Genomic DNA, 71339 nt, shown 5'->3' on the forward strand with positions numbered 1-71339 from the left:
TGTCTATTTGTGTCTTTTTTTGTATCTTTTTATTATTCATCCACTCGTTCTAGTTAAAAGTATTTATCCACTTTTGGTGGTTAAAAGTATTCATTTATTTTTAATAATTTAAAAGTATCCATCCATTTCTAGTGTGTTAAAAGTATTCTTATTATTAGAATTATCACTAGTGTAACTATCATAATTGCAATAATTATGATGACCTCTTTCACGTTTATGACCATAATTATTAAATGATGTCGCATTTACTTTAGGAATTGGACGAAAAGAATGGACAAGGTTCATGATGTTTCATTAGTAGGTCGTTATTTTGCTCAACCACAAAAAACAAAAATCCAAAACAAAATGTATTTTCAAATTACCAAAAGTATAGTATTTTCCACTTGTTACAAAATAAATATCACATAAAGTCAATTTCATATGTTTAATTCAAAAAGTTTTATACAAAATCTCATAATATCAAAGATAGATTTACATATATAGAGTATAATCATATTTGAAAGTATGATTTACAAAATGATTATAGAGTATAATCATATTTGAGAGTATAATCATATATAGATCTACAAAATCTCATACTTTTATTTTGTCTATTTTTGTATTTTTTTTTATCTTTTACTATTCATCCACTCCATATAGTTAAAAGTATTCATCCACTTTTTGTGGTTAAAAGTATTCATTTATTTTTAATAATTTAAAAATATTCATCCACTTCTAGTGTGTTAAAAGTATTTGTATTATTAAAATTATCACTAGTGTAGTCATCATAATTGCAATAATTATGATGACAATTTTCACGTTCATGACTATAATTATTAAATAATATTGCATTCACTTTAAAAAATGGACAAAAAGAATGGACGAGGTTCATGATTTTTTATTAGTAGGTCGTTATTTTGCTCAACCACAAAAAACACGAAATCCAAAACAAAATGTATTTTCAAATTACCCAAAGTATAGTATTTTTCACTTGTTACAAAATAGATATCATACAAAGTCAATTTCATATGTTTAATTTAAAATGTCCTATACAAAATCTCATAATATTAAAAATAGATTTACATATATAAAGTATAATCATATTTGAAATTCAAAATAAAAAAATTATGTATATACTGTTGGAAGAGATGTCGTGATTTGATTAAGATGTTGACTAGAGTACCCTTGGTTGATAATATTCAAAACAAAGAAATCAGGTATAAACTGTTAACAAATCGGTGCTCTTCTTCCTACCAGATTTTATTTTGTAAAAAAAAATTTATATAATAGGAATTTCTAAAATTAATAAAAGTTAAAATTATCTTTTCATATAATAGTAAGTTTTAACCTTTGGCTAAAGACGTAATTCATTGTACATGATTTCTTTGTTTTGACTAAAATATTCTTGGGGAGTACATGTCGTGAGATAGTCAGTTGGTGAATGTTACCATATCGATTGATCACGTTGTTTGAGGAAAAAAATATATATTTTAGTTTTTTTATATTTTTTGTTAATGATGTTTGTATTTTTGAGTTTCATTATCTATTTGAAAAATTAATAAATTTACATGAAATTTTAATTAAAATTTAAAAAAATTTAAATATTTTATTTAATAAATAAACATCCATAATTAGGTTTGAATATTAGATATCCAATAGTGATACTCATTCCTACCCAAAGTTGAAATGTGTATTAAACTTTGCTATCCCGAACCCATCCCAAATCCAAATACAAATACTCATAGCCTATACTCGAAAATATTCACTTAAAAAATATCCATTATCACCCCTATTAGATTTCTACTATCATGTTTTCTTGAAGCACTAGATATTTTTCGTAGTCGCACGTTAACCCAAAAACGGCAAAAGGCACGCGCCGGGGTACGAGTACGACTCATTTGAATGGGACCCATCCCATGGGGTCCACGACCCACTGGGTTGCTAAACAAGCCACGCGTACCTCAGACGTGGACCATTCTCCGCACCCTCATCTGTCATCTATAAATCTTTCTCTCCCTCTCCACTCTCGCTCCTCTAACGAAGTGTCAAAGAAAAAGGGACCAAATCCTAATTCAAACCCAAAGCCTCGATTTGTCCCTCTTTTACCATAGCTCAGCTCAGGTTCGTTAACTTGTTTTCTTTGTTTCATTTATCTTCTTATGATTTTTCTGCTTATTGTTTTTCTTTATGCTATGATCTCTATTTACCCACTTTTTTCTACTATATTCTTTCTCTTGGCTCTGCTAGTAAACACTCATGCTTTATTTGGGTAAATCTTAAGGGATTGAATTTCTTGCACTGAGGGCCTTTTTTTTTTTTTTCCGTTTAGCTTGAATTGGAGATTTGATTTTATCAGTAAAGAAAACAAGGAGGATATGGATAAAATGAAACTGGCTCAATGGGGTGAGAGATTGAAAACGGGTGGAGCTCAAATGGGTAGAATGGTTAGTGGTAAAATGAAGGAAATTCTACAAGGCCCCACACCCGAATCAAAAATGGTCGATGAGGCTACATTAGAGACCTTAGAAGAACCCAACTGGGGAATGAACATGAGGATATGTGCTATGATCAATAGTGAAGAGTTTAATGGGACCGAAATTGTTAGGGCCATAAAAAAGAAGATATCTGGAAAAAATGTTGTCAGCCAAAGGTTGAGTCTTGATTTGTTGGAAGCTTGTACAATGAATTGTGAGAAGGTAGCTTCCGAGGTGGCTTCGGAGAAACTGTTGGAAGAGATGGTTAAGATGATTGAGAATCCACATACGGATAATGGGAATAGAGAAAGGGCTTTGCAGTTGATTCGCGCCTGGGGACAGTCTGAGGATCTTGCTTATCTGCCTGTGTTTCACCAAACTTATATGGTAAATATTTCCACCTTGATTCATGTTCTTTCATGTGCTGATGTCGTGGTTAAGCTCTACATAGTTTTATTAGTACTTTGATGACGATCACCGGGCAATGGCATTTATAGTTTCATTGTTGCATCATATAAATAAAATCTGTCAATCTGCTGCACTTTAATTATGGCTGAAGAAATTCTCTGGATGAAATGTTTAGCATGACGAAATTTAGTATAGCTCTTGTTATTTCAAATCATATATACACCTTTCCCTTATTGTGCTCTGGGGTTAAAATGCAGACAAGTTTTTAGGCAGCAAGACTTTGGCTGGCACCAATACCAATTTGCTATGATAAATTATATGCACATAACACACCTTTTGTTCTTCCCTTCCTTTTCCTGTCACTAATACCCCTCCCATTTCAATTTTCATGTTATAGAATTAAAATAATTAGGAGAATGAGTACCTGCAGCTACAAGGTTTTTCTCTTTTGTTCTAAGTTCAGCCAGGGGTTCACTCAGTGTTCTCAAAATATGCTGGAATTAGATGTTGAAAATGCCAACTTGCAGGTTGGATTTGCTCAAGCCAACTATTGAAGCTTCGAAGTCACCTTTGACCGTGTTATCATTTCATTATCTTCCCCTTACTCTTATATCCAATGTTTTGATCCTTCACAATCCATTTTAACAATAAAAATATGTATTTATTGGAGAATTTGTAACAATAATGTGACCCTACTAAATGTGGTTTTGTTTTGTTTTTTTTTCTGATATTTAATTTTTGATAAATTACCATATAGTCTATCAATTGCCAATTTGTTCCCTTCTGGATGCTGTCATACTTTTCTTACCTACACCAATTGCATGCAGTCTATCATGCATTCAGCTTTTTGCTTACATTTTCTCCTATTTTAATATAAAGCAGAGCTTGAAGGGAAGAAGTTCACACCTGCCAGTGGATGACGAGAACTCACCCTTGCACTATACCTTGGAGTCTTACATGGAAGAGCCATTGCCTCCCCCTGAAAATTATCCTGTCAATAACACAGGATTGCATGGTAGTGATCTTAGTACTTTTGCCTATAATAATGGGAGTCTATCAGTGGAACAAAAGAAGGAACTTTTTGAAGTAACTCGGAACAGTCTTGAGGTTCTCTCTAGCATGTTGAATACGGACACAGAACCAAAGCCAACAAAGGTAATTCTTCTGCTTCTAGCAGGAAAGCAGGATTTAACTGTGTGCTATGTAGTTTGTAGACCTTGCTGCATATCCAGTTATTTCTACTCAACATTATTCCTGATATTATATGGGATGATAGCATAATATTGTAACTCCCGCTGGAGATTTTTTTTTTTTCCATATCTTACCTGCTCTTTGATCTCTTTGGCATGCCGGGAAACTGAAATGCTACTGCACATTAGTTGTTATTATATTTTTCAAATAATATTTGTTAACGGCATCATGTAGCTTTTTGTTCTTCCAATGTGATATTGGCATGATATCATCCAAGTTAGTAGGACTGGATTAAATGCATTCTCCCAGAATGTGCCAACCCCCTTTAAAATTGGAATGATAAATCGAAGGAAAGAGCAGACATGGAAAACTGAAGAACTCAGAAAAGTTCTTGTGTGATTGCAGGACGAGCTGACAGAGAGCATGTTGGAGAAGTGCAAGCAGTCACAGCCAGTCATTCAGATGATCATAGAGAGCACTACTGATGATGAAGGAACTCTGTTTGAGGCACTGAATCTGAATGATGAGCTTCAACAGGTCATCTCCAAATTCGAGGAAATGGAAGCTGGTTTGAAGCCTGGAAACACTGGCACCACTGAGGCTAATGTCTCTGCTCCAGTTGAGACCCGTAACAAACCTGTGATAGGTGGTTCCTCCTGGACCCATGACGAAACCAAGATGGGTGCATTCCCCAAAGGAGATAGTATTAGTACTGAATGCAGCAGTGATAAGAAAACATTGAGTGAGAAGTGAGGGGGTTTGCTAGGTGTAATTTTGTCCCTTGGTCATCTTGTGTTGGTAGAACTTTATGGTTGGGTTATTGTAATTAAGAGTGAATAAGATTCTTAAGCCGATTGGCTGAATATTAGTTGATAACGTTATGTAATTACAGGAATAGGAGTGTATGACGTGAATTTAATCTCTCTATCAAAATTCAAAACCTCCTGTCTCTCTTAATGCAAACGGAGTCTTAATTTGACTCTAAAATCATTTGATTGATTATACAGAAAATCCTCAAGTCTAAAAGGCCTGGCCTGGGAAGGCCGCAACCCGCAAGGCTAACGTTAAAAACTCATTAAGGGTAAAAATGGGATGCACTCCCCGAAGTGAGAAGCAAGCCCACCCACCAGAAGAAACGTCTCTTGCAACTCTACCACTCTCCGCTTCGAAAATGGAAACTCAAACTCCACTTCCATAATATAATCTCCCAAATTCTCCCCTCCCGCCAATTCTCGCCCCCTCCGCCCAATCCGTAATCCTTCCATTTCCCTGGAAAATCCTCTTCTCACCTCCACCTCCCGTACAAACCCTTGTTTTGCTTTCCACCCAGACCCCCCAAACCCTAACGCTTCATCTCCAAAAATCCAAAGACCATGCCGTCCCTCACTTCTCCAGGCAAAATCCTCCGCTTAGAGCTTGAGAACTTCAAGTCCTACAAGGGCCTCCAATCTATCGGTCCCTTCTCCGACTTCACCGCCATTATTGGACCGAATGGGGCCGGCAAGTCTAATCTCATGGATGCAATCAGCTTCGTTCTTGGAGTCCGAACGGGACAGCTCCGTGGGGCCCAACTCAAAGACCTAATTTACGCTTACGACGACCGCGAAAAAGAACAGCGTGGCCGACGCGCATTTGTGCGATTAGTTTACCAACTTGCTGGTGGCTCCGAGCTCTGTTTCACCCGTACCATCACCCCAGCCGGCATTAGCGAGTACCGTATCGACGGCAGCGTTGTCAACTGGGATGACTACAATGGGAAGTTAAGATCCCTTGGTATTCTTGTTAAGGCCCGGAATTTTCTTGTATTTCAGGTAATTTTGTTTTTTTTTTTAAATTTCATTTTTATAACTTCAAATAGGATTTTTGTTGGAAGTTGACGCTAACTTATAAGATATAATAATGTAATTTTGTGAATAATTTGTGGTCTTAGGGTGACGTGGAGTCCATTGCTTCAAAAAACCCCAAAGAACTTACTGGGCTGCTCGAGCAGATTTCGGGTTCTGAAGAACTCAAGAGAGATTATGAGGATCTGGAAGAGCAAAAAGCTAGAGCCGAGGAAAAATCAGCGCTTATTTATCAGAGAAAGAGGACAATAGTGATGGAGAGAAAGCAAAAGAAAGAACAGAAGGAAGAAGCTGAGAAACACTTTCGCTTGCAAGATGAGCTGGTATGATTAACATTTTTTCTTTGTATAATTTACTTGTTTTTTTCTTTTTTGGACATTAAGATGGCTTGCCAACATTTCCGTGCAGAAATCTTTGAAGAAAGAACACTACTTGTGGCAATTGCTTAACATAGAGAAGGATATTGACAAGATTACTGAGGAACTCAACTCTGAAAAGAGGAACCGTGAAGATGTGATGCGTGAGCTAGAACATTTTGAAACTGAAGCAGCTAAAAAGAAGAAGGAGCAGGCCAAGTACCTTAAAGAGATTGCTCATTGTGAAAAGAAGATCTCTGAGAGAAGCATTAGGCTCGATAAAAGTGTGAGTTCTTCCAAGTCTTTTTCTTTTGAGTCAGTGCAGAATGTTACTGTTGGACTTAAATTTTTGATCTAGGTTGGAATGCAAGTTTGTCAATTAGTTTTGGTTAAGTCTTTGGCGACTATTTCTTTTGATGGCTAAGTTGGGGAAGGGGGGATTTGAACTAGAGACCTCCTTTTCGGGGTAAGATGTCACTACCACTACGCTATTTCCTAGTCCACAAATTCTGTGGTGATTAGGTTGCTTCTTTTTATGTGTAGGTAGGACTTCTTTCAGTTAATGATATATTGATCTCAGTTTTTGGGAGAATGTTTGTAGACTAAGCTTACAAGCTTGGGTTTTGCTAACGAGTGTCTTAAGGGTACTCTTTAAGGTTACTAAATTAGGTAATATCTTCTCCTAATGCATTGTAGTTTATCACATTAACTATTAACTACTGTATTTACTTCAAAATATTACTATAAAAAGTATTTTAACTAACCTTAAAGAGTGTCTTTAGGGCATTGGTTAGCAAAACCCAACAAGTTATTATGCACTGTGATTTTAGCACGAGCTGTTCATGAGGTGAAATGTAGCCCTTTCCGTTAGCCATCTCTCATATTGATTTGCCTCGCTGCCTGGGTGGACAGTAAATGTAGGTTGTGCTAAAAAACTTAGCTGTAATCATAATGCTTAAAAGGGCACCCCCTGCTACGCCCTATTCTAAGACAAGATGTATCAACTTGGAAGATAATGGATCAACAGTTGTCATTTGGTAATCTTACTAAAATGACATGGCATTGGAACTATTGGTGTTTCTGGTGTAAGCTTATATTGAGAATTTGAGAATCAAGGTTGATTATGGTGCTCAAAGCTGTGTTAAGCTTCTTTTTTTATTGGCAGTATCATTAATTATGGGACATAAATTGGTCTATTGTAAATATAGTTTTAGATTGGTTTGGCTATTTATGCTAGGGGCAAAATAATTTGTGACTTATCTTTGGAATCTGATTCCCTGATGATTATCCCTTCAGATGAAGTGACTTAATTTTGGGGCAAGTATTTGAGGTGTGCTACACATACCAAAAGATGATGGTTTTTTTGGTTATTGGTTGTGTCAATCTCCAGATGTTGGCTTCAAATTGCAATCTTAACGGGACTCTTCATGTTGGAAATTGTTTTTTCATTTTTATCTGTTGTGTCTTTAATTTTTGGTTAATGGTTTATTATCTTATGTGATCATGGTATACTAGAAATTGTGTGCGTTATGCCTTCTGGATCCTTCAATATTCTAATTATGTACTGGGTTCTAACTTCTCAAATGACCTTTCCTTGCATGCTTTTTATACTTAGTCCCTCGTATGAAATATTTAATCTATTAGTGAGTTTTTTAGCATGGTTATTCACATATAAGAGTGGATATTTGACATTAGGATGGAAATTTCTGATGGATTCGACATGAACATGTGCCACAAATTGCTCATATGGCATGATCTTTGTTGAAAATGCACTATATTTATTGTGTATACTTCTTTGTGCTTCTACATGTGTAATCTTTACTTATTGTGTTGCTAGTTTCTAACCGTTAATTATCTGTCCATATTATCTGTAAATTTAATGAGCTGAAGAGAGGCTTGTGGCTTGTTTTTTTTTTTTATATTATCCCTGAGTGCAGCAACCTGAGCTTCTGAAATTAAATGAAGAAATGTCACGCATTAATTCAAAAATCAAGAGTAGCCGAAAGGAGCTTGAAAGAAAAAAGGAAGAAAGGAGGAAACATACCAATGATATAAAAGAATTACAGAAAGGCATACAAGATCTGACTGCAAAACTGGAAGACTTGAACGAAAAAAGTCGAGATGGTACTGGGAAACTCCCTTTGCTTGACAGTCAACTTACTGAATATTTCCAAATGTAAGTTCTTTTTTGTTCCTTATGTGATGAAATTCTTCAGTTTCTTTCCTTGCATGGATTGTGTTGCTGCTGAAATATCAGTTTTCTCTCCAATTCAACTTGACTCCTGGTCATATTCTATGATAGTGTTCCAGTTTCATTTGCCATCCACTTCTGCTGGAAAATCCTTAAAAGTGTTCTCTTTTCCTTCTTTTCCCTCATCTCATTAAAGAAAATTTGTTGGTGTAAGTTTTCTTTTTCGAAGATTAGAATCAGTAGCCTGAGTTAAGTGGAATTGAACAGTTTCTGAAACAATTTTAGCACGTACAAGAAACATGGTGTTAATTTTTTATTTCTTTTCTTTTTCCTTTTCTTTTGTGTGTCTGTGTGTGTAGAATGCTGACTTTTATGATAAATCCCCTTTCCCCGTCTGAAATATTACAAAAAAAGGGAGAGAAGACCAGCTCGTCAAATATGTTAGAAAAGCCATGTAATCAGGCTTTAAATATTACATAAATGATCTTTGTTTAATGTAGAGAAAGCAGTTTATCTTTTTGATATAATCAATCCCAAGTGTCAAAACTGAATTGACCTCATTTGCCATTTCCTATAGGTTTTTCATCTGGTAGCTACTCTGTTCATTATAATGACATATTGGCTTTATGGTTCCTAGCTCGGCTTTATTATCAACTAATAAAATTCTCTACTGGTGGGCATTGTTTGTGACACATTTTGGGAAAGACATTTTGTTCCTTATAGTCTTGAGAAAATAAGTTCAGATGGTTCTCAGATATGCAGTCTTTTGGATTGCCTGAGGTGAATTTGTAGTTGAAAATTGGATCAATGATATTAGCTGATCTGTGTTTTTTTTTTTTGTCTGTTGTTGATTGTGTTGTGCATTATTCTTGTCAGTTTGATAGATACAATCTGTGAGTAGGGATTGCTTATTACATTTGTATAGCTAATCAAAACACAATTTCTTCTCTGTTTCAGAGTGTCGCTTAAAGTTGCTGTTATTAGTCATGGTAATAATTTGTCTGGTTTTCTGCAGGTTGGAGTTGAATCTTTTCCTTTCTTCCATGATTTCAAATTTCCTCCAAACTCATTTAATTAGGATTCATTGTTCATTGGTTAACCTTTGTTTGAATTATTCAAATTTGTTTGTAAAAGGTGCAATAGTAGTCATCCTCTGCGATTTGTTTTCATTTGACCTAATTAAATGGTTGGTGATGTATATATCTCTGGGCATGTATCTTACTTGTATTTGTCGGTGCATGTAACTAAACTTCATAAGTTAAAAATTGAATCTTTTCAAAGCTGAGAACTTTCTGTTTAATAACATCATCTTGGGGATTTTGGCATTTCAGTAAGGAGGATGCTGGGATGAAAACTGCAAAATTAAGAGATGAGAAGGAGGTTTTGGATAGGCAGCAACATGCTGATATTGAAGCTCAAAAAAATTTGGAAGAAAATCTTCAACAATTGAGTAATAGGGAGCATGAACTGGAAGCACAGGAGGACCAAATGCGAGCTAGACTGAAGAAGATTCTTGATACCTCTGCTAAACAGAAGGATGAGCTTGCAGATCTGAAAAAGGAGCTGCGAGAAATGCAAGATAGACACCAGAATGCCAGGTTAATCAAGTTGATGATTTAGTTTTTTGCTGCATTGCTCTCATTCCTATGTGTTTTGTGTAGTTCTAAGTTCTTGTTTATTTTCTGTACTTGCAATCTTGAAGATGTCCTGTGCTTATCTAAAATGTTTTTTCCTCCCACTTTGAATTTTGGCATGTAGATCCAAGCATGAGAATCTCAAGTCTAAAATTGGTGAAATAGAGAATCAGTTACGTGAACTGAAGGCCGATCGCTATGAAAATGAAAGGGATGCTAGGTTGTCTCAAGCTGTTGAGACTCTGAAACGCCTGTTTCAAGGCGTTCATGGTCGCATGACTGATCTTTGTAGGCCAACTCAGAAGAAGTACAACCTTGCTATCACTGTTGCAATGGGCAGATTTATGGATGCAGTTGTAGTCGAGGATGAAAATACTGGAAAGGAATGTATTAAGGTCTGCTACTTTGCTGTGTTCTCCAAGTAATCTTGTCATTTGTTAGATTTTGCTATTAACAACTTTTAATACTTGCATTTAAGTATTTACATCTTTATTAAAAACTGTTCAAAGATGGCTGAGTAGTAATAAATGTAAGTGCTTATATGTGCTGATAGTCAATCACCTGACTGACTTCTATTTCTTTGTTTTGGTAAAACGGGATGATGCCTTCATTTTTCCATCAATCTTTTGACAATGAAAAATCTATGTTACAATAGTAGGAAATAGGAAAATCTCCCCCTAGGCATCTGATTAAAAATTGAAAGAAGCACCATCTTTGTAGAGGAATGACTTCCGCATACAAGAATGTTTATTTCATCATTACTGTTGTTATTCATCATCTTGAGTCCTTGTTTACTGTCGGATATATTGGCTTTAATGCTGTATCCATGTTATTGGTCGTTTTGTGTGTCTGAGTGTGGTCTTGATTTATTTTGCCACTTCCTCCTTGTACCCTATTTTTAAGGAGTAGAAATGATAAGAAAAATGAAAAAAAAAATACAGGATAATCGAAATTTTCAATTGCTTCTGCACATTGATGATTCATGCATATGTAGAATTGGCTCCTTTATTGTTATCCTTTTGTATATTATATCTTTTGTATGATAATAAGAAGGCAGAGAAAATAGAAACAGTAGAATTGCTGGTTTTTATTATAGTCATATAACAGTGTGTTTGCAATTGCAAGATTTTTTTCTTTCAATATTTAATATTGTTCTTGTATAGATCTGTTCTATATTTTTTTCCCTTCAAATTCTAATTTGATTGTTGTTGGTTAACAATTATGTCTATGCAAAGTGGTGGTATGGGTATTAATCCTGATTGGTTATTACAGTATTTGAAAGAGCAAAGGCTTCCTCCTCAGACTTTCATACCTCTTCAGTCAGTGCGTGTTAAGCCAGTTATTGAAAGGTTGCGCACGTTGGGTGGCACAGCGAAGCTTATCTTTGATGTGATCCAATATCCTTTACCAAAGCTTATAGTACTTTTTCTTTAGTTATAGGAGAAACATTTCATACATGCCATCCTACTTCACAATTTACAGAAGAGCTTCATATACATTTATCTTTATTGGAGTTACACACTCCATATTACTAGGGCTTTATCCACCTGCAGCCTGTACAAATCCACCAGGTTGTATGCTGTTATCTTATAAGTCCTTGTTTATGAATCATGTGTTGGTCCCACATTTTAATGATTGTAAATGCCTTTTCTTTTTTTTCAAAAATAAAATGGAATATATGATTGAATGTACTGCTTATGCCTTTCGTCAAACAATAATTCTTATCCCTTACACACTGGTTCTCTGGGCACTTCATGTATGGTTATGTAACATTTTGTTGTATCTGGCAAGCCACTGGTAGGGGCACACTTCAATCAGTCACTAACAGATTTGGTACCAGGTCCTGCTTCCATGTTTCCTTAGAATTTGATTTGATATTGATATCATCTGTCTTTTCAGTGCTGTTTCCTAAGTTTTCTGTGTTAGTATGTAAAAAAGGCATGTTCTTTTTGTTAGTGTCAATGTACTGGACGATAATGGATTTGGTTATGGTGTTGGAATATTAGGCCCCGATTCCCCATTTCCTTAGAATTTGATTTGATGTTGATATCGTCTGTCTTTTCAGTTTGTTTCCTATTTTTGCTCCATGTTAGTGTGTAAAAAAGGCATGTTCTTGGTTTTAGTGTCAATGTACTGGACATTAAGATGTCTTCTGTTGCATGGAACTGTGTGGGAGCCTGGGAGGTGTTAGGGTAAAATCTTGGAGTGTGTGAATCTGGGCTTCTGCTATGGTTGCCTATGAGTCTTAAGTTGGATTAAAAAAGTAAGAAATGTTTATCATCTAGTTTATGTGCATGATGGCAGGAAGGTGGTCTCATATTTAGGATGGTTGATGATACTCTGTGAGCTTTTTGGAACTATGATGGTGGCTGGAATTCCATTTCATTTGAGTGCATTTTTCTAGCTGCTTTAAGTTATTAGTATATTCTTTTAGTTGAATTAATATGAGGAAAGGTGTTCATATCCCATTGTGAGCTTGATATGCTCAAGAAAGAACATAGTGGTAAGCACATATTCTGAGAAACTGTTTGATTTTCTGTCTGTGTATTCTTGTGTAGAGACATGTAATGAGAGGATTCTGGTATTTGTTTGTTCCTCTTTCTCAATTGGATGCTGCCTTAGTCTTATTTTCTCATATATAAGAAAAACTATATCCATTAAAGAATGTGAAAGAAAAAAAAAAAAAAAGGAAAGGAAGCAGCCATATGCTCATACACTTTGTGAACTTAACTTTCGTAAATTTGATCCTGCTTTGGAGAAGGCAGTTCTTTTTGCTGTTGGGAATGCTTTAGTTTGTGATGATCTTGAAGAAGCCAAGGTTCTTAGCTGGACCGGAGAGAGGTTTAAAGGTGAATATTATCCTTTTTATTTATTAGTTCTTGATACCTATGTGTAGAATTCGATGTTAATCTATAGATTCATGTTCTTGCATTAGTTGTAACTGTTGATGGAATATTACTCACAAAGTCTGGCACGATGACTGGTGGTACAAGTGGTGGAATGGAAGCAAGGTCAAACAAGTGGGATGATAAAAAAATTGAAGGTTGGTTTTATACATAATATTTTCAAGCCTTTTTATTATAATATTAACTGTTAGTGTTCTACAGGTCTGAAAAGAAAAAAGGAACAATTTGAATCCGAGTTGGAAGAGCTCGGATCAATTAGAGAAATGCAGCTAAAAGAGTCTGAAACTTCTGGGAGAATTAGTGGACTTGAAAAGAAAATTCAGTATGCTAACATTGAGAAGGTAGCTCGACCAACTTTTATATACAGCAACTCTCCTACCTTTTAATAGAATGCTTTTTTTTTTAAAAAGGGAAAAAAATCCTTTTGTAAAGGCCGTAGTTGAAGTTTTTTTCTTTTTTAATTTTCCATTCTTCTCTATTTAATGTTTAAAGGAAGAGATGAACTTTTCCTTGTCCATAATGGATAGGGCTGGCAGTTTATGTTGGCGAGTTGTAATTGTGTCATGTAATGGTAAGGATATAACAGGTAAAGGGGTTGATATGAACATGACATGATTAATTAATCATATCAAAAGTCCTTGATACGAACATGACATGTTTATTGCATGGATTACACAACATGTCACAGTTTACATGTTTACATGTGATGAATTTGTCTAGACATGACATCGTTAACTTATTTAGATACGATTAACCTATTTAAACACGAATATTAAGTTACTTTATGTTTAAATATTAATAATTCAATAAATGAGTTTAAAAGGGTTAGATATGTTGATTAATGTGAGTTGTTAATACAATAATTTGATGTGTATAAATATGTCATATAAGGGTTAGGGGTGTCAACCGGCATACGACAAATATTTTTCTGTCATAAATGGGTTGACAAGATTATGACACGAACACGATTATATAAAATCAAAACCTGTTTTAACTCCGTTGCATGTTCTTGTCGTGTTATCTGGTCGTATCTAAAATTGCGAAGTCTAATATTGGATGTTGTCATATACGGGTTAGATGTGTCAACTCACAAAATACACGAATATTTAAATGTCATAAACAGTATGACACGAACATGACTATACAAAACCAAAACTCTCTTAACTCTGTGTCACTGCTCATGTCCTGTTAGTTGGTTCTGTCCAGAATTGACAGGTCTAATAATGGATGTCATCATGGTTTGTTGATTCTGTTGAGTACATGGGTAAATCTTTATTCTTGTTCTATTTTGAGAAAGTAATATATATAGTTTAAAGTAGATTGCTGAAAGCATTTGAATCTAATCCATAATAGATACTATAATGATTTTCTTGATTGTGTCGATACTTAGGTGAGTGTTTATTCATCTTTTATTTACCACTGATCTCCATGAGATACATAACATACAAATGTTTTGTTGCAGAAAAGCATTGAAGACAAGCTTAAAAACTTGAAGCAGGAGAAGCAGAATATTAAGAAAGAGATTGGGCTTATAACTCCTGAGTTTCGGAAGGTGATTTATGATGGCAATTACACTTTTACTCTATTTTGTTATGTTGCTTCTCTTATGGGTTTAATTGCTTGCAGTTAAAGGATTTGATTGATAAGAGGAGCACAGACATCAGGAAGCTGGAGAAGAGGATTAATGAAATAGTTGACCGACTCTTCAAAAATTTTAGCCAGTCTGTAGGTGTGGCAAACATCCGCGAGTACGAAGAAAATCAACTCAAGGCTGCCCAAAATATGGCAGAAGAGAGGCTTAGCTTGAGTAACCAACTTGCAAAGTTGAAGTACCAGTATGTTTTCTCTCTCTATATAATTTTCTCCATTATAATTCTCCCCTGCTGTAATATATATGTTTATTTGCTGATTGAAACCTCCCTGGTGACCCACAATATATATTTATTTTTGGCGCCTTCTTTGTTGGGTATTCTAATTCTTAAGAGTTCTGGACCTTTGATACATTCTTCATTACGTAAAGGGTAGTGGAAGAGTTAGCATACCTATTTGATGTAAAGAGTTATATAGCAGGCTGAAGCTGCGCTCAGCCCTGATAGATTTTCGGCCAAAAGAATAGGGTAATAGTTGCATTACACCATTGCCACAGAAATCCTGTTGCCAATGGTCCAATGTTCAAAACCACCTTGTTATGCAACCTTCAAATGAGCGTATCATCACCTGAAAATGCTCCCTGTAATGCCTTATAGAGTGAAAGCCGCCCTAAAATTATAAGTGGAAATAAGCTCTATTTAACTGCACCACCAATTATGCTGAATTAACTAGGAGTGAAAACCTAAAGAAAGGTAAATCTTTTTGGGGAAAGAAATCACAAGGTTGGCATTTAGTAAATAGTAGAATTTTTGCTAGGCCATTCTTTAAATTGGATGATGACATCTGCTTTTGGTGGGCATACTGCTGAATAATGCAGATGTCTGGTTTGCCTATGATTATTATGATAGCATCTTGATATGGCTTTGAGATGTTGATGAGGAAGGGATTAAGAATAAGAGTGGAGATTTGGCTCTTTTTCTGATGTACAAGTTTTCAACCTTTTCTTGTTTATAGCAAAACAAAGATTACAAAAGGAAAATGTTTACATCTCCAAACTGTAGATTGTCATTAAACCTTAAGTAATTTCATTTCAAAATCATACTGCATTGGCATAGCAACAGCTGCTTGACATGTATTCTTCTTTCTGGCATCCAGGTTGGAATATGAGCATAAGCGAGATGTAGAATCGCGAATTAAAAAGCTGGAATCTTCTCTCAGTTCCTTGGAAAATGATTTAAAACTGGTTCAGAAAAAAGAGGCTGAAGTAAAGGCGGCAACAGAAAAAGCTTCTGATGAAATTAATCGGTGGAAGGAAGAAGTGAAGGGTATGGTTTTGTCCCATACATTCTATGTGAAGTTCAATTTTTTGTTGAGTAAATTAATCCTTTCAATGTTTCTTTTGAGCAAATCAACTTGTATAGTTGCAATATCTTACACTTTATCCTTACATGTTAGTAAATTTATAGTTGGATCTAATATTTTACTTGTGTAGATCTTGCTGTGTCATGTTTTCAAGTTCTTTAGTTTCTCTAGCTATATTACACAGTAGCATTGCAACTGTAAATACATACAGTAAATATTAGTTTCAGCCATGTAATGGCTGTAGATTGACATGCAGGATGTACGTGAATAGATTATTCTACCCAACAATGGAGTTTTTACGGAAGCCAAAATAACAATAATTAAGAGTGGTGTTTGACTTCTTGAGACTTCCGAACTTGATGCTTTATAACAGTGTTTCTTACCACAAATTTCTAATATAATTTCAGAGAGTTTATTGAATTGGAGGGTGAAATTGGTAACAGTCAACATGGTTTATGGTTGCTGACTCATAGCAATGAAAATAATTCTTATGATGGTTCTTTTCTCACTTGAAAATTCGAAAATATTTGAGGTTTCACAGCTACTTTTTGTTCAGTTATGCTGCTTCTCTCTCCATATCTGCAAACAACACTGCTCCCACTCAATGTGTACAATTTGATGTTTATTTTTCCCTATTTATATTTTGGTAGAGTGGAAATTAAAGTCAGAAGAGTGTGAGAAGGAAATTCAGGAATGGAAGAAGCAGGCTTCTGCAGCTACAACAAGCATATCCAAACTTAATCGCCAATTAAATTCTAAGGTCTGAAGATCTTTTTTCTTCTTACTGTCAGATTTTCGAATATTTGAAGATGTCTAATGTTGAATTAAATTGCCATATACATCTCTTTCCCTGATTTTACAGGAGACTCAGATTACTCAACTGGATGAACGAAAGCAGGAAATTACAGAAAAGTGTGACTTAGAGCGTATTGAGCTTCCTCTCATTTCAGACCCAATGGAAACTGAATCTTCAACAGGGAAAGAGTTTGATTTTAGTCAGTTAAATAGATCTCTTCTGCAGGATAGAAGACCTTCTGATCGAGAGAAACTTGAGGCAGAATTCAAACAAAAAATTGATGCGCTAGTGTCGGAAATTGAAAGAACTGCTCCCAATTTAAAAGCACTTGATCAATACAAGACTCTTCAAGAGAAGGAAAGAGATGTAACTGAAGAGTTTGAAGCAGCCAGAAAAGAGGAGAAGCGAGTAGCAGATGAATACAATTCGGTTAAGCAAAGGAGGTACTAAACTATTATTATGTTGCAGCAACTGCGAGCTAACATGGTAACCAAGAGAGATTAAAAAAATAAAGACAAAAGGTGTTTGAAATGATTAAACCTAGCAGACAGAATTTCTAGGTAGAAATAATGTATATGATGCTGGTTTCTTGATTGCAACTGGTTGATTAGTTTATGGGAGCTGTATCAATTATGGGTAACAGTTGGATCTATTAATTGTTTTGAAAAGCTGTTCGGTATGCATAATCATTTAAATGCATCGGCAAATGAAAGGTTCCTTTTTTTTTTTTTTTGGGGGGGTGGGGTGGGGGTGGGTGGACTGGTTGTGGTTTTGGGTGCGGGAAATTACCAATTGTTGTCTGCTCATACTTTTTGAAACTTTGTTGCTTGACTCTTTTTTTAATGATTATGCAGATATGAGTTGTTCATGGAAGCTTTCAACCATATTTCTAGTAATATCGATAGGATTTACAAGCAGCTAACTAAAAGTGGTACACATCCATTGGGTGGGACAGCATATTTGAACTTAGAAAATGAGGATGATCCTTTTCTGCATGGCATCAAGTACACAGCTATGCCGCCAACAAAGCGCTTCCGTGATATGGAACAACTCTCTGGTGGAGAAAAAACTGTTGCAGCACTTGCACTACTCTTCTCAATCCACAGGTAGAGCTCTTTCCCCTATATTGTATGTAGATTGGATCTGTTGCAGGTGATGCAGTGTGTTTAGTTTAATATTTTTGTACCATTTTGTATGTTTGTGATGCGTCTTTTCATTCAGTTTGACCTGTTATTTTCCTATCACTAGGGTCCTAAACTTTGCCCCCATTCTCTCTCTCTATTTTTTAAATTTGATTTGTTTGAGTTTTTCCCTTTTCAAGTTGTTTCTCCTATTTGCTTCTGTGAGGACTGAGGACATTCTTTAAACATTGTTATAAAGATAAAGATGATCTGATGGATTAAGTTACACAGGAAAATGGGCTAGTTATACGTGGATCATAGAGGTTGCCCTTGTGATCTTGTTTAATTTGGACTAATGTTGTTATCTTACGAACATGGGTGGTTCAGCTACAAGCCTTCGCCCTTCTTCATATTGGATGAAGTGGATGCTGCATTGGATAATCTAAATGTTGCCAAGGTAGCTGGATTCATCCGTTCAAAATCATGTGATGGAGCAAGGGCTAGTCAGGACAGTGATGGGGGCAGCGGTTTCCAAAGTATTGTGATATCACTTAAAGATAGCTTTTATGATAAGGCTGAGGCTCTGGTTGGGGTTTATCGAGATTCAGAGAGGAGGTAAGTTGTTGATAGACACCTTGTGATTGACCTGAAGCCAGTGAAATGGCAACAAGTCCAGTTTAAGTATGCCAACATAAAATATCCTTTCTCATTTTACAGCTGCTCGAGAACTTTGACGTTTGACTTGACCAAATACCGGGAGTCATGAAGGCAAAGGCAGGTTGTAGCTTGTTAATTATTCTTTCTGTAAATAAGTTTAGTTACAACAATCTTGAAATTATGTGTATATGCTATAATTTTCGTAGCAATTAGTGTTTATTTTGTAGGACGTAGGAATGTGCAAATGAATGCCAAATGCTAAATGAATGCCAAATGCTAAGTAATCTGAAGGCTTTTGTATCCGAACAAAAAATGTTGTGGCAGTCCTGACTTCTTAGTTGGGTTCTCTCTCTCACACGCTCACACACACATACACATAGGGAGGCAAGTGGAGGCAGCTGCCCGCCTGCCCCGACTTAAATCCCTAAAAATCCTTTTGGGTAATATTCTTGCCTTCCCAATGAACCAAGACATATGAATCCAGGTCGGTGGCCTTTTATCAATCGGGTGAATTCTACTTAAACAGTTTCTAACCTTTGGTTTTTTGTTTTTTTATTTCGGTTAATTTTTAATTTTTATGAATTGTTATCCCGTCTATATTGGGCAGGCAAGACAAACAAACTATTTGTTTGTAACTATATCTAAATTTGAAGGCAGGCAACCAACGGTTGGAATTGGAAAGCTCATCTTGGATTTGAGTCATTACTCAAAACCAGCTGTTTTCTAAGAAAAATTTCTATTACGTGCGTTTACCTCTCTTTATTTGGCTCTCCTCGATCGCTCTCCCTCTCTTTGGGTCTCTCCATTGAATCCCCTATAGCTCAGGGGTTCAGTTCCTGGCTGGCCCCTCTCCCTATGGTGAAGAGAAGAGCAAAGATGAAGAAAGGCAAAGAAAGTGGTAAGATTCAGGATCATAACATGGCTAATGAAATCGATAACGAGGCTCAATTAGATGCTAATGAGGAAGTCAATGGACAATTAGCCACCAATGAGGAAAAGTTAGAACCTCCTTCGGGCGAAGAAGATGAAAAGAAACTAGCTGCGGTAATGGAAATGAAGCGCAGAAAGAAGAAGGCCTTGATAGAATTTAGGTGCAGAATCGAAGACGCCATTCTTGGGAATTCTCTCCTGGAGAAACCTAAACACAATACTCTTAGCCCAAGAGAAAGGGCAGAGGCAATAGAACAACTGAAAGAGATTACACTGTGGGGTGTACCTATGATGCCAAGCAAACGCCATGGAGGGACCGATGTTGTGTTCCTGAAGTTCTTGAAAGCAAAAGATTACAAGGTTCATGAGGCCTTTGAGATGCTTCGAAAGACGTTGAAATGGCGCCAGGAATTCAAGGCTGACGAAATCCTCCAAGAAAACTTTGGTCCTGATTTAGAAAAGGCGGCCTACCTGAATAGCAGAGACAGGGAAGGTCACCCTCTGTATTACAACATATACGGTGCTTTGAGGAACACGCAAATGCACGACAAAGTACTTGGATCAGAAGAGGATTGCGAAAAGTTTTTAAGATGGAGGGTTCAATACATGGAGAAGGGTATCAAGGAACTCAGGTTTGAACCCGGTGGAGCTGACTCTATAGTTCAGATCATAGACTTGAAGAACTCACCAGGGCCTGCCACCAAGGAACTGCGTTCGCTTACCCGAAAAGCTTGGATGTTGCTTCAAGACCATTATCCCGAGCTCATCCATCGAAGTGTAAGACCAAAATATAGCCAGCCAGCCAGTCAGTCAGTCAGCTGGATCATGCTATTTGGATTAACTGATTGCTTATTGCTACTATATATATATATATATATATTAATTTCAATTGAAAATTGCAGATAATCATAAATGTCCCCCTGTGGTACTATGTATCCCATGTTCTTTCTTCTCGGCTGAAAACTCAAAGAAGGAATAGCAAGATTGTTTTTGCCAGACCAGGGAGAGTCTCGGAGACTCTTCTCAAGTAAGAAATGCTTTTTTTTTTACTGAAGTTAATGGTTTTTTACTTATATCATCACAATTGCTTATTTCTAATTTTATCCAAGTACTTCCTTTGGAAACAAGATTTGTATCTCCAGAAAACCTTCCAGTTGAATACGGAGGTCTCAAAAGAGAGAACGACAATGAGTTTTCCCCAGAGGACAAGGTTTTAGAGCGCAACGTCAGAGCTAGTATATCTGAGCGCATCCAAATTCCAGCCCCTGAGGTGTATACAAACATATATATACTGTATAACCCTACAATGTACAAAAACTAATCCGGTGGTCTGCTTTGGATTAATCTTTGGTGTCATGTATGTAATCAGGCTGGGGTGACAATACTTTGGGATTTAACGGTGGTAGGATGGGATGTATCTTACAAGGAGGAGTTCGTCCCAGACGATGAAGGCTCGTACAAGGTGTTGCTCCAAATACACAAGGAAAAAAAAGGGGGAGAGAGTGTTAGAAATTCATTTTATATCAGAGAACCAGGGAAGATTGTTATAACTATCGACAATTTCATGCTCAAGAGGAAGAAGGTTCTCTATAGATACAAAACCAAGCCCACGGTTCCCATGTACGTCTTCTTAAAGAACTAGGAGAGTTGGCAGATTTTTTTCATCATTTCACCCTCTGTCCACACACTCAAATTCGCACCTGTGCGTTAGAAATTAAACACCATCTATTTGGTGAGCTGTAGTACTAATATTCTTCTGATGCTGCTTAATTAATAGCTATATCTCGTGCTATATTAAGACTTGTACAAGGACTTGATGACAGAAGCACATATTGCTTTCATTTTGTAGTGCACTATTTTAAAATTAATATGGTTCAAATTAAATAATTTTTACCCACCAAATAATTCATGATGTCTTACTTATGCAATAAACATATTAAATATTTCAAAAAAAATGAAGATTTGACTCTGTTACAGAAATGTATTCCTATATCTTTACTAATCAATAATCAGTTAAGAACACGTAACATTGTGCTTTTCAAGCACTAGTAACATATTTTTGGTAATTCTCCCGAGCTCAAGTTTAGCAATTGCATCTCGCAACGGTTTATGTAGCTGCTTCTCAGTTTATCATTTGACGGCACTAGAGGTATGGTAGTTCGCGTGGCCTAATGGATAAGGCGCTCGCCTCCGGAGCGGGAGATTGTGGGTTCGAGTCCCACCGTGAACGGACTGGATTTACTGTCAAGAAAAATTTTGCCGACTCCGTTTTAGCCCATCAAAAGTAGGCAGTTTGCAGTTGGGATTGTTCTGCTTTAGTTATGAGTTATGACCCATTAATTAATTAAATATACCTGGCGGTGGCCAGGTGGGAAGACGCCTAACATTTTATGGCCCAGTTGTCCCACCCAAGAAGCAACAACAACAATGGTACGCCTTAGGTTCATGGGCGTCCTAGCTAGCTCCTGCGGCATATCACGTTGGGACTTTTGAAGGCCGTAGCCTTTGGCTTTGGTTGTGGGGACTAGAGGGACAAGAAAAAAACAGTGGTCCGACTCGGATATTCACCTGCCTGTGCCTGGCTTGAGTTACGGCTGGTGGAACCTCAAACTCAGACTCCTTTTGAGAGATTCTGAGGTATGGAATTAATAGACTGATCCTTTTTTTAGTACTTTTGGATTATTCACTTTCTCTTAGGCTCTTTGTGCTACTCTTCTGAAGCTTTGAGCAACCTGCCCTACCTGATTTTATGATGTGTAAGCTATTAGGGTTAAGTCACCATGCAAACTGAAGCATGGCGACAATCCCGACCTCAGTGTCACCCTTTCGCTTCCACTTCTCTTCTATAAAATACCAGCTTCCTCTACTCGCCTCTTCACTCCAACCAAATAAGCAGCCCTTGTCCACACTATAGATATGCCTAACCCCTCTCTGCTCTCTCGTTCTCTTACTCTTCTTTTGCTCTTCCATGGCTGCCTAGCCCGCTCCTCGCAGTCTTGGCAGTTCCAAAATGAGTGCCAAATCAATAGGCTTGACACCATTGAACCCGTCACACGAATCAAGTCCGAAGCCGGAGTGACTGAGTGGTGGAACCCCAAGAACAAACAGCTCAAGTGCGCTGGAATGGCAGTGATGAGGCACATTGTTGAACCTGATGGACTTGTTCTGCCATCCGTCACAAATGCTCCTCAGCTTCTATATGCTGTCCAAGATAAATATAAAACATATAGTATGGGTAAATTTTTTTAATTAGCTTACTTTTTCAAATGCAATGAATTAATGTAAGTTTGACCTGACGATTTTGTTTGCGATGCTTTAATTTGTTCAGGTAGCGGTATTCAAGGCACCGTAATGCCTGGATGTCCCGAAACATTCCAGGATTCACAACAATCTCAACATGGACAAAGCCTAAGGTTCCAAGACCAGCACCAGAAGATCCGCCGCTACCGTGAGGGCGATGTCTTAGCATTGGCAGCGGGAGTAGTTCACTGGAGCTATAACGGTGTCAATCAGTCTGTTATTACTGTCAACCTTTTTGACACCGGCAACAGCGCTAATCAGCTTGACATGAACCCTAGAGTAGCTATATATGTTTACTTATTCTTGCAGCAAATCATCAATCTCCAAAGTAAATTTTTCTTAACTCTTTCTTCTTGTTGGGTTTCTCCCGTATGTTACAGATTCCATCTTGCTGGTAACCCAGAAGAGGATCAGAAGAAACTAAGGCAGCTACAACAGCAGCAGCAGCAGCAGGGAAGCAGTAGCGAGGAGGAAGAAAAAGATGAAGACAACCGCAAAAGTTGCCACCACCAGCAGCAGAGCTCATACCGCAAAAGTCTGAGTTTCTTGCTCAAGCTTTCAACGTCGACATGAAAACCATAGAGAAGCTACAAGACGACCAAGGAAAGAGAGGGACCATCGTCAAGGTCAAGAGCAGACTCCAAGTTATAAAACCACCAAGGATGGAGCAAGAAGAGCATGAAGAGCGTCAGCAGGAAAGAGAACAGCAGCAAGGAGGAAGAGGATCATCTCAACGTGATAATGGCCTAGACGAAACTTTCTGCACCATGAGAATCAAAGAGAACATTGCCGACCCTGAACATGCCCATATTTTCAATCCTCAGGCTGGTCGTATTAGTACTCTCAATAGCTTTAACCTCCCCATCCTCAGGTACCTTGGCCTCAGCGCTGAGAGGGATGCTCTCTACAACGTAAGTAGTACAACTAAATTTTGTGATTTTCATATAGGAAAATTTATTCTAATCACGAGTTTACATTTGATGAAATAGTGAATTATATTACTCTATATATTATTCTAATCAAATTTCAAATAATTTTTAATTTTTCTTCTTTTGGGGTGAAAATTTGGGTGCAGAAAGCTGGTTTGATTCCACAATGGTCCATGAATGCCCACAGAATATTCTACATGCTAAGGGGACACGCCAGGGTCCAGGTAGTGAACCAAAACGGTGATGCCGTGTTCGACGACTACCTCGAGAAGGGACAGCTTCTGACGGTGCCGCAGAACTTTGCCTTCAAGAAACCGGCCGGAAGTGAAGGAGCCGAATGGGTTTGCTTCTACACCAATGACAATGCTATGAACACCCTTCTGGCTGGCCGATTGTCTGCCATGCGGGCAATACCTGAGGAGGTGGTTGCCGTTTCCTATCAGATATCAAGAAAGGAGGCCAAGAGGGTCAAATATAGCAACCAAAACAACTATTTCTTCACTTCTTCGAGGTACGAGAGAAGGGCCGAGGCTTAAAGCCAATGCAATGAAAGTCATGAGTAATGGTGTAGGTAATATCCTAATAAAAGAGTTGAGCTTGACCCATGTATTCCCCTTTTTTTGGGTTTCTTTGTGAGGTTGGCAAGTAGGTGAGATTAGGTTAGAGGATGCATAAAAGGCCTCCGAATAAGATGGCCTGTTATGTGAGCGGCTGCAAATTTACTGCTTCAATATGTAGCTTGTATTTCTATCTGCTTTTTATGAGCAGTGTAATGTTATGTTTACTTTTCTTTTTCTCCTTTGTTTTCTTTCTACTCTTGGCTTATACGCAATAATGTTGTACTATAAAACTGTAAATGTTGAGACACTTTTGTGTTTGGCAAGATAAGAAGAAATCAAAAGAGTCCCCATCTCTGCATCACGTTCACATGTACTACAACGTGGAGGCACCTTCCTTTCCTTCAATATTTTTCTGACTCCACAAACACAAGGATACCCCTTTTCGTCGACTCTAAACAGCTATACTCTAGACCAGGTTTGGATTGTTAAAGTGAAGTTATTCAAATTAAACAAGGGTAAACATGTCCATATCCTTTTAAATAATCCATCTCGAGAACAACAGTTTCTCAACTCGAAGCAAGTGTTAAGTAGCAGGTTAGCAGCACGTTCCGGACAGCGAATCGAGACAAATATCTCGACTACTCGGATCCCAAACACAAATGGAAGTAGTCTGGTCCCTCAAACAAGCTAAGAAGATGGCTACTTCTCTTCTACTGAGTCCACTCATTCTCCTTCTCCTCGTCACTTGCCTTGCACCCACGGCGTCGGCGGCTACGACCACAACATCTATTAAACAACAGCCTGGGTTTCTCTACACTAGAACCAGAGGAAGATGCACTCCTCAGTAAGCTCTCTTTCTCTAAAAGCACTTCAAACATACACTGCATCCTTATTTATTAGCTAATTTTCCCAACTACCCAGAAACCTGTTCCTTGTAAAAACGTGTTTTTCCCACACTGAGACCCGGTGAGTCATGACACCGAGTTGACCGTGTTGACTCGGGCGACTGTGTGTAAATGGTGTGTGCGTCCGCAGGTTTTGGAGCAGCAGGAGAGAGGCGTGGCCAAGGATGGTCCCACAGACATCGACGGTATTGAACGTGTTCGGGTCGAGAGCGTTTGAACGGTACAGATCTGAGATGACATTGCTGGAATCAACGGGTGTGAATGAAGGTGGGAACGTGTACGATAAGTTGCTGAAGCAGGCGAGTGCTGCCTTGCTCAACTCGTATGCCAGGAAAGGGTTTCCATACTCGGCGTGGGAAGTGAAGACTCTGATGATTCAAGGGTTGGTCTCGGAAGATGCTGCAGCTCGCCTGACCGAACGCTTTTCCATTGCAAATGATGCGTGTAATTAGTAGACTGTGTGGTCATAGAAAAAAGCGTAGGGTAGGGGAAACTTAGTTTTGCACCAACTTGTGCTTTTGTCTTTTCAGAGTAATCTGTCGAGGATAAGTTCACTACTATATTGACATAGATTTTGCACACCGTTTTATTTTGTGGACAATCTAATATCTGCATGGGATGTTTCTTGAAGGTGAGATCAGGATTTCTAGTGTATGCGATTATTAGCCTTTGGAAGGTGTGTTTGAAAATGCCAACTTCAATGGACTATCATAGCCTATTGGGTGTTGCATTTGCCATGCCAAGAATAGTTTTTAATCTTAATTCAAATTCTTTTAAACACAACAACAATACCAAACTCAAAAAGATGGTCAAATAAAATGATCGAGGAAGAGCCAAATGGGTTTTGTTTCTCTTGACAACGGGAGAATGGATAAACAAATAGACATGTTTAGAATTTGGGAAGGCAAAAGAGGGAAAAAACCAAATGGCACCGCATCCATACGAAGAAGATTGGCCAGCTGAGCTCAGAGAGATTCCTTCCACTCTTCAATGGCTTTTTATTTCTTTTACAATAATGCCTGATTGCTGAAATGTCTTATATCCTTCTTTTCATTCAAAGTATACAAGCATCAAAATGTTTCTAATATTCCATGTCATATATTTCATATGCAAATTATAGGTAAAATAAAACCTACTTTTATTACTGCTTGAAGATAAATATAAATATAAGAGGAATGATTTGCTTATATATATATTGGGTTTATTTTGCAAGAAATCTAAACTTTTAAGAATCAAGGTCCTTCATGTAATTTCACAAACTGAACAATGAAAACCCTAGTCCTATTTGAACAAGGGTAACAAAGGCGAAAAAGTTCAGACGTGAGATGCCCTGCCCCCAACAGGCAATTAGAAATACCAGAGGAAAGGGTTTAGTTAATCCCTTTAACCAAACAACCCCTCAATTGTCAATTGTTTGTTTCGCACGACAAAGATTTAATAAAAATCTCCTTCTTTACTTCAATTTGTCCACTATTTCCTTCTCTCTTTCGAAGAAGGGGGAAAAAAAAAACCCCAAATTTATACCACACCATATATATGTTTTTTTAAACCCTAGAAAGTGTTTTTTCGGAGAAAACTGGGTTGATGGCTGGTAGGAAACTAGTTCGAGATTTTTTCATTGCAAGACAGCCTCTTTTTCTTAACTTTACGTCTGAACAGGTATAAAGCTTCTGGCTTGGTTCGGCAAAGATTTTTAAGTTTTGTTTTGTTTTGTTTTTTAATATAATTTTTTTTTTTTTTGGGGATTGGTGTCTTAGGGCTCGAATGTGAGACTAAGACTGCTATCTGGAAATGGGTACTCGAGTAATCGACGGTTCAGCGTCTTCAATGAATTCTCCAATAAAATTAAAGGCGAAGCTAACAGGTATTTTTAAGCTCAATGCTTTTTCATTTTGAGAAAGTAAGAAACAATCTTTTTTAACAATCTTTCGGTGGCGTCATCTCTTTTTGGGACATTATGCATATTGTAGAAATCCGGAATTCAAGCAATCGGTTGAGGAGCTAAAGGGGAAAGCAGAGGACCTGAAAGTTAGGTAATTTTTTTTTTGTATTATAGTAACGACTTTATGTTTTGGCATAAAATTAGCCTTGATAGTATAATAGGCTGAGACATACCCTTGTATGTCAAGGGAGGGCCTGAGATGGTGAAATGGCGAATGCAGAACGAAGCAGACAACTCAGCAGCTCTACAAGCAGGTCGATGGTGCATGGACAGAGGCTGAAGCTACAGCTAAAAAGGTTACTTCCAAACTTATCTTCTCTTCCTATAGTTCTTCCAGGGATTTGCTTGTATTGATTATTTACCCAAACTAATTATGTTGACATTATGTTATGTATCTGTTATATGTTTTGCCAAATTACTTTCCTTATAATGCATGTTTATGGAAGTTACTTATACCCAAAAGCTGTACGTATTCTTCCTTGTGCATTTGTATCCGATCCATTTCGTGGAATTAGTATGTAATCCAGCTTAATCAATAAGTTTGACTTTAGAATTTGACCATAGCTCAGAAAGTGGGCTGATTTAGATCAAAATCTGAGGATGATTACTGAAAAATGACCTCCAGTAGATTCTATATAGCACTCTTCTGTCAATGTATATGCAAATGTACATATGTATCAAATGTTGTTTGCATTCAATATGGTACCTCACGATGATTTCTGTAGCACTCTTATGTTTGACCACAATTCAGGTAATATAGATTCTATATTCTCTTCGAATGATATGAGGTCAATCAGCTGTAGTATTCTTGTTGCTACTAAAAATTAGGGTGTCTCTTTGTAATTAAAGTATTGGCTGTGAGATATGAAGAATGTTGTCTGTTTTCAATATGAATGTTTCATGGAGCTACTGTCTATGTTGGTATCACCTAAATCTTATTTAATTGGTAATTATGTTCTTTTTAGGTTTCGGCCAATATGAAAGAGAAGATTTCAGCTGCCAAAGAGGAGGTTTGCTTTCTACTCAAATTGTTGGCCTACTAATTATGTCCATGACCATTATTTAATCAGTTATTCCATATTACTTTTTAGGTTAAGGAAACTTTTGGTGTTGGAAAGGAAGAGTTTTCAGAGGGAACCGGTACTTCAGCTCAGCATGGTGCTGATGTGAAGGATGGAGATAAGGCGTCATCTGGGGAGCAGAAACATGAGCAGTCTGCGTCAGGTGATACTGCAGAAACTATTTTTGGAAAATTTAAGTCAGGCATTTCTTCTCCGAAGGTGTCTTTGGCTTTCCAAAGGTTAAAGGAAGCAAAGGTTCTTGATTTAGCAAAGAAGGGATATGACATTGTGAAGGATGAGTTAAGTGGTAACCCAAGTAAGAGAAGGCACCTAGAGTATACTCCCCCTCCCTCATCAACAGGTGAAAGAAGTACAAGAACTGATATTGTTGTTATGCCATCTAAGCAGTCCCGTTGGAGTAAAAAGTGGGAGGCATTCAAAGAGAAGGTTAGTTTTTTGGTGATGCTGAGTTTTACTGAACTATCAATAAAAAGTTTCACCTATTGCTTAGGTTTGTCTGCTTCTTATGCGAATGAATTCTTGTCTCTTCTCCCTAGATGCAAGGTCATCCTTTATTCAAGCATGCTAGTGGCTTTAGTGAACCTGTTGTTACAAAGGGCCAAGAGGTATGTTCCAATCCTATTGCCTTTTTCTTCCCACTGTCCTAGTTCTTTTGCTGACTATATACTCTGGTATTCTGCTTAAGATGCATGCTCCAGTTATTTCTTGTACTGGAGTGTGTCAATTAGTTAATTTGGGAAAAAAAATTGTTATATTACACATACTTTCCCATTGAACTGGTTGAAATTATTATATGGGCTGGATTGGCAGATTGCAGAGGATTTGCGCGAAAGATGGGACACCAGTGATAACCCCATTGTTCACAAAATTCAGGAGTATGTTACTTATTCTTGTTGTGTTTTCATCCTTGTTCTGCTAGTAATTTATCAACCATAAGTTTACCTAGAGAGTTCTTCATGTGATCTTTTAGGTGCTGATATCATAATTCTCCTTTTGACAGTATAAATGAGAGTATCTTTCAAGAAACAGATGCTGCAGCATCATACAAAGAAATACGTCGACGAGATCCGTAGGATCACTTGTCCTTTGTTTTTGCTTGATTATTTTATGTTCCGTATATTGACAACTACGGAATTTTTTGGTGCATGGTCTAGGTCATTTTCTTTGCCAGAGTTTGTGACGGAAGTTCAAGAAGCGATCAGACCAGTCCTTAATGCTTACACAAAAGTGAGTATGGGGTCCAGCTGGCTTATGCTCTAGTGTTTTATCTTTGCCTTGAAAAGGGTGTTTCCAAATGGTTGCTATGTCTTTGATAGTAAACAAAGAATTTTATGCATGCAGGGTGATGTCAAAACTTTGAAGAAGTATTGTAGTCCTGAAGTTCTTGAGAGGTGCAAAGCAGAGCATACTGCTTATCAGAGCAATGGTATATTTTTTGATAACAAGGTAAGAAAGTGACAATTTTGTTAATTGCTGTATAAGCCCTAATATATGGATTTTGGTAAGATGGTTATCTTTAATCTCACTTGTATGAAGTTTTCTGGAGATTGTTTAAGGATATATTAACACATTTAAATGCTATTAATAAATTTAAATACAACATAATTAATCTATTTAAACATAGTATCAAAATAAATTTAAATACAACATAATTAATCTATTTAAACATAGCATCAAAATACAACAAAATCAGTAGGAAAACACTGACCTGAATAAACCATCTAACTTGCTCGTTCCTCTAATGCATAAAACAGTCATTTTCTGAAAGATATCTTGTTTTGTGTTACATATCCAAAAAAGATCCGTAATGTGAAAGATTTGGTACATATGGTTTTCTTTGCATGAATTGTTTACATGAGCAAATCTGACAGTAGCAATTAAACTAGTTGATTCGGATTTTGATTGGAGACCATAAATTACCTCAATGTTTGAGCCAGTGGTCTTGTTCCTTTGTTAAGTTCGCTTGTCATTTCTTACTTGTTAGAAATTGTTTGGTAATTCCACTACTGACTATTATTAGTTATGTGGTTGGAAAACAAAGCTGGCTGTAATTGACTTGTTTTCCATGATGTTGTTTTACGTGTTCAAAATGCATGTCTAGGTGCCTGTTTCTTCATACAGGCTTTCAGAAAGGTGGTTATAAATTATAATGCCCTAGGTAAAAAGTCAGGTTGCAGATTGCAGTCAGGATAATTTGGTTTTAAATGTCATGTTGAATTGTATTCTTGATATGAATTGATATTACTAATTTGGGCCTACTTTTGGTGCAGATTCTTCATGTATCTGATGTAGAAGTTAGAGAGACCAAAATGATGGGGACTTCCCCCATTATCATTGTGGCAGTATGAGTTTCTTTTCTACTTCATCAATTTTTGTCTTGCTTGATTTTATGCTTCTTGTGGTTTTTGAAGCTGATGCTGGTGCCCTTTACCCTTTTAATGTTCACAGTTTCAAACGCAACAGATCTACTGCGTACGTGATAGAGAGGGTAAAATAACGGAAGGTGGGAAGGTAAAGGACAGACCATTTCTCCGTGTTGCATGCTTTTACATTCATGTCATATATATATGAACATATATGGTTTTTATGGAGAGGTGACTAGGTAAATTTGTGTATGAAATAAACTACAATAAATTGAAACTTAGAATTCTAGTCGGAGATATGTTAGTGTTGTGTTCATACCTTTGCTTTAATGCATTTTGATCTTTAATTTACCATCTCATGTATTGATTTAGATCTTCTCAAACTTGTCTTTTACTAGGATACAATTCACACTGTTTATTACGCCTGGGCCATGCAACAAGTGGATGTAGAAGAACTTGGAGAGGGTGCCCTCTATCCGATTTGGAAGCTTAGAGAGATGCAACTTATTGGTGTACAAGCTCTCATCTAGTTTGTTTTGTGGTCAATACCCTTTCTAATTAATGGATGTTGTATGATTTGGTCCCTCCTGCTTTCATATATTTTTTCTGCTGATCCTCTCTGGGTTTTGTTAGTTTCTCTGCCAGGGAGAATTTTAGCTGATAAATGTTTTTTTCTTTAATTATTTTCGATCAAATAAAGGAATTTTGTACCAAATAGATTCATTTATTCTTAGGATTAGGTTTGCCTGAGATTCTTTTATGCAGTTCAATGCATGATGGCATCAGACTGACGTGGGAACATTAACACGATACGAAAGTGATATGGAGTTAAATAGGTTTGGTTTGTATAATCTTGTTGGTTTGAACTTGTTAGTAACATGAACATAATTTCGTCTTTTATGCAGATTGATATGCCTATATTTATGATATGTTTAATTAATTGTATTAATAACTTAAAGTCACATTATTTAACATATCTAACTCATTTAAACTCATATTTTAAATTATTAATATTTAAAATATATAAAATAATTTGATATTATGTTTATGTTGTATTTAAATTTATGAGTAGCATTTAAATGTGTTAAATGTGTCATATCGTGTAATTTTTATGATCGATTTAAGTCATATATAGATTGATTGTTTGAGCTTGCAGATTTTGTATGTCATCCAATTTTTCATTGAGAAATGATGTTTTATTGTGTATTTGGTAAAACTTCAAATTCAAATTTGTGACTGATTATATCGGGGGTAAATCTCACTGTTAGTTAAAAGATTCTCATAGTCCACACTCTCTTAAGAGTGTACTCTTTTGTTACTATGGAGATGGATCATTAATGTAATGTAACTATGTGAGTGACGAGCTCTATGTGATTATGGAGATGGATCATTAATGTAATATAAGTATGTGAGTCTAAGAATATGATTAATTTTTAACGAACCATACTACCATGATCAAAGGTGACTGTTATATCACATTGGAATCCCATACACGATAGCCAAACTTCAAAAATCTGATTAAAATTCGTTACTTATTTGCCAAAACCAAAATCGATTAACTTCCACAATTTAGCAACCATAAACACAAAGGCCATTGGTGCATTGATTAACGATGCAACCATTGCAACGGCTAACACAATCCTTTTTGGCATTGAATTGGCGTTTCTTGCTTTGTGGAGTAGTACTCTTCTAATGGAAGGGCACAGCCACGTACATAGTGTCACATGTTCAAGTTTTCAATTTAAAAGATATACCTAATAAGTGAAAAAAAATCTTTATTTATAAGCGTAAGTCCCAATCTACCCACCTAATTGTGCAATGTGTAACATCGAGAAAGACCCTTACATTGGTGATGTGAAGATTTATATATGCTCTAAATACTACTTGTAATGGGCTCACATTTTTAACCCAAACGACATGTTTAATAGGTGGAAGAAGACCCTTATTCATAAAACTAAGATCCATTGTCATAAGCCAACCTTGTATAAGGCTTTGATAGGGTAGAATTGCATAAGAGATTAAGTCTTTTGTACTCTCAAGGGAGATGTCCCATTTTCAAACATTGTAATGGTATTTGGTGACAATTTTAGAAATCCTTGTTAAGTCTTTAGGGGGAAGACCTTTTAAGAAGGGAATGTCCCCATTTCACGCATTGTAATGGTTATTGGTGAAATATTTGTCAAACATTGTAATCTCTTTATAAAGGGTGAGCAGTTGGCGGATTGTTAAGCTACTCACTAGGAAAGGTATGTTTGTAACAAGTCATCTAGGGCTACCTTTATGGCTCGATGGTGGTGTTTCTGAGTTCCTTTGTACTTATTTCGATATTAATAAAATATTTTTCTTTATGTGGCTCTAGTGGTTGCGTATATGGCATTTGTTATGTCCTCTAATTTTAATGTTGGTTGTCTTAATCTAATTTGTGGTTATTATTGTTATTTGTTCATATTTGAATTATTGGCTAGTTGGCTTGCATGGAAGCGTCTACTCAAGTACCGCATGGATTATCACATACTTAAGCGAATGAGCGTAGTTCATGACAGTTGATATCAAAACACAAGCAAGACGTGCTAAGTGAAAGAGCAAACATGGTGATCACGTGGAGTGCACCAAAGGACCATTAGAGAATTGACGAGTTAGAGGCTACGGTGGTTGCAATAAAAGCTCAAATGGTCCCACGAGAGCGGATAAATCAAATTGAGACAGTCCGACAGGAACTGTCTAAAATGATAAATACCCTGAGTGATGAGACCAGGGATGCGTTAAGTACTCTCCAAGGTGAGTTTGGAGAATTAAAAGCTCTAGTAAACCTCTTGATTATTCCTGTAGGTTATAGCGGTGCAAACTTAAGAGAGCGAGAGAAAAGGGCTAAAGTGTTGGAGCCCACGCGTTATGAAGGGGTTAGAGATGCGAAGAAACTAGAGAACTTACTTTTTGATATTGTATAGTAGTTTCGAGCTGTGGGTACAAAGTCAAAGGACGATAAGGTGGCGATGGCCATAATGTATCTTGCAAGGGATGCCAAATTATGGTGACATTCTAAATTCGTTGATGGTGAGTGTCACATACGAACGTGGACGAACTTGAAGTGAGAACTCAAAAGTTAGTTTTTTTTGGAGAATGCAGAGTACATGTGTAATACCCCGTACTTTGATATGGTGACTAATAAAGCTTATCAGGTGCCAATTGAGGTTAATTATAATGTTTAAAAGTGATGAAAGATGAAAGGAATAGTTTGAGATAAAATATTCCACATGCGAGGAAATAATAATATTTTTATTGAAAAAAAATTTGCTAGATAAATAGTGATTCGGAAGTGAATTGAGGCATAATAAGGTACTTTGGGTACTAATGAGACGAGAAAAATTTTGAAATAAAATAATATTAAAATATTAATATTTTATTCAGTGTCAAAATTTTTCATGAAGGAGGAGTATATGGTCAATTTAAGTGGGAGAGAAGAAGAACGAGAAAATTTTGAAGAAAAATAACGTTAATGGGGCTCCCGTGTCTTTATTAAATAAAGCTAGCGGTAGTAAGTAAATATTAAATATTTCAGTGAAACCACATTGGAGTATAAATTTGATATTTTATTGGTACAAGTGTTAAAGAAGATATATGGAAAGAAATTGGAATTAAAAGATTGTGGGAGGATACAATTAAAAAGGATGAAAACCTTAGAGGGTAAAATGGTAATTTTGTCATTTCTTTTCTTTTTCAGCCATGACCGTCCTTATCCTCTCCCACTAGATATTTTCTTCTTCTTCCTCATCCTTCCCATGCCATTTTCATTCCACCTCCATGAAAATCAAATTTCTCATATGATTTTCCTTGTTTTCTTTTCATTTCTTTTATTTTCTTACTCCTTTCTTTTCCAAACTTCTTGAGCATCAAACCTGCAGCTTCTAACCCCAATTTTCAGCACTTCTAAACCCTAGGAGAGAGAAAGAAAAATCTCTCTTTCTTTCCTTTATTTTCTATTTCTACTCCACTTTCAATAATACTTGGATTTTTGGCTTCAAATCTTCATTTTTAAGGCTAAAAGGTATATATTTTCAACTTTTGAAAATTTTAAATTTATGGTTATATTTTCAGATTTTATTTCCTAATTTCTTCAAATTATTTTTCTTGAAAATATTAGGTTTTTTTTTTTGTTGATCTTCATGCCTCCAAGCTCACCAAGGTAAAGAATCTTTAAATTTGGAATAGTTGATATGATGGGTTTGAGAATTAGACTAGAATTCTAGGTTAAAAATTAGGCTGGGATGTGATTTATCAAGTGCATGCTTATTAGAATGATTAAATTCAATTTTGTGATATATTTGAAGCTATTAATGTTTATAGGCAAATCTATATTTTAATGGTATTTCGGGATTGCCAGGATTAAGACTTTGTGGACGTTAGTCTTGTGAGTTGCCATTATTGAGGTGAGTGAACTTGCATGAAAATGTTTTGGGATCAAAGCGTATGTGTTTGAATGAATTTCATGAAATGTTTTATTGGCATTTTCTTTAAAATGTGCATGAGAACAAACCCTTGATGAAACATTTTTACGTTGTGGAATGTGACTGTGATGAATCCATGTGCTTATATATCATGTTGATATATATATATATATATATATATATATATATATAATATATNTTATATATATATATATATATATATATATATATATATAAATATATGATTATATGATATGTATTGATAAGTAATATTGTGTGATAAATATAACCGTGTGTGTGCGGTGTGGGAAGGCACATGCCGGTAATGACAGTGATGATTCCAGCTATGTGCGGTGTGGGAGTGCACATGAGCTGATGACCGGTGGGTGGTGATTCCAGTTGTGTGCGGTGTGGGAGTGCACATGAGTTGATGACTGGTGGTGGTCTATATCCAACACATGAGCTGATGACTGGTGGTGGTCTATATCCAGCTATGTGCGGTGTGGGAAAGCACATGAGCTGAGGACCATTGGGCATATACATGCTTGTATATATATGCCATAGAGATGATCATATATGCTATGAAATTATTTGCATATGTTATGAAAAGGTTATGAAAATAATGTGATTGCATTGAATATTGAGAAAACTTGATTATTGTCAATGTGTTCAATTTAATGTACAATGTGGCATGAGCGGATTTTCCTTGTGGCAGTGAAAAAACTCCCTTAGATTTTATCTGACCAGAATTTTGTTGCAGCGAGAATGCCTTTTCACTGCAGTGAGAATCAATCTATTATGCTTGACTTGCTTGAATTCTACTTAAGTTTTCATCCTTCAACTTCTTTGTTGTTCATGGATCCTTCATTATCAAGTGACTAAACAACCAAGGGTTTGAATGAGGGATTTTTAATAAGAAATAAACTAAATTGCATTGTTTTTGAAGTTAAGTGCATCATGATTTTTAAACCTTCCTTAACGTTGCTTGTTCCCTTCTTATGTTCACTCACTGGGTTTATACTCACGTTTTTAAATTTCATATTTTAGGTTTTCTGAGTTAAAGGTGACTGGGTCCTAAGACGAGGTGCTTTTCCCTATCTATTGCTCGGTAGGTTTACCATGACACTAAATGTTAGCAACTGTGCCCAGAGTCACTCCGCTGACACTTAAGGTCTAATTATGTGTATATGAATACTTGATGTGAAATACTAAGACTCATTTGTTAAGTTATATATGTATATTATGGTTGATGATGCCATTATGAATACATAATCGGGTCTTATGAATTGTTTTCAAAGAAATTATATTTGAACATTATGAATTTTGGATTTTAAAGACATATGGATTAATGTACAAGATTATATAAATAAGCTTACATGGGCTTAGTGGGCTGAGCTCATTGGGCTCTTGCCCCGGTCATGGCCCGAAAATTAGGCTCTGACAGCATGGCTTAGTAGAAGTTGAGGGAGCTACCTCAAATTAGGTTTGTTCAAGAATTTGTGATAAGCTTCTTTACCCTAATGTTAGATATTAGGGACATGATTGAGAAAGATAAGTTGTTGTATTTTCTTGAGGGTTTAAAGCCATTAATCTATTAATCTTGTTATGCCTTTAGGACTAACCAATGCTCCTGCCACCTTTTGCATATTGATGAATTAGGTTTTTCATGATTATTTAGATAAGCTCATGGTGATCTGCTTAGATGATATTGTGCTGTACATTTCAACCTTAGAGAAGCACTAAAGGCACTTGCGGCAGGTCTTCCAACCACATGACAACTAGTTGTATGTGAAAATAGAGGAATGTGCATTCACACAAACCTGAATTCAATTCCTTAGTCACATCATCGAACAAAGGTGCATCTGAATGGATATGTAGAAGGTGAAAGCTATCAAAAAATGGGCCATCCCTAAGAACACAATAGAGCTTTGATTGTTCTTAGGTCTAGCCAATTCTTATTAGAGATTTGTATAGGGGTATTTAAAAAGGACGGTATTGCTCACTGAACTGTTGAAAAAGAGACAAAAGTGGAGTTAGACACCATAGTGCCAAGAAGGTTTCGAAGACCTAAAAGAAATGATGGCGAATCTTGTTTTGGGACTCCTCGATATTGAAAAGCTTTTTGAGGTGTAGATGGATGCATCGGACTTTTCCCTTGGAGGAGTGTTGTAATAAGAAAGGCACCTAGTTACGTTTGAAAGTCGAGAATTGAACGAAGTTGAGAAAAGATACATGGCATACGAGAAATAACTAATAGCAATGATTCATTGTTTTCGGGTATGGCGACACTACTTGCTAAGATCGCAATTCGTGGTTAAGATCGACAACACCGTCGTGAGTCATTTTTTCACACAACTAAAACTTAAGGCCAAGCAAGCGAGATGGCAGAAATTCCTAGAAGAGTTTGATTTCTCTTTTGAGCACAATGTTGGAAAGGTGAATCGTGTGGCAGATGCCCTTAATAGGAAGATCGAGCTCATAGCTCACAAAGTGATCGTACCAATGACAATCAGCAAAGTAACCACTAAATTTGGAATCTTATTGAAGAAAATTTACATTGAGATCCTCAAGCAATTTCCATCATGAAGTTGGTAGAGAGTGGGAAGTCCAAATATTTTTGGGTCTAAAATGGGCTTCTACTAACAAAAGGACTATGAATCTTTATCCCAAGAGTAGGAGAGCTAAGGTAGAAATTGAGGCAAGAATGCCACGAAACTCCTTAGGTTGGATATCCAGGTTGGTAGCGGACCATTGCATTATTGAAACAAGGTTATTAATGGCCTAGTGTGTGGTAGGATGGGATGAATTATACCAAAAGGTGTCTCATTTTCCAATAAGACAAAGTGGAGACACAAAAACTGACAGGGATGCTTGAACCATTACCAGTATTAAGTAGGCCATGGAAAAATATATCTCTTGACTTCATAGTAAGACTTCCTAAAATGAGAGATATGACAACAATTCTGATGGTAGTGGATCATTTTTCAAAGTATGCTACATTTATCTAATACAAAAGTTTGACATTACAGAAAAAACAACACTTACAATTTTCAAACATGTGGTGGAGTATTGGGGAATACCTAAGAACATTATTAGTGACAGAGACCCACAATTTACTAGTTTATTTTGAAAAGAGCTTTTTAAGCTATTAGGTTCAGAACTTAACATTTTCTCTAGTTATCATCCATAGATAGATGGTCAAATAAAACGCTTCAATGCATTATTGGAGGAATATTTACGACACTTTATGCAAGCAAACTAGAGGAATTGGTCGAATCTATTGGATGTGGTTTAGCTATGTTTCAATTTACAGAAGAGTACTATCATGAACAAAACCCTTTTCAAGGTCATTGCTGGACAACAACCTAGACTTCCCCACACCTTAGTGGAGTCTTATAGCAGAAAGAGCTCTCGAGCATTCAACTTTGCTAAGGAGTGGAGACAAAATACAAAGATTGCTCAAGCTTATCTAGAGAAAGCTTTCATCAGCATGAAGAAATGGGTAGACAAAAATCGCAAAGAATAACACTTCAAGGTGGGGCACTTGGTGTTAATGAAGTTGGTACCTGAACAACTTAGATTTTTAAGAAAAAGGGATGGACGACTAGTGCAAAAGTATGAAGAGCTCGTGCCAATTACTGCCAAGGTGGAGAAAACCTCTTACAAGATTGATCCACCTAAGTGGATGAGAGTGCATTTAGTGTTTCACGTTAGCAACCTGAAGCCGTTCCATGCAGATCCAGTAGATGTAAGTAGAAGTTAAGCCACAAGAGTTACCATCACCATTAAGCCACCATCGCAACATCGAGTAAAGGAGATTCTTGTAGAGAGAATGACCATCATCAATCGACGGCTAACATAGGGGTATTTGGTGAAATGGGAAGGTTTAGGGACAAATGAGATCACTTGAAAAAAGGAAGCCGACCTTTGCACCTTTAAGCAGAAGATTAAAAAATTTCTAGCCAACCAGTCAATAAAAAACGTCGACAGATTGAATGGGGGAAGATGTCATGAGCTAACCTTATATAGGGCTCTAATAGGGTAAAATTGCATAGAAGATTAAGTTTTTTGTACTCGCAAGGGAGATGTCCTCCTTTCAAATATTGTAATGGCATTTGGTGACAGTTCTAGAAATCCTTGTTAAGTTTTTAGGGGGAAGACCCTTTAGGAAGGGAATGTCCCCATTTCACACATTGTAATGGTTATTGGGGAAATACTTGTAAAATCTCGTAATCTTTTTATAGGGGGTGAGCAGTAGGCGGATTGTTGGGCTGCCTTATTGGGAAAGATATGTTTATAACGAGTCATCTAAGGCTGCCCCTATGGCCCGATGGTAGTGTTTTTGAGTCCTTTTGTACCTTTTTTAATATTAATAAAATATTTTTCTTTTTGTGGCTTTAGTGGTTGCATATATGGCATTTGTTATACCCTTTGATTTTAATGTTGTGTTGCCTTAATTTAATTTATGGCTATTGTTGTTATTTGTTCAAATTTGAGTTATTGGCTGGCTTGTTTGGAAGCGTCCACACAAGCGCCGCATGAACTATCATATACTTAAGTGAAAGAGTGTAGTTCGTGACACCTAATCTATCTTTTACTGATGTGGAATGTGTGACACATAAAGCCTAACTGGGCATTGGTTTACAATGCACCTGTTGCATAGGTCAATACAATCTGAGGGTTTTTGGCATTGCATTGGCTTATCTTGTGCATCAGCTCCTTTAGGCAAACCTATAAATCATTGTTTTCATTAGTTAAAATATGCATAAAAGTTATACCGTACTTTTCATCAACTAACTTTTCTTTAATATAAAAAATAATATTAGAAACAATGTTGAAGAATAATCAAGCGTGATTGTTGTTAATTATTTGATCCTAAAACTTAGATTATTTTAATATTTTTAAATTTTTTGATGTGCATTTGATCTATTTAAGTTTTGATCAAATGGTTGACATGATAGGTTTTTTGATATATTTTTTATGTTATTTTGAATTCTTAATCCTAGCTTTTTTCTTGTGTTTATAGCATAGGAAACAAATTTAACAAAAACTTAAAAGATTTTAAAAATGTAAAAGAGAGAGACTCACATGATCCAATAATTAGCAAGGCTATCAAGAATGCCAACTTGAGGTTAGCAACTTTCCCCATTTTGCTGTTTTGGAATGTACTTTTGGGTTTGATTTTCTTCTATATAGCTTTAATTAGTTTAAGAAAATTTACACAATTTGTTGGTCCCGTTAATATGTGCTAGAGGAAGGGGGTGAATAGCACAATTTGGCTCTTGACAAGATGTGAAACTAATTTTCAGAACTTAAGAAAGCAAAAACAGAGTATAAAATGCACAACAATTTATAGTGGTTCGGTCCAAGACCTACATCCACTATCTTGATTATCCAACCAAGGATTTTCCCAATGATTCATTAAGAATCCGGTGAAATTCACAAGCTTTCATCAAGTTTTTACAATGGCTTTTCGCAAGCTCAGCCAAAACCTTTAAACTAGTTTTTCACGGGCTCAACTAAAACCCAAATTGGTTTTCCAAGGCTCAACCACAACTTATAACATTCAAGCTTTCCCAAGCTTGAACAACCCCTTAGAGTAACTCTTTCACTCTAAATATACAAGAATAGAAGTTAAAGAAAGTACCTATGATCACAAGTTGATCTGAATGGTACAAGATTGAGTGCTAAATACAATGACAAAGAGTAGGCGTTTAAGTGCAGATACGTGCAGTGAAGCTTTTCTGATTTTTTTTCTTTCTAAAGCTCAAATCTCATTCAAGGCTTCAAAAAACTTATTTCTTATTGTTGGAAGACCTTTTTATACTTGGAGATGCAACTTTGATGGTAGTTTGACAGTTTATGGCCGTTGGAAACAATTGAGGATGAGTTCTAGCCGTTAATCTGTCTTGTAGTGTTCTGGTTCAAATTGCAGACAGAGAGCTTTTAGTCGACTAACTTGGTTGACTAAGTTGATTCTGTTTCTGGTTTACATATTCTGGCAGAGAGCACTTAGTTGACTGACTTGGTTGACTAAGTTGGTTTTGTTTCTCAAACTCTTCAGGCCGCCATTTCTCCAATTCGAAATTTGGTCAACCAATGTTCTTCCTTGTTTAACCAACAAGCTTCCTCCTTGTTATTCAGTTACATCTTGTTGATTTTATTCATCTTTTTCTTTCAAAAATACCCTTTGAAGATTTAAGAAATTAATTTCATGTATTAATTTCTTGCACACGTAAATAAAAGAATTAGACACAAATAAATGGAAATATTTTATTATTATAAAAAACTAATGGAGCCAACACAATTTATAAGGGAAGGTATCATAAATACACATGGCAAGTATCTCCATAGATAGAAGGCATTTTATCATTGATGGAAAGGAATTTAGTAGCACGGAGGATTATAGGTTGATTTTTGTGAGGAAAAAATCCTTTCCACAACTTGTTGATTTGGGGCAAATAATAAGATTATTGATCAAAGATCTGGCTCAAATTAATTTACTATAAATATAAAATGTTCCAAGAAAAGTTTGTGATCCTTGAGATTTATTTATAAATGGTCTTTGATTTACTATATGGTAAGAGATCCAATTTAATTTTTAAGTATAAAATTAAAAGAAAATTATCTTCACCTAACTCAACATTAACAATAGTTGATCTCATAATGATTTTGAATCTACCTTGATAGATCATAAATGGAAAACATGGATGAGAAATTTAAATTTATTAACTCTTAGATTTGCAGTCTTTAACTTATGATGAAATACGATTATGAACTAAAATTATAATTAAGCTATGTTAAAATTTTATGATAATTTTCACAAAAGCAAATTCGTAGGAATTAATTCTCTTTGAATATCAAAGAGGCAATCGAATTATGTATATTTCTTTCCAAATATATATAATTGTCACCTTTACAACACTAGGTTCCTTAACTGTGACTTTTTCTCGGGTTTTGCTACACGTTAGTTGCCACTCTTGTTGCTTGGATACTCCTTGCCCAACAAGAAAGCCATGAACTTGTTACGCTTTGGATAGTCCCTCATTCAGTGTGATCCTTTGCACAAAAAACATTTGGTGGGTTTCCTTTCCTTGCTTTTTCCTTTGGGTGGCATGTCTATCCTTGGTCTATTTCTCTAACTCATTGTCCTTATTTCCCTTACCTTTTCCCTTTTCCTTGGGCCAAGATGAGCGAAACTTGATCATACCCTTGGTCACTGCAATGGATCGTGTGAGGTCTTGCATGTCTCTACATTGAAGCTCCTGTTTTTCACATGGCTTTAACCTATCCATAAATGCAAATAGGGCTTTTTTTCTCACTTAAGTCTCTTACTTGAAGTACTAATCGAAAAACTCTTTAATATACTCTTGCATTTTGCCTATTTCAAACAACCTTTGTAGTTTCCCCTTACCTCGTCCTTGAAACATATTCAAGGTAGAATTGCTATTAAAGCTCCCTCTGGAATGCTTCCTAAATGCTGATGATCATTCACTTGAGTTTGTCATCGCATTGGCACCTTCGCCATAGCAAAGTTGTGTCTGCTAGGTACATTGCAATAGTGTTGATGCACCTAACATCTTTCTTCATCCCCATGGCTTAAAAATACTACTCTAAACTCTACAAAAAATTATTGATCTCTTTGGCCTTCCTCTAGCCCCGAAACTCCTTGGGTTTGGGCACCTTCAATCGGGCTCTCACTTGGATGGTAGACACACCACTCTCTTTAGTTGCCTTGAGTGTAGTGAGCTTATTTCTAAGCCCACATGCCTCGTTCCTCAGTGCCTTGATCAGTTCCTCCAACGCCGCATCTCACTAGTTAATTCAACATGTCCACTGATTCATTGATTCTCGACTACATTGTCCCATGAAACTTGTTGTCTCAAGACCTCAACTCTTCGAAGTCAATTTTGACCTTTTTGAATTTTTCCTTCTTTTCCCTCATGGTCACCTCCACGTTTGACACTCGGTCGTCTAGAGTAGTCAACATATCTCATGAACTAGACTTATCTTGTTTGGTTGCACCTCGAGTCTCTCTCATCTCTTCGGAGGGTGTGAAATGGTTAACTATAGAAGTCATTTATCTTTTCTGTCAATGGAGTTGCTCTAATACCAACTGTCACAGATCGAGTAACTTAAGCAAACATCATACGACCTTAAGCCCTTCTTACCTAAACGAGCTTAAGTAAGCCTCCACAAAACCAATCAAGAACTTAAGGTTCTTGAAGCAATACAATAAACAACAAAGATAATAGAGAAAGAAGATAGGGAGGTTTGAGAGAAATAAGATCTTATTCTCAAACTTGATATGCTTTACAAAAGAGCATAGGGAGGTATTCATAAGTAGTCCCCTCATCTAGCTTATTTACAAATCAAATTTAAGATAAATTGTTAAGACATTCAAATTTAAATGTTCACTCTATTTACATCATCTAAATTTGATATTAATTCTATTTACATTTAAATTTAAATTATATAAACCTATCTACACTTTTAAATGAGTATGCGAACTCTTGATGCATAAAAGAGCTGGGCTTTCTATTTGTCTGGCCAGTCGACTAGTTAGCTTGGACGGTTGGCTTGTCTGGGTCACTAGTTTGCCTGTATTGCAGACCACTTGACTTGTGACACTTGCACTGACCTTCAATTGGCCGAGCTATGTTGGCCCAATGGGCTTGAAACCTCTATCCAAGCATGGCACAATTATGCCTCGAAGAACATGCGCATCGCTAGCTTTTTTCATTTTTTTTTTTATAATGATAGATATTGTTAGGTATGATTTTCCTATGCTTTGCTTAACTTTTGCGATATTGATATGGTCTTATAAGGAAATTTATTTAGCTAAATTAGTTTACATCTTGGCCTTATATAAGATTGATGGTATGGTTAATAAGGCATGATCTTGAAATGCAAGTAAGGATATGCCATTCGATATCTGTCGGCAATGGGTAGTGATCATTTGCTGTTGTATGCTTTCAACTTATACGCAACCAATCAACCAGCCAACAAAAGCATCTTTGAAAAGTTGGAAAATGGAAACGCAAGACGGCTGGATTGTTCCCGCGAATGTTATAACAAAGATAGAAGGAGAAACAAACAAAAATGAGAAAAGGCATCCAGCTCCATCTTATCACCTATGCTATGAGGTACCTTGTGAACTCATATGTTGGTTGCATAAAGAAGGCCCTTTTTGCGTGAAGGAATATGTGTGGAGAAGGCCTAGAAGGGCACCTATATATGAAATTTCCTTTTAATCCAAAGATGACCTCGAAATGATGAGAGCTAAACAAGAAGAGTAGAACCATTAATTAGGTGCACTAAATTTTGGGGACAATTAGGTTTAGGGCTTTTATTTACTTGTTTTCCTTATCACCAAAATTCCACCTCTTAGCAGAATTCCATATTCCAAATTCCCTTCATTATTATTCACAAAAGCCTTTTCTATTTGATCATTGTTTATAGTTGTGAGAAGAGACAAATTAACATTGTAAGAAGAAATACCATTATCATTTACTCTCCACTATTCTCTTCTTTCTTATATATGTAAGTTGATAATCTCGCAAGTAGTCTAGATTTCATATGCATTCTCGAAATTTCAGTTAGAGCTTCATTTTTAAGGGTTCTACTAACTAAAAGAAAGGGGTAAGAAGAATGTTAATTTGGTATCCAATTGCAAATGGTTAGGTGAAGGATAGATGTGATTCCAACTTGTCGTTGAATAATTAGCGTAGGATATAAGCTGGTTCATTACCGTCTTGATTCAATAAACAGAGTTACTTTTACTTTCCACCCACCAATTTTCGACTATCTGATTAATATTTCTCGCGTCAAGTAGTTAGCGTAAGACCTAAGCAAGTCCCACAAAGTTGCAAGACAGAGAATACGAATCATACAACAAATGGTAACAGCAAAGATTCTAAGCTATCTATTGTATAAAGAGCCAATTTTAACACCCTTTTTTCCTACATTATTGCATTTGCATATCCCCTCTTGTCTCTCACTCTCTCATTGTTCATGTCTTGCTTGAGCATAAGGCTCCCTCCAGCCAAGAAGGCATGGAAGAGCTTTACTTCCAAACTGCAAACCAGACTACATAAACTTCACAAATCCAAAGCTATCAAAAGACCCAAGAATAATCGGTTGCAAACAGCTGTTGCAAAAACTACTAGGCCTTCACTTTTCTTGGGACAACGCCTACAGCGTAAGAAGCGTCGTGCCCTTCCTTTTGGGTACCAACGCTACTACGTCTCAAAAAATAAAGCTGCTGCGCCTGTTTACATAGATAAGCTCTTTAAAGATGCGCCTGTCACTGAACTTGTGGGCTTTATTCATCAACAATCATCAGGGAAGGGTGATGTTCAAAGGGAAAAGAATGTGAAGCTCCTTGATCAAGTTGCAGCTGCTGCAGAGGAGGGAACAAGCAAGGAAGGAGAAAAGCAGGGAGATGAAAAATCCAGTGTGGGAGATGATATTGCGAAATCGATAGGAATGGCGCCGCTTATGCTGCATGGAGTAGATGCAAGAGCAGAGGAATTTATTGCTAGTTTCCGAGCAGAAATGGAGCGCCAGGAGATTATAGCACGTAATTTATAGCGCTTGTTAGCGCAACGTTTGGCCCTAGTTTTCTGTTCTTTTTATTAACTATTTTCCCTTTTTCGTTGCCTGTACTATTCAATTGATTGTGGAGGAATATGATTTCAATGGCGTTGAGAAAGTGGGAGGAAAGGGGAAGTTAAATGATGTAAATAAATTGATTAGAGAATGTAATGAGTTGGGATGAAGTCAATTTAAAGCTTGTGGGTTGGTTTAAATTTTCAGTTTTTCCCTCATCAAAGCATGCATCATCTACCGTCTCCTGTATTATATATGTTTTGAGAAGTAGACCGTCCAGTGTCAACAACCACCAAGGCTTAAGCTTAACAGCTCTTCTTTAAAAGAAAAGGTTTACCATATTCTTTGATTGTGGCTGGAGGCAAAACTGCAAGTCCATGTGCTTGTAGTCTGGTAGATGGATATAGTTCCCCTGGTCCTCTCCTGTGTGAAAAGGAGCTCGCAAAGTTAAATTAATGGTGGACGAAATTAAGGAGCTTATTCCAAGATAATGCCTCTTTTCTCCAACGAATATTACTGCTATTTCCACACAAGCCAAAAGAACACCACAATTGAATAATATAAGATTACTTCTAAATCTCACTCGTCTCTCTAATTTGTCTCTAATTAATTGATTTTCTAAATCTCATTTTGTACAATAAATATTGCGACCTCCATATTTTTTTTTGCTTCATTAATTACCCAGTTTTCCAAAAGATTTAATTTTTTTTTATTTATCACCTATTTTTGCCACACATCTAAGCACATTATACTAGTATGGTCCCCTTAATCCATTTTGATAAGGATTATTATGTACAGTTGCAAGTGAATTATTTGTTATTATTTATTTTTTACTAATAATTATATATAAATACATATATTTTGTTATAATTTAGGGTTTAATTCAAACCGCTTAAGAAGATGATTAAATTAATCAATTTAAAAAGTAAATTGATTTAAGCGAAACACCAATCAATTAATAATGTCAAAATAGTAATAAGAAAATCATAAAAAGAGAAAATATAACATTATACGTGATTCGAGAATATTACTTATGTCTACGTACACTATAAAACAATAGAAATTACAATAGCCACACTAACTCACATAACCACTCACCCAAAATTTCTCACTATCTCGATGGTGGATACACAGCCAAAGCAAACCCCAAACTTAAAAAAGAGCTTACAAAGAAGAAAGTTCCAGCTTTCTTTTGTTTCTTTCTTCCACTCTTTACCGAGCATAGAAGGCACGATGACCCTATATACTTTATTTGGCTCTCCAATCTCCCCAGCCTACGTACCAACAACAATGCAGGTGCCGCGGTCGAGTGATCCCTACCCTTTGAAACTGCAAATCACATTCTGACTTGTTTTATTATATCAACAATTAATTTCATTATATCAACAATTAATTTCATTATTCGTTAAAAAACAAATCTTTGTATTCAGATGAATTAAATCTTTTAGGGATTACCACCAAAGATTGAACTTGATCCCATTTAATAATTGTGCGTATTTCTTAATTTAAATTTAAATCATTATATGAGATTACCATGCACAGTTGTATATATTATTTATATAATAATTAAAAATTATTTAAAAAAACAAATGACATTTTAAAAATATAAAAAGTAAAAATTGTTGAGATTCGACCTCATGCTTAAATATGAAATTAATTAAGAAATTAAAAACATAACATAGTGGAAAAATAAAATATGCATTTAATCAAAGAAACATTTGAATCCCACAAGATCAATGTTGGTGTTTTTCGTGTAATTTTTAAATTAATTATGAATACTCATAAGTTCAAATATTACATATCTTGCCCTAGTTATTGTAATCAAGAGCCAATTAAATCCGAGAACGTCTGTGATGAAGTAAGTAATTCGATAAGAGAATAAGACAAATAAAATAGTCTGAAATCTTGCAGTCAAAATCTTTGTTTCTTCACCATTAGAATTTGTCAAGTCTTCCACCACCCAAGTATTTGGCCTCTAACAGTAATCCACACAGTGGTCGAATAAGACCTTCTTAAAGGTGAGATTTTACTTGTGCTAGCAAATTTTGTTTTTAAAACGAAAAAATTAAAAGTTCTTATGGAATCTTATTTCTATCAGACAAAGATAACTATTTTTTTTTTGTGTTTTTACGAAACGGCTAAGACGAGGCTGAAGGCTTCGAGTTTTAGTTGGTTAATATAACATATTTATATAACCAACTAAGTTGCAACCCTAGATACAACATTTGTATTTTTCTTCAATTAAATCCTAGTTAACTTAATTAATTTTCCAACTTTATTTTGGTCCATTTCAATTAAGTCAAACTTAATTGATTATCTTTATTTAATCTCAATCATGTCACTTAATGTATGTGACCTATTAGGCTTCTAACATGTTGGCAATAAATATAAATCATAATCGAATATCAATTTGAAAATTGATTTATATTTATAGATCATGAGCGGTATCTAGCAATACATCATGACCACTTAAATGTTAAAAAATCGATTAAAGAATTTGACAAAACACTTCATTGATAAACCTTTCGGTGCAATATGATTTTTTCATCACATATCCCGAATATGTCATAAAGCATGGCTCAATGTCTAGTGATGACATTCTATATTAGTTCTCGTAGTTTATGACTAACCTTATGAATTTAGGAAACTAACTTTCCTCAAATTAATCATGCTTTAACCAAAGACTTTATACAAGTTAATCAAGAATTGAGAACAACTGAGATACATCCCTTCATATCACTTGGGGTGATGAATCATCTTTTGACCACTCATTCACCTTCGCATGCTTCATGGAATATTCAAAAACATCTTGTTTAGGAATCTAGTCCTCTGCAGATCTGTAAGACTGAAATTAAAGTATGTCATTCCCCATACAAGATGACTTGGTGTTTCAAGTCTGAGGACTAGTTGCATGACTATCATATGAGAACATATACCATAGATACTTGAGTGAAATACCAAATGGAGTTCTCATAGCGAGTCATGTTCAGTGAACTTGTTTTTTAATAAGCACCTACATGTTATCTTTAAGAATCCCTTATACTTCAATTTATGAGATCGATTCCTTACTTTCTAAGTAAGGAAACTTAACATTTACCAGTCTTTAAGAATTGTCAATGCTCTATCTTGACAATACAATGACTAGAAACAATTTTAAGAGCATGGTTTTGATGCATAGTGATATCATAATTGTAACAACTTTACAATTCTCTTACAAGGCCTTTATGTTCCATGGGATTCATCCAATTAGTACTTAATAACTCCTTATTATTGCACTAACATGAAGGAAAGATTCTATCACATATAATTATGTGATTAAGTATACAATAAATGATAATATATATTTCTTGACCAATCCAATTGGCTCGAGGGCATATACCAATAATCTCCCACTTGCACTTGAGTCAATTGCTAACGTATCCAATATCAAACTCTTTCACTTAGCGATTGTGTTTCTATTAGAACAACTCACATTGAAATATTTGGGAATATGTTAATTTATATATTTGAAAATCTCCATGGTCATAATTGAAATGCTAATTTAAATCATAACGAGACCTTAATTTCATTATTATGGCACTTGTTGTTACTTTAACAACTTGAAATCATTTATTGATTTATTATACCAATGATCCAAATATCTCTCCTTTTGTAGTCTAAACAAAAGGATTTGTATCCGATTGTAGATATAATCGTGTTGCTAGCCTTTGTTTTGGAGCCATTCTAATATAACTGCTCAATCGTAACTTTTGTCAATTTAGTATTTAGGATTCTCTCTATGTTAAACTTCTTTAATGTGTCATCTTAAAATCTTTTGTTGAAATCCCTTTTAGGCTTTAACTCTTTAGTCTTATTTTATTTTTGTTAGACTGGTAAATGCATCTTATACATTTTTAATGAGTAACTTATCTTACTCCCACTAACCTTATGATGTGTACAAAATATGTTTAACTTATTCAATGTATTCAACAACTTTGAATTTATTCCATTGAATAAAGATTATTATCCAATCATTCATGTTGGATCATTTAGTAGACTCATCTTATATGATTAGTGCATCAATATGTATCCTACTAATGGTTTGTATATAACGGATGAATCATATATGCATCTTTATGCATCCCATTAAATCAATCTTTGTCAATAGATCTTATCTATTGAATTTCATAATTTCATGACCTTTGACCTTTAAAGTGTCATTAGCTCCCAATATTTCTATCATGCATAGAAACCTTGCCAAGTTAATTTATTTACTGTCCTTTGAGGTGTTATATCTATAACTTTTATGTATACTTATATAAAATAAGTCATTTGTCATTGGTTATTGAATGTATTCCTCTCAAAGGTTAATTCATGTGATTAACTGGGTTTGGAATGCTTTGTGATTAATGTTTTATGAATTACATACGATAATCAATTATTATTTAGTTCTAAGCAATCTTGATTTAGATTTTTTATCTCAATAAGAATGCTTCTTAATTACATGTGTTTATAATCGTATTACGAATTCATTGCGTTAGGACTCAATTTTATCTAAGTCATCTCATTAATTTCCTTTTGATTCATAATAAAAGAAAAAAAAAAGATCTTACAATGACCTTATGACTTAGCATTGAATATTATGTATGCAAGGCTATACTTAAAGATAAATAATTTAGAACAATTTCAAAATAAAATGAGATGTAATGTAAATATAAACATATAAGCTAAGCATCTCGTGCTAGCAACATATAAATTTATGTTTCTCAAACATAAAATAAAATATTCGGCCATAGGTCCAAAACCAGAATATCTCATCTTGGCAATCATATCCTGAAAACATTCAATGTTATAAAATTATTTATTGTTCCACAATTTAATCTAAGCCGACAAGCTTGATCACCATCAGCTAAGGTTGTCGCCTTCATGGTCTTGTTCTTCATTGTTCCTTGTTATTAGTTCCTTCAATATGTCCTACATATAAGAACAAAAATTTTTCCAACAAAATTTATGGTTGGAAAAGATCAAAATTTTCTCAAAGTTTACTTAAGCCGATAATGTCTTTTATCGAAAAAAAAAATTCCATCGATAATGATCAAACAATTATAGACAAAAAAATTTGTTGGTAATACTCAACAACTCCGTTGATAATAATTTTTTATTCTATTAAATTTCATAAAATTAATTGTTAATTTTCATAAAAAATACATTGATGGTTAGTGAAAGTCATTACTAAAAATAGTCTTTATTGATGGAATATTCCATCGATAATTCTCGAAAGTCCATTGGTAAAATAGTCAGGGAAGTCGTTGTTAGTAATGCTATTTCGTCGGTACTATATTGACAATATATTCTATTGACAATGATATTCCTTTGTTGGTAAAGATTTTGTAGGCAAATTTTCAATGGATTTGTCGACGAAACACCAATCAAAAGGCGACAAAGTAGGCATTTTTAAAATTTATGCAATTCGTCGATAAATGAGACAAATTTTGTTGATAATTTATTTCGCAAAAAATATTGATGAGTTTGTCATTATTGAGATTCAATTTCGTCCATAATGAAGTAAAAAATCATCGATACTGATTTCAATCTCGTCTGTGAATTTCGTCGAAAATACGAAGATATTTTTTCAAAAAATGAAATTGATTGATATTTTGGTCCGTTATTGTAATTTCAATTAAGTTAGGAGTCATTGGTTAGATAAAATAAAAAATAAAAAGTTTTGATTTAATAAAAACATATTATAATATCATATAAAAGATACAAATATATTATAAATAAATAATACAAATAGTTTATAACTTTCTAAAATGATTGTATATATTGTGTGAATCCTAAAAGCTAAACGTGCCATCATTGTTCGATGCAAAATTTTCGGTATTAGATGGACCTGTTTGCTTTGATGATTAACTGAAGGTGTTTCCTTTGACGTATTACAACAACTATGCAATAGTGATGCAGCTGGCATCTCGCTTGTGCCAAATTCGTAGAATGGAGGTCTTGACTGTAGTGACACCTCGCTTCAGAGTCTCTACGTCCTTATTAGTGTCTGGCTAGCCCGCAAACTCGGACGTTGGAGCACCCATGCTAACTGCATCAAGTAATGATGCAGCTCGCACTCTTGCGCCAAATTCGTAAACATGGGTGCGGGTGGTCTGCACCCCTCCAAAGGCTTGAGACAATGCTTGCAGATCAAAGTCCAGTTGAGGCAAGGAGCATTCACCATGCTTCTTGATAACGTAGAAGCATAGATTTCCTTAAAAAAATTTGAATTAATTAACTTCATCAGTTTTTGAAATAAAATAAATATTGATATGAAATAATAATTGAATTGAATAAAATATAAATATTTAAAATAGATAAGAACGAACTTTTTACTTACATTTATAATCTTTGACATGTTATCTACAAAATCACTACAACCCGCTAGTTGCTTGTAGGTGTGGTTGAAAAAATCGAAGAATGTCACCAGTCAGTCTATTGCCTCTGACTGCAACAATTGAAATAACATCATCATCAAATGAAATACACAGAACCAGTCACAATAATAATATCAGCATCATCAAGCCACAATCGTAAAAACCAAAGCATCAAAACAAATACACGATAAATAAACAATAATAATATCAACATCATCAAACCATAATTGTAAAAACTGAATCATAAAAATAAATACACAATAACGATCACTATTCAATGCCATTGTAAGGAACGAATAACACTTTCTGTTTGCATGTATAAGAAAAGGTTCAAAACCTTATGTGAGTTCTATAATGCTTCCTTCCTTCTCTATCAAATCGTTCACCTTGGGCTTCTACGATCGATTCCATCAATTCTCAGTGGCCCACACATTATCAAAAAAGTCATTCAAACTTCAGTCGTGATCCATGGTCTAAGCTTCCCTTTCATTGGAGGGTGTTATTTACATCGACTTGGTCCATAGTTATTCTGTGCTCACCCCATAACAAATCTTTCAAGTGGTCTTTATAAATTTTTTCCCAATTTTTTAGACCATTGAAGCATTTGTATAGGCCCACGTAAAAATATCCTTCAAGAACACATTATGTATTAAAGTAAATAAAGTATAACAAATCGATATGGTCATTACAATTAATACTTTGAATAAGTTCCTTCACATCGTTTGGAACTTGCCTCCGAGTAGGCGGCGGACCACTAAAGTGACTCTTTAATATTGTTGTTATTGTCGTAGTCACTCCAATCTTTGCACAAGTATTGTAACATAATGAATTGAATCATTAGATAGTACAAAGTATAAATAATTAATATTTGTAATTGTTGGATGACTGTAAATATACTTCTCTCTAAAACGAGTCAAGGATAATCGACGCTCTACATTAGTTGGAGTCAGTACTCCAACAATGGGCCCTTTAACCCTCAACCTCATTACTAAATAGGATGCATCGTCTCCTTTATTGACGGTTGAAGATTTACCGACGATAGGAATCGTAACAACGCAATTGGCACTTCAATTGGTGGATTAACAGAAGATGCACATTTGTACTCAATTGATGTACCAGAGCCACCTGTAGACATCTATCCCCCAAATAAAAAAAAATATATTAATAAAAAATAAATAAAAAAATAAAATAATATGATATAAATTAAAAAAAAAAACAGAGAAGGGAAAAGATTGAATGTTTGCTTCGCCTCCCTCCTCAGTCAACTCCTTTCAGGCCTGGCCACCCTATGGCTTTCTAATTATCCCCGCCTGCAACAGTCATTTAATACCCCTTGGAGCAGCCGGATTTGGGGGAGAGAGGTCACCTCCGGCTGCCACCCCAAAGTCTCCTTTTGCCAGGAGTCTTGTGATTTTACTTCTGGGATTGTCCAAAAATTTGGAGAACCCGGCTCTATAAAACTATTAAAACTCATACATAAAGAGGGGTTGAGGGATTGCAAAAAAAGGGGATCCAAGAACAAAAAATCCTATTTTTCAATCCAAAAAACAACAGCAACCAAAAGCCCTATTTACTATCAGCAGAATACCCTAGCCACAATGAGAAACTAAATCAAGAAATCACAAAAAAAAGAAAAGAAAGAGAGAAACAAAAATATGAAAAATGCAGTATGGGTCGGCGGTAGGGAAAGTGTCGATTTCCTTCTAGGTTAGGGTAGTTTAAGGGTTTGCTTTTGGGCTTTGAGAGGGAGAGGGGTAGGTGAGTTTTCGAAGAAGGCAACTGGCTCTCAACCGATCGATGTTCGGAGGAAACGGAAGACAGGACTTCGGGTGTGATAGGCCGACGGTGGTGTTTCGCTTGGTAGAGAGAAGTTTGAGAGAGAGAGGGGAAAGTCGAAAAAGAAAGAGAGAGAGACGGAAGGAAGAATCACTTGCTAAGGAAGAAAGAGAGAGAGAGAGAGAGAGAGAGAGAGAGAGAGAGAAGAGAGTGACGTAAGAGAGATAGAGAGAGAGAGAGAAATGAGAGTTGCCGAAAAGAAAGAGAGGAGAAGGGAAGAAACGTAGACTGATGGGAGAGAAAAAGCCGACTAGAGAAAGAAAGGAAAGGTGAAAATGACAGAAGGAGAAGTAAAAAAGGGTTTTTATACCTAGAGTTAAGACTTAAAAAATGACGTCGTTTTGGGTAAAAGGGGGATTGGTCGAAGCAGTGTGTTTTGGAGGATTTCAGGTTGCCAAACAAGCACCCCGATCGGTGCATTTTTGGCGCACCATTCTGAATAAAAATTTGATAAAATTTTGTTTATCAAATCATACTGCTAATAGGATATCCATTCGGAACCGAGAAGTCACAATTCTGAATAAATTTTCCTAGGTTAGAGATTTTGATTAAGACCTCACCAGTACGATGAAAGAGTCTTAATTTTGAATTTCGATGTTTTAATTTTAAATAAATAAAAATTATATATACTTGATTACCAATTAGTCAAAATATAAAAACAAAAAAAATAAGGAAATGATGATAGCCATAAATATGGTAATAGTAATAATAAATACAAAAAAAAGGATGGATAAAATATACACATGAAGATATAAAAGAATATAGGATTATATAAGACAATGAGATTCATGATGATAAATAACTAACAAAAAATCAAAATTCAAAAAATAATAATAAATTCACCATAGTGGTGAATATGGCTAAAATATAAAGGCAACTACATATAATCATAAAAAAAAATTTATAAGAAGATAAAAGAAAACCATGGTTAGTCAAAAAGAAAATAGGTTAGGTTAATAAAGAATGAGAAAGAAGTTTGGTAAAAAAATATATGCAACAAAATATTTGGTTTAAAAATATGATTTTTGGGGAAGTTTATGTAGTAAGATAAATAAGTGTTCACATAGCAAAATACATAACGAAATAAATATGGTTATATAGGAACAATAAGTAAATATAAAATATTCGTTAATGGTATATATGCATACAGGAGGAAATAATAAAATTTTTAAAGATAAGAAACAAATATTAGAATTTATGAGTGCATCACGTATCATTGTTGCATTGTTAAATGTCATAGTATATAGACATATTCTATATATGAGTATAAGCCTCAATGATGGGACTTTTCGAGGGAGTTTGCGAAGGCAAGTTTCTTTGAAAAATTTTCTAGGTGAAAAGATACTTCCGAATCCCACCAGTATGATGAGAGGGTTCGGAGAATATCTTTAATAAAAGGCCTCCGCTCACAATAGGCTTGCATTCATGAAAAACATTATTTTTACTTGCTAACGACTACCCCGATAATAGAATTTACTCGTTAAACTTGCAAGAGAGAGTTTCCAAGTATTGCCTTAGGTGAGAGAATATCCCCGGATCCCACCAGTATGATGGGCGGATTCAGGAAGTATGCTCAATAAAAGGTTTCGTTTGGTATTACTCAAATTCTTTGCCATGCATTTCATAATCACATCATGAGCATGTCATACTTGTAAAACCAAATGGAATATTTTAATTTGTTAATAAAATAAAGATAAATAAAATAAATAATAATTAAGGGAACATAAGAATAAAATTAATGGGTAAGGATAATATATGATTAAATATTACCCTTTGTGGAACGGGTTTTATAAGGATGCTAATCCTTCCCTGTGCGTAACTGTACTCCCGAACCCAACTCTAAATAAAATACTTAGACTAGTTTGTTGTTCTTTAGATGGACCTAAAGTCGATTTAGAACTCCGTCGAATAGAACTGTCACGACCCGGTACTCCCCTCGAGCTCGTGACAACCGCCGCGGTGTCCTGATCAACACTCATTACCCGAAATGTCAATCGGAACCCCGCAAGGCTTTAATATCAGTTTCTCATTTCCCCTGTGAGTAACCGTTGCCAAATATCATGTTCTAAAAGATTTTAAGCTATTTCCAACTTAAATCAATAAAAAAAATGATTTCTATCTTACAGGGGCATTTTGGTCTTTTTTTTCAAAAATCTCGAAACCAGCTAAAAATGTAGTATGCAAGTGAAAAACACATATTTCATAATAAAAAATAAGTTTAGATATCTAAAACATTCATTTAAAGTGAAATTATAACTATTTGAATATAATAAAATATTCAATAAAATATTCTATTTTCTTATAAAACAATATATATAGAGTTGCCGGTAAATAATTTTTGTAGCGTAAAAGCTAAATAAATTCATACATACTGTAATACAGATAACCAAAGTATAAAATTTAATTTACAGTGACACGTGGGCCCACGAACGACCAAAAGTATTAAAAGCGATAAACTTACAGTTTTTGAGGATGCAAGTCCAACTGTAGCCCTCAACAAAGTGAGCTATCTACTGACTATTCTGAGTCTGAAATGGGTGGAAAGGAGGGTGGTGAGATTATATAATCCTAGTGAGTAAACAAATATCATCTAAAATATCTAAAGCTGAGTAAATGGAGACAAATAAAATAGATTAGCATAAAAATGATTCTCAGCATTTCGAACTCATTTTAATAAGATAAAATAATTCATTTCACCAAAATAAACAACGAAGCTTATGATTTCCTGAAAAGTTTGGCTCGTGCCAAAATCATTCTCATACTCAGTTATCAGGGATACCTTGGCCGAGGGCTATCCCAACCGAGTCTGCCAAGGCTGTTAAAAAGTTATGTACGCATAAATCATGTTTTTATTTTGAAAACATAGCCGTTCCTTGGCGTTGGCTGAGTTCACCCTCACGTGGTGGTTTGGCGTGAAGTGAACTCTAAAGTTTTAATCTCAGGAGTTATCCAACCGTGCCTCTCATATTGAGGTATGAATATAATAGGGTTACCGTGCCCCTCTAATAGGTTGGTCCACATAACCCATCTACTACAGCGATCAATTTATAACCCACCAATTCAATAAAATTCAACAGCATGACATGACAATTATTTTATTTTACAGCCTCTTAAGGTAAATCAACATTTCATACTTTTTCAGCACATTTACTAAATCCAGCCACTCATGCCCACATTATCATAAGTCATTCCATTCAACCATAATTTACAACACAACAATTAGTCTCCAATTACTCCATTTTCAAAACCATCATTCAATTTCAAGACAATTTTATAAAATCATTTCATTTAATCACATTTTGCTTATAAAACATAAAGATTTACCATTTAAACTCATTTTCCATAAAATCACAAAAACGAATTAAAATTGACTTCAAATAATCAAAATGATAGTAAGGTTACTCACTGTAATGGAAATCGAGTTCCGAGTACTCCGATTCTTGATCCTCAGGTACTATCTCTTTACTTTTACCAGAATGCTCACCACCTAGACATAATGCACAATAAGCCATTTACTACATTTGTACTAAATTGTTATAAAACTAATTCAGGCTTTATACTAATGCATGAAATGGGATGTAAATTGTTCGGATTATCGTCCAAACACAGTGGTCTACACAAATTCAATTGTGTACCTAAATAAAATGGTATTGGCCTAATTCGATCTATCACTTAATTAATTGGCCAATATGTCCAATTCAACTCCAATAATTCCATTTTTCTCCCAATACTTCAAATCACCAAACACAAATTAAATAACTTGAAATATGGCAAAATCATCCTCACATTTTCTCTTGAAAAATTCGGCCATGGTGGGTGCATCAATACTATGATTTTTCCTACCTGATTTTCTCACCGTAAGTCATCATTTCCTAACCAATTCACTTGAAATAAAATCAAATCCACCATCCACACTCTACATGAAAAATTCGACCAATGATGGGTGATGGGAGAAAATGAATTTTTCTTGTTTGTTTTTCATGCTACACATCACTAACAAACTAAAAACACTAGAATATATTGAAATCTAACCAAATCAAGCATCAAAACTCCTCCCCCCATGTCCGGCCAGCAAGGGTATCCTCATGCAAACTTGATTCTAAACCATGGAAAATGAAAAAAAATGCATAGGAAAGGTAGATCACAAGCTAGAATTGAAAAATCTTACCTTTTGTCACTTGATTCTTTGAATTTTCACACTTTTCTCTTGAATTTTTCCACCTATGGTTTTGTTCTTCTTCTTTTCTTCCCTTTTCTTCCTTTGGCTGGCCAAGAGAAATGAGTTGGGAGGGTTATGGGCTAATTTTTAAAGCCAAATAATAAATGGATGAAAATTTGACACATGTCAACATTCCATTGGCCCATGTGTCATACTTACCCATTAAGCAATCTCTCTCCACCATTTAAATTTTCTCAGTTATCCATAATAATAATGGGTGAAATTCATGTGCTGGACAAGTGTTGGGTGGTGTAAAATTACAATTTTACCCCCGGGGTGGCAAAATGACTATTTTACCCTTATGCTCAAAAAATGCCGAAATTAAAATTTTTCACTTCTCCAAATGATCAATCTTAGTAAAAAATTTCATCCAACACTCACATCTTAACCTCGGGTAGCAAAATGACCATTTTACCCCTAGGTCATGAAAATTCTAATTTGACTCCAAATCGGTCCTCGAACTTTGAATCACCATTTTAAGTCATTCTGGGGTTTTAAAATTCTCAATTTCATCTTAAAATCTCTATTTGGACTAGTTCGAGGCTTTATTCAACTTAATTATACCATTTGGTACATTACTGTCCTTTAACGATTTTCGAAGTACCCAAGTAAGCAAACATGCATTCTTATGTAGGAATGGCATAATAAACATATTGTAGAGCTGGGCTTGACAAGAACAGTTTAATAAGTGGCCAATCGCACCTAGGTAAAAAAGATTGGTGGCGACTCCCTAAACCATCCACGTCTAGTGGTTGGGTTCTCGGACTCGCGTGTCACGACACCACCAACGGTCTAGTGGATGTCAACATCGAAGATGGTGGAATTGGATGTTGATTCGTAGAGTTGGATGAAATAGTAGATTGGCCTCAGACCTGGGAATGCTTACCTCTAACCATATTTGTTGAACTGAAAAAAAATATATAAATATACGTATGTCAAAAGTAGTGTTCAGTATGCGATACATAATTTTAAACTATAGATAGAAAACATAATGCATAATCATCAAAACAATATATAAAATGAAATTCATAAAAACATCATGATCACGTTAAAATTTAATAAAGACCATTACATTAATAATCATTAAACAATATACATATCACAACTATATAACATACATTAAATTTACCATCATTCATCATTGAACAAAATAATTCTACTTATACTTTACATTTGTAAAAACATCAATTGTCTTCCATCATCATTTTAAACAACAAACACATTTTCTTCAATCTCATATTCATCATCATCACTTTCATTTTCATTGTCTTTATATTCATCTTGCTCTGTCTTTTCGTCTTCTTCTTAAACTCTTTTTTCATCTTTTTCATCATCTATATCATTTTCTTCTTCCTAAAAAAAAGTATTAACCTTTTCATTATCACCACTAACAAATATTGTATTATTATAAAGAATTTTCGAAGGAGTAACATTTCTTGTAAGATACATTTCATCTTCTTGATACATCCCTTTTATCAAATTGATTGTCATGTTTCCATCTCCATGACTAGTAGGAATGATAAATCCACTTCTTACCTTTTAGCAAAAACAAATGGTTCATTATTAGCAAGAATTGAGTTGTGCCTGATTTCAATTACCTCAAGAATGAAATCAGTTTTAACACTTTTTTTCAACGTTAAACTAATGACATTTGAACAAACAACCTTGTTGTTAAAACCATATTATTCCAACTCAATCATATCGATCAACAACCTGTAAAAGTCATAACCATAATTGTTATAACAACTTCTTTTGATGTAGACTCCACTATTCATTGTTTTACGATATGCTTCCTAGTCAAATGTATGAAACTTGAATCTGGTGACAAAGTAACCTTTGTAACACCTCACGATATGCGTAAGACTGTAAAACATCTTGACGATACGAGAACCAAGTTCATCCTAATGTTCGGTGACCTACGAAAGTGTCATGCAAAAATCGTTTGAATCGTTGATTAAGAATATTCAAAATTGACTTGTTTAAAACCTTAACTTACATATTTTCTAAACCAACGAGGAAATGTTGTGTCGAATACTTTCTCCAATTCCTCATTGGATATATTAAATATATCACTTTTCACAACTTCATCAAAGATCCTATCCTTGGTGTAACAAGTTAAATGCGTACTATATGCAATTTTTATTTACAACTTAGAATAATACTTACTCAATGCATGGTAATATCTCATCGCAATTCATTAATAAATATAGTTTCGAATCATAGTACTCATCCTCCTCTAAGAATCAAGATTTATCTTGTTGACCTACAAGTCGGTCAAGATGGGTTAAAATCGAAAGACGATTCATTGCTTCCATGTCTCCCCCATCATTATTTCATGGCACCTAGTTTAATCTTGTTGGCAAAGGGGATTCGAAATACATCAAGGCAAATGATGAAATTTCCATGATTATATATGCTTTGCATATGAATCTTTCAACAAATGCTCAATTTTTTACTTTCTTCTTAAGATAATGCAAAAACCTAAAGAACAAAATGGAATTAATAATATACTAATGGAAATGAATTATTTTTTTGTTAAACATTTTAAATTTAAAAGATCTTGAAGCACAATACCTTTCAAAGACATACATTTATCGATTTCAATAAGTCCACCAACCTTAGTCTTGTAAGTGAATAAAAAATGCTCTATAGAGTAAAAAATCTAAGAGGAAATATTTTTTAAAAGTTTGTATGTAGTTTCCACATTGTTTCCTTCCAATGCCTTTATATAATCAACATGTAATTTGGTTGAACACAAATCTCGAAAGAAATGAGAAACCTCAAAAATTGCGAAGAAATAAAGTTACAAATCATGTTGTAAAAAGAAATTAGAAGCAATTGTTATATTATAATATGGTAGTCATGACTTCTCATCCCATAACATTTGCAATCGCCCTCATTAACACATTGTGCTATGTTAAAGGCGAAACCATCATGAAGTCTTAACTATTTATCCCATGCACACATTTTTTTTTTTGCTCTTAACTCAAAAGGTAAAGGGTTTTCAGTTTATATATTTTTTCATTATTCACAATCAAATGTAATTCTAGTTGTTTGTAATACACATTCAAATCTTGTCGAGCCTTGATATTGTATTTCATCTTTCCCTTAGCATACATTATCATGTTGAATATATATTCAAGTACATTACTCTCAATATGCATCACATCCAAATTGTGATGAATGAAATTTGTAGACCATAAAGGTAACTCCCAAAATATGCTATTTCTCACCTAATTATGATTTTGATTAAAACTAGCAAGCTTGTATCGGTTAACTTTTGTGCCACACGTGATTTTAGGAGTTGAATCCAATTGTTTCAAAATCTCTTCACTAGATAACACTACAAAAAAATAAGCCATTATTGACAAAAAACTTTCATCGATATGTTACATTATCGATGAACAAATTGACTGATATTTCCATTAGTATTCAATAAAAAATATTGCGATCGATAATGACCAATTCGTTGGTGATGAAATATTCCATTGGTAAGTTACCAACCAAATACTTCGTTGGTAAGTTGCCAATCGAATATTCTATCGATAACTTCATCGACAAAGGTTCCAATTTGTCAATTAGTTCCTCGTCAGTAATGGGAGAATTTTGTTAGTAATTTCCATTTGTAATAGTACCGACAAATTAAGATCCATTGGTAATTGTCGACGTTATTATTCCATTGATAATTTTATGGGTAAATACCGATGGATAGTCAACGAAGTCTACTTTCAAGTCCACTGGCAGTATCTATGGGCAATGGCTTCAAATTAGTCAGTATTTCGTCAGTATTGTGAATGAACTTTGTTAATAAAGAATGAATTTCATTAGTAATTTTGTTAGTAATTGATGAATTTTGTCAATAATGGATGAATTTCATCAGTAATAACTACAGAATTGATTTTTTTTAGATATTAAATTTTGTCTTATTTATAATGAAAGTATTATATGATGCTGTTATTGATAATAGAAAACATATATGCATATAAAAAAATATGAAAATGTAATACAAATCATAATTAATAAAAAAATCCAATGTAAACATTTGATAATAATCTAAATAAGTATCTAATACAAAGCTCACTCAGGGGATGGAGGTGGTTGCTGTTGTGTTGGATGCAGCGAACTTGATTGTTGTGATGAGGATGACTTAGAGGTGTCTAAAGGTAGTAACCTTGCTACAATGGCCTTCAATAAGTTATTAATTTTGCCCATCGACATCATCAAGGTATAGATGTTATTAACTAATTGTTAATGTTGTTGCTAACTAATTGTCGATATCTTTTAGGCTCAGTTGCAGGAGGCAGAGGAAGTTGTGCAGTGTCAAGACCATAAGCAAACTCAGACATTGCAATTGGAGCTAAAAGTCTCGAATCGAGGACTTTGGTGCAAAATTTGTAGACGTGGCTTCTAGTATTGTTGGGCCCTCCAATGACCTCAGTCATGCCTTAGGATCAAACTTCAACTAAGTCGATAACTCCTCACCGTACTTGTGCGATAAAGCCAAAGTGTGTGATTTTTACAAATAGAGAAGCAATTAAAATTATTGAGTTATTTAATCGGTAAGCAACATATATATAAAATATATACAAACACACGTATTACTACTTAGTATCCTTCTGTTGCTTATAAGTGCGTTCGAAGAGCTCGAAGAATGTCACTTGGCATTGCTTTTTGCTCGAATTGTAATCATAAAAGGAGAATAAGAATAAGAAAACACTTTTTTTCATAGTATTGAAATTGTTAACAACATAAAGAATTATATTATTAAAGTGAATGATTTTTGTAGTATTAAAATAAAACCACGTACCATCTTCTTCTAATGTCGAGTAAAAAGTAAGGAACTGCTTGTATGTTTTGCAATGTTGCCATCTTTCTTTGTTAGGCGGTTCTACTTGGCCTTACGTGAGTGTGATTGCCACTCAGGCGTGGACCATATGTTATCAACTAGCTAGTGTGAAACCCTGTACCTAGATAAAAGTTAAAATTGTAACCTAACTTTGTGAACTGGTGATTTAAAGTTTCTAAACGTGTTATAGTAGCATTTTAACTTGGAAATTCGTATTTTTATTAACCATATAAGTATATTTTGGAGTTAGATTCTTTTTGGATTAAAAAGGATTAATTTTGGACTTAAAACAAGCATTTTGGAGTGTATTTATCGATACATGTTCATTATATATTGATAGATCAACTCAAAAAACCCAAAAAAATTCAAACTAATGAAAATCTATTAATAGATGTTCCTATCTGTCAATAGATTTGACAATCTATTGATAGATAAGCCCGATCTATCAATAGATGACGTTCAAACTGAAAAAAATGGGCATTTTGGTCTTTTCAACCTTATTTAAAAAGCCTTAAAATGTTCAACTTTTCCTCATTTGGTAAAAATGAGGTTTTTAGCTAGAAACATAGCTACCCCTTTACTTTTATGCTCTCAACTCCATTTTTTCTTATATCAAAGGATTTTGAAGATTTTAAGTCATCCTTAAGCTTGGTTTTCCATCCTAAGTGCTTTGGAAGGTAAATAATCAATTTTTAACGGATTAATTTCAAGTTTAGATTTTTAGAAATTTTATAAAGTTGCTAAATTTCATTTTAATCTTGAAATCTAGGTTTTTAACTTGGTTTTAAGGTTTTTAAGCTCACCAGGGTAAAGTTGCTTTAACTCTAGCTTATATTTGATTTAAATCCTTTAGTTAGAAGTTAGATTAGATGCTAGATTTTGGATTAATCATTGTCGAAAAATTTTGAGTAATTATTTGATGACTATTAGCTTAGAAGAATCAAGTATTAATGTTGGAAAGTTCATGATATGTGTTATTGACAAAGTTCAAGTTGTTGGAAGGCCAAATGTTTGACGAAAATCCTTGAAAGGCAAGGCATTCTTCACTGAGGTAGGTGGACATGACATTTTTAATTATTTTGATATAATTAAGCATGCCTATCTTTTCCTTGAATATAAATGAGTTTTGATTACATATGTGTGGTGAACAAATGTTTTCAAGGATGTTTTTGAAAACTATAAATTAGCTATATGAAGTCTACTATATAGTATTTGAAAATGGGGAACAAGCCTTTCAATGTGTTTATATCTCAACATCTCATCTGTGAATAATTAATGTGTGATGGATGAATTTTAAAGGATGCACGAGAAATGTTTTCTCTTTATTGATGGCATGGTATTTTTCGGTCAATTATTATGAATGTCGTCATGATTGTTTGACTAAGGACTGTAATGTTTTAACTATGTTTATTGATTATTTGATTTATTTCTTTGGATATTATTCACAATATGTTGAATTTTGTATTGTGATTGTTGGAGCTTGTTGGTATAAAGACTTGTAGCTAGTGGCAGGGAATACTAGCCATTGTGCACAATGAGAGGCAACTTGAGCCAGTTGAGAATTTCTCAAGACTCGCTGGATTTGGTAGCTAACGAAGTATTACCTTTTTTATTGAATAGTTATCGGTCATAGAATAACAGACTATTCGATTCTAGTGTGATGACACTAAGTGGTGTAGTTGTGCTTGGTTGAGCTCCATTTTGATTGAATGAATGTATAATGTGGTGATTGAGACCAAGTTAATATCAAATAAATGTCTAATGTGGTGATTTAGAGTAAATTGTTATTGAATTCATGATTATATTGATGGATTACGTCATAACCATTGTTTTCATGTTGAGTACTTGTTAGTTATTTGTCCATGGAGGAATTATAGACTTGTTTGAGGTCATAAGGATGAGTTTTAGGCTGAATTTTTGCTCGTTGTAGCTTACCTATCGATACTTGTTCGTGATGAATCAATTGATGCAACACAAAACCTTCAGAATTGCATTCTATTTTCTATTTATTGATAGATGCAGTAAATCTATTAGTAGATGAAGCTATCTATTGATAGAGAAGCATAATCTATCGATAGATTGGGTTTATTTTTGAACCAAAATGGTTTCAAAAGCTTTTCTAAATAGAATTGTGTTTATATTTCAACTAAATCTTTGATAACCTTAAATTTTGTTTCAATCACTTTTGAAATGATGTTTAATCAGACTTTTGATGTGATTTCCAACTTTTAAATATTCTTTTAAAATTTTATGAATTGTTTTACCAATAATGCTTTATAAAAGGAAAAAATATACCATCCGTGTACTGTATGAAATATATTAATTTTGGATTGAGAAAAGGTATGCATTTCTTGATGTCGTTTGAAAGATAATGGACTCAAAAATGAAGGAATTGGTCGGGCATCAACCAAGTGATTGTTGACACGTTTGGTAAGCAGGATTGTCAAGAAAAGACACTGGACAAGCAAGAGTCGGTTTGTATTAATGCATGAAAAGGTGGGCTTTGCAGATATTGATTTATCATCTATTTGCATATTTTCTACAAGTGTATTTTTTTAAATACTTTTCCCCATTGGTTGTTCCCTTTGCCTGTATCTGCTTACAAAGTCTTTGTGACTCACACGTTATTACCCCTTATATTTCTTTTCAGATCATAGAGTAAATAGCTTGGCTTGTTGTCCATTTGGGAGGAGCAATTTTTTACTGTTGGTCTAATAAGTGATCGTCATGGCATCCAGTAGACATTAGCCCTTTCATTTGTGTCGTACTCCGCTGATCGAGTTTTTCTTTATATTTTAGACCATTATGGATTTATGACTTCGTTATTTCATGTAATAATTATACTTTGAATGTTTTGCCACAAGATGGCTTGTGGGTTGTATTCACCACAGGATGACTAACGCCCAAATGTAAGTTTATTTGATTCTGCAATGTAAGCTTGTGAGTGTGTTGGATGATTAGTATATCGATATATAATTAATCATGGTTACGTTGCAATACATGTGCATGTATGGTTTTATTTATTGTTTAGGCTTGCATAGGTAAAGAGGGTAATTCCCATCAATACCTTTGCGTTGATCATGAACCTGGAAATAGTGGTGACAGCCGATCCCATGCCTTACTAGTAATCCAGGGTTGTGCCTTACCCTTCATCAATAAGAGATCCATGAGCATGCCGTCTGCGTCCTTCTTGGCCTTGTTACATTCATTCGCTAATGGATCCTTGAGGCGGTCGTTGCAAATCTTCTGCCACATGGATTGAACCTCCATTAAATCTGCAGTAGCCCATTTATAATATGTTACCTCAAATTTACAATAAATATACACTAATATTATATCCTTATGTTATCTCAAATTTACACCACATATTATACTTCTGAGGAATATGCCTCCATGTCGAATAAGGTTCACTGAAGTTACTCTTGATAATCTACCTAATCGTCGGAGTAATGCTAATGTCACGACCCGGAACCTCCCTCAAGCCTATGACAATCGCCGCGACGTCTCGATTGACACTTATTATCCGGAATGCCAACCGGAACCCTGCAAGGCTTACATATCAGTTTCTTTCCTTTCCTGTGAGCAATCGTTGTTAAATATCAAGTTTTTAGAGAATATACACTATTTTAGATAAAAAACAATCAAAATAAAATTTTCGCCACACAAGGATATTTTGGTCATTTTTTCTCAAAAATTTCGAAACTAGCTAGAACGTAATATATAAGTACAAAACACATAATTCATATTCAAAATGAGTTTAAAAGTCTAAAATCTTCATTTAAAACGAAATTACGGATATTTGAATATAATAAGAAAACAAAAGAAATATTAAGGAAAATATTCTATTTTCTTATAAAACAATATTTATAGAGTTATACGTGAATAATTTTTATAGCGTAAAAGCTAAATAAATTTATACATACTGAAATACAGTAAGCTAAAATATTTAATTTAATTTACAATAACAAGAGGGCCCTCGAATAAACAAAAGTAAAAAGGACTGTGAACCTACGGTTTGAAAAATGCAGATCCAATGGTAGTCCTCGATGAGATCAGTTATCTACAGTCTATACTGAACCTGAAATGGGTGGAAAGGAGGGTGGTGAGATTATAAAATCCCAATGAGTAAACAAACATTATCATAAATATCTAAAGGCAAGTAAAATGGAGGCAAGTTTAAACAACAAATTTCAACCCATTTCATAATGTTTTCAATTTATTTCTTAAACCATAAAATATTTGTAATTTACCAAAACAGTTGTTAAGACTTATGTCTTTTATTAAAACAAGGCTCAAGCCAAAACTAATCCTCAGGGATACCTTGGCCGAGGCATCTGACGGAGTCCGCCAAGGTTGTTATAACATTTACATGTGAAACACATTTTTATTTTTAAAACAAGCCGTTCCTTGACGTTGGCCGAGTTACACATTCACGTGGGGGTTCGATGTGAAGTGAGCTCTAATACTACCTCGGGAGTTACCTCCCTCGCCTCTACAACCGGAGTAACTATATAACCGAGTTTACAGTGCCCCTCTAATAGGCAGTCCACGGAAACCGGTCACTGCAGTGACTAACCCACCAATTTTAATAAAATTTTGACAGTATAACGTGGCTATTATTTATTTATCCAGCATGCATAGTAAAAACAACTTACATAAATTTCTCAATGCACTTACAAAATATAGCCACATATACTTATCTCATAAGCCATTCATAGGAAAATATATAATTTTCAAGACAATTAACAGCCTTTAATTACTCAATTTCATAATCAACTCAATATATCTTTATTTGTCACATTTATTTGTAAAACATCAAAAATCTCGTTTTAATTTCGTTTTTATTTCATAAAATAAATAAAGAGCATTTCAAAATAAACTCTAGATAATTTACAATAATAATAAGTTTACTCACAATTTGTACAAACTAAAAGCTTTCTAAGCGCCCCGATCACTACTCGCCGGGTACGACTTCCTTGCCTTTTTCGAAAGGCTCTCCTACTAGACACATTGCAAAAATTTACACAATTCATCACATTAATGCTAAATCACTATATATTTGACTTAAATCCTATACTAATGCATGGTATGAAATGCAATAGCCAAAAATGGCTTAAATGCGGTATTAACCTATTTTTGATACTTTACCCGATAAATTGCTAACGCGCTCCATTTTAGCTCTAAATTGTCCCATTTTCTCTCCAACATTTCTAACCATTAATTATCAGCCAATATCCCTCTAAAATCACCAAAATCAGCTCACTCTCTTTCTTGGAAAATTCGACCAAAAATGGGACATTAACTCGGTTAATTTTCTACTTTGTTTTTCTATCACATTTAACCATTTTTCATAATTTTCTCTTCATTTCTCTTAGAATAAAAATCAGATCATCATCATTGTACCTCATTTCAGATTCAGCCAAGGGTGCGTATTGTGAAAATTTAATGCTTTCTTGCCCAATTTAATTTCTAAACACATTTAACTAACTAAAACTATCAATTGAACTAAAAATCAAAACCTAAAAATTTCAATTTCTCTCCCCTAGAATTTCGTCCAGCCCTTGATATCACTTTTTGATCTCTCTCCTCAAGCACGCTAAATGGAAATAAAGGCATAGGAAAGGTAGAAATCAAGCTAAAATCGAAAAATCTTACTGTTAGACGCGTAAACTGGTGAAAAATGCGAATTCCCCTTTGAATTTTCTTGTTTCTCTTTGGTTTTTCTTTTTTTCTTCCTTTCCTCTCTATTTCCTCTCTTGTTCTTCCTTGTGGCCGGCCAGCACTTAAAATGGGGTTTAAATGGGCTGACTTTTCATTAAAATAATAGTATTTCATTAAAAAATACCACATGTCACTTTCCCATTGGCCCATTTTTAAAATTTCATCCATTTGTTTCCAAATTTTCACCATACACTTGTCCCACATATCCATAGCTTAGATAAAATTCTCAGACTTATCCAAAGTCTCGGTGGAGTAATTTTTGAAATTTACACTTTTGCCCCCGTAAAAGTGAAAAATTACATTTTTGCCCAAAAAACTGAAAAATTGCCCATAGACATATTTTTCATCCCTTATACTCAAAACATTCTCCAATTTGTCAAATTTGATATAAATTCTCTCAAAATCTCAAATTTTGTCCGTAGGTTGTAAAATTACGATTTTGCCCCTACACTCCAAAAATCACCAGAATTAAACTTTTTCACTTCCTATCATTAAATTATACTCCAAATAGTTAATCTTGGTCAAAAATTTCACTCCATGATCAAATTATTATCTTAGGTGGCAAAATGACGATTTTGCCCCTAAACATCCAAATTTTCAATTTTACCCCAAATGAACCCTCGAACTCCGAACAATCATTTTTTTTAGTCATTCCTAGACTATAAAATATTAAATTTTATCATACAATTTCTATTTGAACTAGTTCGAGGTTAAATAAACTCAAGTGTACCGTTTGGTACGATACCGGGTTTCGTCTTTTCTTAGGTGTTTTCCTAGCATAATAACATGCTACTCAGTGCATGTATGTCATGACATGTGTTTATAAGGTTAGGTTTTATATCTAATCTCCTCAAAAGTACTACAAAATAGACTTATTGTTAGTAAAACGCATAAATTAATTAACTAAATTGACTACATATAATTAATGATATAAATTGGAGTAAGGGAAATTACTTTCTTTTGAGAGGATGCAAAAGCATTCGTCAGTCCGAATAAGTCGAAGTTGGCAAATCAAGACTGGACCCTCGACCTCTATCCTACGACATGTTGTTGGATACAATATTAGCATCTAGAGTGGGGATTTCGATTGGAGTAGTCGGAATCGACGTCTGTACCTTGGGTTATACCTTAGTATCTATCGCTGGAGTGAAACTCGGTGGTTTAGGGCAAATAAGTGGCATAAGAGGTTAAGCAACCGAAGGGTAGCACTACTGCCTTGTCCTCTATAGCCATCATGCATTTTCTTTTTCAGTTTAACCATGTCTATCCAATAAGAAGAAAAATTGTACAACTGTTAGTATAAACATAAAAAAAATATACATATAAACATTAATTTAACTGTGAATATATAAATATATGACATGATAAATATAATGAATGGCCTTCATACAGTTTTAATGTCAAAGTGCAAAAAATACATTCATACATTTTTTTTTACAAAACAAAAAAATTCATCAATCATCATCTGAAGAAGCAAACTCATTTTCTTCATTCTCATCTTCGTCATCATCAATATCATTTTCATCTTCTTTGTTTGATTCTTCCTCTTTCTCATTGTATTTTCCTTTAGCTTCATCATCTTTTTCATCATGTTCAACATCCATAAACAATATTAACCTCTTCATATTCACCACTGGTAAGAATTTGATTATTGTCCATGTCGATCAAAGTATGATCAAATCGTAAATTGAAAGAAACTTCATCTTTTTGATACACCCCTTCGTTAAGGTCAATCATTTTCTTATCACTTTGCTTATTATTCATAATGGGAAATTGACTTTGAGCCTTTGCTTTGAACATTGTCCACCAATCACGATGATTTCTTTTGATTGGCAATTACTCCATTTATTCAAAAAAATCGAGGGGGGGGGGATCTTTTTGAATTTACAAATGGTTTTTATGATTTTTCCTCCCCATACATTTATGTTCGGTTGCATATAAAGCATCAAAGAAATGTGAGATCTCAACAATTGCACCCCAAATAGCATGAGGAACCATATCAAGCAAGGCAATTGGGAGCAAACATTGCAGGAAAACATGAAAATCATAACTTTTCATGCCATAAAATTTGCATTCCTACTCATTCACACACTTTGCTACTTTAGAGGTGAAACCATCTAGTAGTAGTAACTATTTCGTCCAAGCACACACAACTTTCCGTTGCTCCAAAGTCAAAGTGTATGAGACATTTAGTTTAAAAAGTTTACCAGTATTTGCAATTAAGTGCTATTCTAACCACTTGCAACATACCTCTAAATCACGACGAGCATTGCTATTGTCTTTCGTTTTTCCCAAAACATCCATCATCATGTTGAATATATTGTTAAATTCATTACACTCAATATGCATCACATCCAAGTTCTCATCAGCCAATACAATAACTCACAAAATATGCTTTTTTAGCCCAATTATGGGTTTGATCTAAGCCTGGTAGCTTTTGGTCACCCACATTCATCCAACACATGATATCGAAATTGACTCTAATCATTCCAAGATCTCAACATTAGATAACCGAGGAATTAGAGGGTCTTGTTTAACATGTTTCTTAAATTTATCTTTTTGGTGACGAAAGTATGATTTTTCAGCAAGAATTGCGGATGACAATAAAAAAACAAAGCTTCCTCTTGTACTCAAAAAAGAAACTCTTTCCATGTTCCATGCAATATGGACATGATAAACATCCATGAATGCTTCACTTAGACAACATACCATATGCAGGGAAGTCATTACTGGTTCATAG

The 71339-nt window shown here is 34.9% G+C and overlaps 7 protein-coding genes, 2 long non-coding RNA genes and 1 other non-coding gene across 11 annotated transcripts; 9 read left to right on the forward strand and 1 right to left on the reverse strand.

The window, feature by feature from the left end:
• Window positions 1992-4992, forward strand: LOC18613137 (target of Myb protein 1). Of its 2 annotated transcripts, none has more exons than XM_018124131.1 (4): window positions 1992-2100; window positions 2309-2840; window positions 3741-4016; window positions 4458-4992. In XM_018124131.1, exons 2-4 carry the CDS (start codon window positions 2355-2357, stop codon window positions 4803-4805), a joined length of 1110 nt encoding a protein of 369 aa, XP_017979620.1. In that variant the 5' UTR covers window positions 1992-2100; window positions 2309-2354; the 3' UTR covers window positions 4806-4992. The 2 variants fall into 2 exon arrangements, with proteins under 2 accessions (XP_017979620.1, XP_007050288.2); XM_007050226.2 differs by having other exon boundaries at window positions 3744-4016.
• On the forward strand, window positions 5142-18836 carry LOC18613138 (structural maintenance of chromosomes protein 1). Its single transcript, XM_007050228.2, has 18 exons — window positions 5142-5863; window positions 5983-6219; window positions 6305-6538; window positions 8190-8428; window positions 9775-10041; window positions 10202-10472; window positions 11350-11474; window positions 12817-12926; window positions 13013-13120; window positions 13185-13324; window positions 14446-14535; window positions 14610-14818; window positions 15729-15898; window positions 16586-16695; window positions 16798-17174; window positions 17586-17837; window positions 18240-18467; window positions 18570-18836. The coding sequence occupies exons 1-18, from the start codon at window positions 5426-5428 to the stop codon at window positions 18616-18618; spliced, it is 3654 nt and encodes a 1217-aa protein (XP_007050290.2). The 5' UTR covers window positions 5142-5425; the 3' UTR covers window positions 18619-18836.
• Window positions 19086-21280, forward strand: LOC18613139 (patellin-4). The gene is made up of 4 exons (XM_007050232.2): window positions 19086-20216; window positions 20342-20466; window positions 20568-20709; window positions 20809-21280. The coding sequence occupies exons 1-4, from the start codon at window positions 19365-19367 to the stop codon at window positions 21079-21081; spliced, it is 1392 nt and encodes a 463-aa protein (XP_007050294.2). The 5' UTR covers window positions 19086-19364; the 3' UTR covers window positions 21082-21280.
• On the forward strand, window positions 21597-21669 carry TRNAR-CCG. The gene has a single exon. It is a non-coding gene; the product is annotated as a tRNA-Arg (tRNA).
• LOC18613140 (legumin A) lies at window positions 22356-24374 on the forward strand. The gene is given in 5 exon segments (XM_018117968.1): window positions 22356-22674; window positions 22768-23018; window positions 23118-23274; window positions 23277-23650; window positions 23815-24374. Coding segments are annotated over 5 exon segments (1491 nt in total). The 3' UTR covers window positions 24205-24374.
• LOC18613141 lies at window positions 24608-25787 on the forward strand. Its single transcript, XM_007050235.2, has 2 exons — window positions 24608-25072; window positions 25264-25787. The coding sequence occupies exons 1-2, from the start codon at window positions 24888-24890 to the stop codon at window positions 25583-25585; spliced, it is 507 nt and encodes a 168-aa protein (XP_007050297.2). The 5' UTR covers window positions 24608-24887; the 3' UTR covers window positions 25586-25787.
• Window positions 26445-31424, forward strand: LOC18613142 (mitochondrial import inner membrane translocase subunit TIM44-2). Its single transcript, XM_007050236.2, has 14 exons — window positions 26445-26792; window positions 26891-26997; window positions 27104-27166; window positions 27296-27371; window positions 28041-28085; window positions 28167-28583; window positions 28694-28762; window positions 28968-29032; window positions 29158-29226; window positions 29312-29384; window positions 29499-29603; window positions 30428-30499; window positions 30606-30668; window positions 30919-31424. Exons 1-14 carry the CDS (start codon window positions 26718-26720, stop codon window positions 31048-31050), a joined length of 1431 nt encoding a protein of 476 aa, XP_007050298.2. The 5' UTR covers window positions 26445-26717; the 3' UTR covers window positions 31051-31424.
• On the forward strand, window positions 34665-36260 carry LOC108662061. The gene is made up of 3 exons (XR_001927843.1): window positions 34665-34703; window positions 34865-34947; window positions 36013-36260. It is a non-coding gene; the product is annotated as an uncharacterized LOC108662061 (long non-coding RNA).
• LOC18613143 lies at window positions 44934-45782 on the forward strand. The gene has a single exon (XM_007050239.2). The coding sequence runs from the start codon at window positions 44980-44982 to the stop codon at window positions 45556-45558; it is 579 nt and encodes a 192-aa protein (XP_007050301.2). The 5' UTR covers window positions 44934-44979; the 3' UTR covers window positions 45559-45782.
• Window positions 51391-56314, reverse strand: LOC18613144. Its single transcript, XR_001927753.1, has 4 exons — window positions 56275-56314; window positions 52315-53112; window positions 51941-52048; window positions 51391-51814 (listed from the first exon to the last, which is right to left on the reverse strand). It is a non-coding gene; the product is annotated as an uncharacterized LOC18613144 (long non-coding RNA).

Source organism: Theobroma cacao, chromosome 1, assembly GCF_000208745.1.
Source record: "Theobroma cacao cultivar B97-61/B2 chromosome 1, Criollo_cocoa_genome_V2, whole genome shotgun sequence".
Lineage (NCBI taxonomy): Eukaryota > Viridiplantae > Streptophyta > Magnoliopsida > Malvales > Malvaceae > Theobroma > Theobroma cacao.

Excerpts from the sequence above, each read along its gene's own strand:
- LOC18613139 (XM_007050232.2), top strand. The coding sequence starts at position 19,365 with ATGGTGAAGAGAAGAGCAAAGATGAAGAAAGGCAAAGAAAGTGGTAAG. Across the intron at positions 20,217-20,341 it reads CCGAGCTCATCCATCGAAGT|ATAATCATAAATGTCCCCCT; the intron begins GTAAGACCAAAA and ends TGAAAATTGCAG. Across the intron at positions 20,710-20,808 it reads TCCAAATTCCAGCCCCTGAG|GCTGGGGTGACAATACTTTG; the intron begins GTGTATACAAAC and ends GTATGTAATCAG.
- LOC18613143 (XM_007050239.2), top strand. The coding sequence starts at position 44,980 with ATGTCTTGCTTGAGCATAAGGCTCCCTCCAGCCAAGAAGGCATGGAAG.
- LOC18613137 (XM_018124131.1), top strand. The coding sequence starts at position 2,355 with ATGGATAAAATGAAACTGGCTCAATGGGGTGAGAGATTGAAAACGGGT. Across the intron at positions 2,841-3,740 it reads TGTTTCACCAAACTTATATG|CAGAGCTTGAAGGGAAGAAG; the intron begins GTAAATATTTCC and ends TTTAATATAAAG. Across the intron at positions 4,017-4,457 it reads CAGAACCAAAGCCAACAAAG|GACGAGCTGACAGAGAGCAT; the intron begins GTAATTCTTCTG and ends GTGTGATTGCAG.
- LOC18613142 (XM_007050236.2), top strand. The coding sequence starts at position 26,718 with ATGGCTGGTAGGAAACTAGTTCGAGATTTTTTCATTGCAAGACAGCCT. Across the intron at positions 28,086-28,166 it reads TTTCAGCTGCCAAAGAGGAG|GTTAAGGAAACTTTTGGTGT; the intron begins GTTTGCTTTCTA and ends ATTACTTTTTAG. Across the intron at positions 30,669-30,918 it reads AAATAACGGAAGGTGGGAAG|GATACAATTCACACTGTTTA; the intron begins GTAAAGGACAGA and ends GTCTTTTACTAG.
- LOC18613138 (XM_007050228.2), top strand. The coding sequence starts at position 5,426 with ATGCCGTCCCTCACTTCTCCAGGCAAAATCCTCCGCTTAGAGCTTGAG. Across the intron at positions 10,042-10,201 it reads GATAGACACCAGAATGCCAG|ATCCAAGCATGAGAATCTCA; the intron begins GTTAATCAAGTT and ends TTTGGCATGTAG. Across the intron at positions 18,468-18,569 it reads TATCGAGATTCAGAGAGGAG|CTGCTCGAGAACTTTGACGT; the intron begins GTAAGTTGTTGA and ends CTCATTTTACAG.
- LOC18613141 (XM_007050235.2), top strand. The coding sequence starts at position 24,888 with ATGGAAGTAGTCTGGTCCCTCAAACAAGCTAAGAAGATGGCTACTTCT. Across the intron at positions 25,073-25,263 it reads AGAGGAAGATGCACTCCTCA|GTTTTGGAGCAGCAGGAGAG; the intron begins GTAAGCTCTCTT and ends GTGCGTCCGCAG.